The 72,089-nt window shown below is 42.7% G+C and overlaps 1 pseudogene; it reads left to right on the forward strand.

Annotated features, from left to right (window-relative positions):
- The first annotated feature begins 14,960 nt into the window (after positions 1-14,960).
- On the forward strand, positions 14,961-41,175 carry LOC148134835 (putative G protein-coupled receptor 139; annotated as a pseudogene).
- The last annotated feature ends 30,914 nt before the right edge of the window (positions 41,176-72,089 follow it).

The following is a 72,089-nucleotide window of genomic DNA, read 5'->3' on the forward strand; positions in this document are numbered from 1 at the left end:
CACTGTATTGTAATCTAAATCTAATCTAATGTTACACGGAATTGGAGAGTTGCAGGTTTTAGAGAATGTGACTGGAAGAGGGAGGGTGTCGTGGTTGAAGAAGGTTACAAGGATAGGGAGTGGGTGTGGGTGCTGGAGAATGTTTCAAGGATAGGGAGCGGTGTAGATGCCAGAGAATGATTATGTGTAGGATACGGGGTGCGTCGACGCTGAACAGAATAACACGCTGGAGACGGATGTGCTGTTAGCACAGGTGGTGGAGAACATTACAGGGATAGGGAGTGGGAAAATGGTTTTTCAGAATGTTACAGGAAAAGGGAGTGAGTGCAGTTGCTGGAAACGTTTGGAGAGATAGGACATGTGTGAAGGTCCTGGCAATTTGACAGGACAAGGGCGTCTGTTTTGCTGCTGGAAACGTTGTAGGAATATGGAGTGATGTCGGTGTGAGATAATGTAACAGGGATATGGAAGAGTGCAGGTGGATGAGAAGATTGCAAAGATCGGGATCGGATGCAGGGGTTTAAGATTGTTCCAGGAGTAAGGAGTGGGTTATGGTGCTTGGGAATGGTCCAAGGATTTCTAGTGGGTGCAGTTGTTGGAGAATTTTGCAGGGGTCGGGAGTTGCTTTCGGTGCTAGAGCACGGGAGAGGGACAGCTGATCATTGTGGGTGCTTGAGAATCTTACAGAAATATGGAGTGGGTGAAGGTGTTGGAGGATGCTACAGGGATAGAGAGTGTGTGTTGGTGCTAGAGAAGTTTACAAACATCGGGATTAGGTTATAGGTGCTGGAGAATGTTCCAGGAATAGTGAGTCGGCGCAGCGGTTGCAGAAGATTACAGTGACAGGGTTTGGGTGTAGGTATTGGAGAGTGTGGCAGAGATGGGGAGCTCTGAACGGGTTGGAGAATGTTACAGGAATAGTGTGAGGGTGTAGGTGCTGGGAAAATCTACAGCGATATAGAAATGTGTAGGTTCTGGAGAATGGTACGTGGATGGGGATAGGTGCTCGAGAATGCTACAGGGGTAGGTCGGAGTTGTAGGTTCTGGACAATGTAAGGGGAAGTGTGAGAGGGAGTAGAGGCTGGCGAAGCCATTGGGATATGGCGGCTTTTCGGTGTTCGAGAATTTTACAGGGATTAGGTGTATCGGTAGATGAGACGTTTACAGTGATAGACAGTTCGTGTTTGTTATTGAGAATGTTACAAGGATAGGGAGTGTGTGCAGTTACTGCAAAATGTTACAGGGATAGGGAGTTGGTCGAGGTGCTGAGGAATCTAGGAGAAAGTGAGGACTGCAGATGCTGGAGATCAGAGCTGAAAAATGTGTTGCTGCAAAAGCACAGCAGGTCATGCAGCAGCCAACGAGCAGGAGAATCGACGTTTCGGGCATAAGCCTTTCTTCAGGAATGAGGAAGGTGTGCCAAGCAGGCTAAGATAAAAGGTAGGGAGGAGAGACTTGGGGGATGGGCGTTTGGCATGCGATAGGTGGAAAGAGGTTCAGGTGAGGGTGATAGGCCGGAGAGGGGGTGGGGGCGGAGAGGTCTGGAAGAAGATTGCAAGTCAAGAAGGCGGTGCTGAGTCCGAGGGTTGGGACTGAGATAAGGTGGGGGGTGGGGAAATGAGGAAGCTGGAGAAATCTGCATTCATCCTTTTTGGTTGGAGAGTTCCAAGGCGAAAGATGAGGCGCTCTTCCTCCAGCATCCAAGGAGCAGGAGAATCAACGTTTCGGGCATAAACCCTTCTTCAGGAATGAGGAAGAACTCCTCATGTTCACAGGAATACGGAGTGGGTACAGGTGCTGAAGAATGTGACTGGAAAGGGAGTGGGTGTTGTGCTTGAGAATGTTACAAGGACAGGGAGTGGGTGTCGGGAATGCAGAATAGTACAGGGATGGGGAGTGTGTGCAAGTGCTGGAGAATCGTACTGTGATATGGTAGGGTGAAGGTGCTGCAGAATGTGACATGGATAGGGAATGGGGTCGGTGCTAGAGAATGTTACAGGAATACGGGGGTGCGAAAGGGCTGGAGAATGTTTCTGTAAGTGGGAGTGTTTGTCCGTGCTGGACATAACTACAGGAATGCAGAGCGCTGCAGGTGCTCGAGACTTTTTACAGGGAAAGGGATGATTGTAGATGCAGGAGAATTTTACAGAGACAGGGAGTTTATGCTCTGGAGAATGTTACACTGATAGGGACGGTCGTTAGTGCATGACAATAATATCAGGATAAGGGATGGGTGTAAGTGCTGGAGAATGTTACAGGTACAGGGAGCCAGTGAAGGTTCTGGACAATAGTATAAGAAAATTGGCATGGGTCTAGTGGCTGGCGTTGTTACAGGGATATGGAGGGTTTTAGGTGCTAGAGAATATTGCAGGGATTGGGAGGTGTGTAGATGCATGAGAAGGTTGGAAATATAGTTAGCCGGTGCAGGTGCTCGAGAATGTGACAGGAATAGTGAGTGGTTGTATATGCTGAAGAATGTCATATGAACAGGTAGTGGGTGTAGGTGTTGGACAGTGCGACTGTGACAGGGATTGGGTGTAGGTGGTTGAGAATATTATGAGGATAGGGCGTGTGTGCAGATGCTGGAGATGGTTGCAGTTAAAACGAGTGTGTGTGTGTGCTGGAGAATGCTACAGGAATTGTGCGGGGTATAGTTTATGGAGCATGTGGTAGGGCTAGGGGACGGTGTGGGTGCTGGAGAATGTTACAAAGATAAAGAGTGGGTGTAGTTTCTGGACAATCTTTTTCGCGATGGGGAGCGGGTGAAGGTGCTGGACAATGTTACAGGAATAAGGAGTAGGTGTAGTGGCTAAATATGTTAACGGGATAGGGAGGGATGTAGGTGATGGAAAATGGTACAGGGATGGGGATGCCGGTGTTTGAGAAAGTCACAGGAATAGGTTTTGTGTGTTAGTGCATTATAGTGCTACGAGGTATTGACTTGGTGTACGTGGTGGAGAATGTGACATGGATAGGAGTGTGTGTAGGTGCTGGAGAATGTTACAGGGTTGGGGATGGGTGTGTCGTTGAATGATTTTACTCGGATAAGCAGTCCATGCTGTTCCTGGACATCGTTGCAGGATATGAAGGGGGCCGGTGCTGGAATCGTTTTCAGGGAAAGGGAGGCTTTTCAGGGCTGGAAAAGGTTACACGGACCGTGAGAGCATTTAAGTGCTGAAGAATGTGACATACGGACGTCAAAATGCAGGAGCTAGGGAATGTATAGGGACCGGGAGTGAAGTAGCTGCAGGAGGATGTTAAACGGGTAGCGTGGGTTGTATTTGCTGGAGAATGTTCGAGGTATTGCAAATGGACTAGGTATTGCGACATTTTACATGCTTAAGGAGGGATATCGGTGAGAGAGAATGCTACAGTGACAGAGAGTGGTGTTGGTACTGGACAATATTACAAGGATAGGGAGGAGTGAGATACTGGAGAATGATAAAGCGTTGGAAGGGGTGCATGTGCTATAGAATATTCCATGGATTGTGGGATGTTGGTGCTGGAGAATGTTACCTCGAGGGGGGGTGGGGGGAGAGAAAGTGTGTAATTATTGGAAAGTTTTATAGGGATAACCTGCAGTTGCCTGAGAATGTTGCAGGGTTAGGGATTGGGTGTGGGTGCTGGAGAAGGTTACAGAGGCAGGGTGAGTGTGTAGGTGCTGGACATTGTTTGAGGGATAGGGATGGGTTTAGGTGCTGGCGAATATTAAATGGATAGGTAATATTGCAGGTGCTGAAGTAGATTACAGTGATAGGGAGGTTTGAACGGATTGGAGGAAATACAAAATGGAATTGATTGTGGAGATTCTGGCCAAAATTTAAAGATATCAGCGGGAGTGAAGTCTGGAGGAGATAATTGTGCTCTTGCGAGCTGGAGGATTTTATTGAAAGAGAAAAGCAAGGCTGGAGATCTGATAGAGTTAGGGAGGCCTGTGTATGCGAGAACAGGCTCCTGAGATTTTGTTTATTTTCAGGATATTGGGAGAGTTGCCAGAAGTGGAGGTTAAAGAGATAGGCCGGAATTTCGGGCTGGAGCTAGCCAGGTAGAGAAGGGTGTGGGGGCTGGAGGTGATGAGATAAATAAATAGTGGTGTAGAACAGGAAGTGGTAAGAGAAATAGCGAGGGGTGGGGCATGTGGAGGTGATTAGAGAGACAGTATTTGGGAGGTTAGCGACAGCTGGAGTTGGATTTAGTGGTAGGGAGGGCTTTCGGGGCTAGAGATGGTTAGAGAGTTCAGGAGAGGTGTAGCGGATGGAGGTGGTTAGAGAAATGCGAGTGGGTGTAGTGGCTGGAGGAGTTTCGACAGATCGGAAGGGGTGTAGGGAATGCAACTGTATGGAATTATAGACAGAGATGTTTATATCTAGAGATGGTGAGTGTCATAAGTAGGGGCGTGAAGCTGGAGGTGTTTAGAGAGATAGGAAAGGTTGTAGCGGCTGGAGGTTAGGCAGACTGGGATGGAAGGGCTGGAGGAGTTTAGAGAAATAAGGAGATGCGACTTGGCTGAACGTGGTTAGAGAGATAGTGATGGCTGAAGGAGCTAGAGGATGTTACAGAGTTAGGGAGGGTTTATGTGCTGGTGGTTGTTGGGCGGATAGGTTAGGCTGGAATGTATGGAGATGTTTACAGAGATAGGGAAGGGTGTAGGCGCTTAAGTAGTTTGAGAGATAGGGATGTTTTTAGGGGTTGCAGGTGGTTACAGATATAGGGAAGGGCGGAGGGGCCGGAAGTGGTGAGAGAGATTGGGAGGGGGAAAGGCCAGAATGAGGTCAGTGAGATTTGGATGTGTGAAGGGACTTGAGGTGGTTAGAGATATAGGGAGTGTGAAGGAGCTGGAGATATTCGGACAGATAGGTAGTGGTTGCAGGGTTTGGACGAGGCTGGACAATTATGGAGTAGCACAGATTCTGCACGAATTCACAACCATAGAGCAAAAAATGAGCTGCCAACAGTTAGACAGGCAGAGAAGAGTGTCATACTTGGGAGTAGGATAGAGAGATAGGGAGGGATGTAGGTGCTAGAGGAATTTAATAATTATAGATACGGTTGTAGTAACTGATATAGATTGTGGAGAGTGGACGATTTTGAGATAGAAATGGATGTAGCGGCTCGACAAGATGATAGGTAGAGAGACAGACATGTAGGTGGACAGTTTAAAAAACTGAGTTGAGTAATGACTTAATTCAAAATACAGTGTAGAAATCTGTGGAATATACACTGGAGGAACGGAATGAACGAGACCTTGTAGGGTGCAATCAAAAGACCAAAGCGTCAGTAACACACGGCACAGGGAAGGCCTCTCGGTTGACTGGAACAAAAGTAAAAAGCCTGTGGACCCTGCAAAGTCATCCTTCCTAACGCCTCGGGGCTTGGTCCAGAAATTGGAGGCCTGTCCTACAGGTCTCCTTTAAACAGTTTCTCTTCGTGCCTCTGCACTGGTTGACGATATAACGGGTAGAAAGAAAACGGTCGGGGTTGTTTCAGAGCAGCCATCCCAGCTCCAGAACAGATCTGCGGCAGTTTCCCGGGGGTAGTGTTTATGGGTGAGCCTGTGGATCCGAAATGGAAAGGTTAGGCATCATACGCCTACGGCATGACAGCGTTGTTCTCTCATTAGACATAGACGACTGGTGGTAGTTTAACTGGACAGTCATCGAGCCTCAAATAAGGAAGAGGTTGAGTAGGACAGTCGTTTACAGTCACCTCAGTCAGTAAGGGAATTTAAACAACACTGTTGGCATTAATCTGCATTGCAAACTAGCTATCCAACTGATTGAGCTAACCGAGTTACGAACTTCGCTCCTTAGTGTCGAAATTTGAATATTAATCTGTTAGGATATGTTGCAACACGGTTTTGAAACAGGTAGAACTTGAAGCAATCTTCCTCGCTCAGATAGAGGGGCATTTTCATTAAGTCCTTGCACTTAATAATAACTAGTTCTTGTGTGTGGTAACTCATCATCTCAAAACCACTTGCTGTGATTTGTGCATTGCTTTCATCATGTTGAGTCACGAAAGTAAACTGATTAGATGGGTGGACTTTTTGCTTATTGAACAATCGAAAAGTACGGACTATCCAAGAATGTCTGTCCTTCAGTAAAGATACTTTGCTGTTAAGATTAGATTAGATTCCCAAATGTGCGGAAACAGGCCCTTCCGCCCGACCAGTCCAAAGTTTGGGAGAAGATTTGTAGCTCGGTTCTGTTCGCCGAGCTGGAAATTTTTGTTGCAAACGTTTCGTCGCCTGTCTAGGTGACATCCTCAGTCAGGGGACGAAACGTTTGCAACAAAAATTTCTAGCTCGGCGAACAGAACCACAACCTACTAATCCAGACTGACCCTCTGAAGAGTAACACACCCAGACCCGTTTCCCTCTGACGAATGAAAAGTGGGCATTTTAGAAAAGATTTTTTTTTATTGTCAGAACAATTTTGAAACAAACTACATAGATATTTCCAGCTCAAGTCACACACAAGGGCATTGAGCTAGGATCATGCTGACATCTACGGAGCTGCACAATTCCACGTGGATTCTGATGTTGTTGATCTGACAGACACTGGATATGGTTTATGAAGGATTCAACGCAAAATACCACGTGCAGCAGATATCCATCACATTCATTACCTATACATTCAGGATCCGGTCTAATATGCAGAATTATTGACTTTAGGTGGCATATCGGAAAAGATAATCTTGCAGGACATGCTTGCTGTCAGATGATTCTTACGAAATTTGGACTGCGTTTGGACGAGCACCAACTCTATGCTAATCGATTAGCCAGTCTGCCCCAAACATAGCCCTGTTGTTCAGGTATGTCTCCAACTGATCTGTTGTGAATCACTGTCCAGTTCCAGTTCGGAAGCACGCCGGGCAGATTTTGGAGATTGTCAGGGTTTTGCTGGTAGTGGTGAGACCGAGGAGCACCGTATCTGATTTCAAGCATTTTTCAAAAATCATTTTCAACAGCTTTGCTGACTGCAAAATGGTGTGTTCACTGACCTGAACATGAATAAGATGTTTTCAATTGTCACTGTATTGTGCAATATTTAACGTTGTACTCTGGAAATTAATTAGTGTTTACTTCAATAATTTTAACTGAAAATTAATGCTGTTTAGTTCACTTTAAATTTGTAACAATACGTAAAAAGTGACGTGCTATATAATTCCCACAGACTAATCAAGTAAAAGTCAGACTGTGTACGTAAAACAGGATTCTGTTAAAAAGGGCTCTGTCCCAGGCAACATCACCATCCTCTCTGGTGGTTTCTGTCCCACTGACAAAGCAAAGCCAGGCAGAGACGGTCAGCTTCTTCATATATCGTCTATATAGGACTCAGCAGTGAAGCTGGATCCTGTGGTTCCTAGACTGCAGGTTATGAGGAAATCAGTAAAAGAGAATTAGATAATTGGGCTCATCATCATCATTCTACCTACTGCAACTACACCACTCAATTTAATATATCCGTAGGAATGTCCACGGGACGGACTTTGTGGGGAGGATTTGCCATCTGCACATTTGTTAGACCCTGCCAACTTGTTAATGAGCTCCTGTGTTCTGAATGGGACAAACTTCAAACAGATCGAACAATTAACGACGAGGCGTACATGAGGTGCAGTGGGCCATCGGCAGCAGCAGAATCTTACTCTGTACAACTCATTTAGACTGCAACCTCGTGGCCGACATACCTCCTACTGACCAGAAACCATCAAGCCAGGGATCCACCAGCGTTGAATGAAAAGTGCAAAACGACACCTCGGTAGCAGCACCGACCCAGAGATGAGGGGCCAACCTGGATAAACTGTTATCTTCAACTGCAAAACAGGACAACTTGCATGCTAAACAACAGAAGCAACAAGTCATGGACAGCGCTCAGTGATCCCACCATCAATCGTTCAGATCGATCTCTGCAGTCATGCCATAGTTAGTAATAAAAGATGGGATACAATGAAAGAGAACATTGGATTTGGTGGCTGCTCTCCGAAAGCGAAAACCGCAGTTTTGGGGGAGTGCAACACACCAGCGAAAAAGTAAAGATGCTGCATTTGTAATAATCTTCAGCTAGAAGCGCTGAGCAGATGATCCATTTCAGATTTCTTCAATGGGCCCCAGAATCACAAACCCAAATTTTCAGTCACATTGATTCACTCCACACACCATAGGAAATGTTTCGAAATACTGGAAACAGTGATTCAATTCAAGAGCTCGCCATATTTCCAATCACGCTGTTCCAATCCAGCAAGAACACTGACATGTACCAAACATGTGATAACTTGCCTAAGTATTTCCTGTACAGAAAAAAAATATACCGCACTTGCATTGCAGCGAGTCACTGAGGCATCAGTGTAAATGTGAAGGAAGCTGGAAATAATCATGTGATCGATCAGCGATAAAGTATTCATTGACGTTCAATTAGTGTCCCACCAAGCTCACTCAAATCCTGGCACCATTATAATCTAAGTTCAAAATAGGTAAATTCCAAAGTGGCAATGAGACTAATAACTCTGAACATCAAGGCACCATGTAACAGTGGTTAAATGGTGCCTGAGTAAAATTTTAGGAGGCTGAGTTAAATTGTACTTCATCAGTATCTTGTGGAAGTACTCTCCGGGTTGGAATACTCATCAGCCACAAAACTGATTGTTTTCAATGTGGGTATGTCGGACCCCAGAAGAAATGTGCAGCTATTTCGCAGGAAATAGAATGTCTCATGCTCAAACATCTTCAGCTGTGACCATCTCTCCAACTTAAAGTTCGACTTGGGAATGTTCACTGATTATAACATTCCTGAAATAGGCTGTATTCAATGCAATAAGACTTGGGAAATATCCAGGTTGTTTTCTGACAAATATCGAGTAATTCTCAAGCCACAAAAAGCTTTAAATAAATAATACAATAAAGAATCAAATCCTTCATCTTTGATTTTCAAAAACATTACCATCACTGATGTCTGACCGTAGTATTAATCAGTATCAGGTGTCCTATCATGATCAGAAATTGCCCTGGCATCGCCATATAAATGACACTGTCTTCAAGAGTTGATCAGTAGCCAGGAGTTCGGCAGTGAGTCGTTCAGCTGCTGACTCTCCAAAGCCTTTGATAGATTGCAACCCAGGAATAACCCAGGACATAAGCAGCAGATTTAATTGCTCTTACGTTCACGAACATAAATTCCCTCTGTGGTAGCAGTGCACACGATCTACAATATTCACTGCACCAGCACCTTGTAAACCCACTGCCATCCTGGAGAAAAAGGCAGCAGGCACTTTGCAAAAATAGCTATCTGCAAGCTCGTTCCTTCAGTCATTCAGATAAACATACGTTTTCTCATGAGTTTATGTTTTTCAATTCCTCAGATCACAAAATCAGTCAAATGCAGCAAGACTTGGACAACAGTCAGGCCTGGGCTAACAAGTGACAAGTAAAATTTGTGCCACTCAAATATTAGACAATGACTACCATAAAACATCTCATCTTCGCCATTCACTATCCAAAGATTTTGCCACTTTTGAGTCCATTGACACCAGCACACGCAGGTTTATCCAAGATGAAACAACTGCGATAGGAAGAACATCAGATCAGAAGATATGAATCCTGCATCTGGTAACTTTTGTCCTGTCGTGCTAAACTCTGCACATTATCTCCGAGGATCAAGTCAGGAATATGGTGGAATAATCTCCACTTGTCTGAATGAGTTCAGCTTCAACAGTACTCAAACAATTTGAACGATAAATGACGATGCAGCCGACTTGAATGATACCTATCCACAATCACTCCCTCCCTCCACTACCGTCACTCAGCAACAGGTGTGAATGCCATGGCATTCCTTCGGCAGTACGTTCCACGCTCATTGCCATTGCCATCTGGAAGGTAAAGGACAGTATTTAGGGAATATTAATCAATTTAATTTGATTCGAACTTAAAGATTGTAAGGGACAAATGTAGAACAAGAAATTGAGTCTTAGTATGGACCTGCCTAATTTCATCAAGCTGAAATGAGATTTCATTTAAGGGAAAAGGAAACAAGAACGAGAAGATCAATCAGAATAAGAGCAGTGGCAGGCATTCTGAGAAGGGATTAAATTTGTTCCCAGAAAATCTGTTCTCACAAAGTAAAAATTATCGTGCGGCTGAACCCAGAGCTCCCCGGATGTCCATAAACACAGAGCGAGAACAGAAAAGCTTATATCAGACAGTGGGAACTCAATGCAACAGAAAGTTGAGCGGTGTGAGAAATGTGGAGGGGTGAAATCCAAGAAGAAATGAGAAAACAAATAGGATGAGTTAAATGATGATTGCAAGGAACAAAAAGCAACCTTCAGCAGATTTATTTTTCAATACAGAGAACACTTTACACTAATTAGTTCTTGGGTGTGGTAACTTGACTCATTTCAAAACCCCTTACTCTCATTTGTGCACTGTTTTCATCATATTGAGTCATAAACGTAAACCGAACATTTCAAAATTAAGGATCTTGTGTAAAGAGACTTTGCTGTTAATGATCAGAACAATTCTACAAATAATACTGCTCAGACATTTCCAGCTCAGTCACACACAACGAGTTTGGGTTAGGACCATGCTGACAACAATACGGTTCCACAATTCTGCTTCAATTCTGATGTTGTGAAACTGACATACACTAGATATGTTTTATGAAGGAGACAACGTAATTACCAAATGCTGCAGATATCCGTCACATTCATAACACATTCATTCAGGATCGGGTTCAATGTGCAGAATTAAAGTTCAAGTGGCATACCAGAAGAGATAAACTTGCAGGACATGTTTGCTGTCAGATGAGATTTTACAAATTTTGTACTGCATTTAGACCAACATTGCAGCCATATGCTAGTCCTTTGGCGAGTCCACCCCACACATATCTTTGATGTTCAGGTATTCTACAACTTGTCTGTTGTGACAAATACGTGAATAACAGTCCAGTTCTCGTTCGGAAGCTCTCCGGGTAGATTTTGGAGATGGCCAGTGTTTGAGAGACAGTGGTGAGGCCAAGGAGCACCGTGTCTCAATTCAAACATTTTACAAAGTCATTTTCAACAGTTTTGTTGACTACAAGATGGTGCGTTCACTGACCTGAACATGAACCAGCTGTTTACTACAGTCACTGAATTGTGCAATGTTTCCCTTTGTACTCTGTTAGTTTAATTAATGTTCATTTCAATAATTTTTAACTGAAGGATAATGTTGTTTGGTTTGTCTTATAATTTTTAAGAAATAAAGTGATATTAACTCTTCATTGAACAGTATTCAAAAGTAAACTGCCATATATTTCACAGACACTAATCAAGCAAAATGCAGACAGTAACAGTAAAACAGGATTCGGTGAGCAGGGCTATGTATCAAATAGCATCAACATCCTCCCTGGTAAGTTCTGTCCGACTGACAAGACACAACCAGGCAGAGGGGGGCAGATCCTTGAGAACAGTCAATATAGTACCCAGCATTGATGCTTGATCCTGTGGCTGCTCGGCTGCTCTCTGACAGGTTATGAGGAAATCAGTAAATGGAAGCATATAATTGAGCTCATCGTAATCAATCTGGCTGCTGCAAATACACTTCTCCATTTAATGTATCGGTAAGAATGTGCAATTCACAGTCCTTGTGGGAGTATCGGCCATCTTTACATTTGTTAGACCCTTCCCAACATTTTATGTACCAACCTGTGTGCTGAATGGAACAGACTTCAAACATATCGTGCAACATTCGACGAAGTGTCCATTAGGGGCAGTGGGCCATGGGCAGCAACAGAACCATAGTCTGTACAACTCATTCAGACTGCAATCACATGACCCGACGTACCTACTACTCCATCGGTAGCATCAATCCAGGGATTCGCCCTTGTTCAATGAGCTGAAGGACATGTGCGTAGCAGCACCAGGCAGACCTAGACATGAAGGGACAACCTGTGGAAGCTGTTGTCTTCACCTACCAAACAGAATGTCTTCCATGCTGAATACTGTAGGCAGCAATTGATGGACAAAGCTCCGTGATCCCACCATCAAAGGTTCAGATCTATGTCTGCCACATTTATTTGTAAATTATAGGATACAATGAAAAATAAATTGAGGACGAGGTGGCTCTCCAAAAAAAGGAAATCTGCAATTATGGGGGACAGCAGCACATTAGGAAAAGAAATTCTGTATTTGCAACAATCTTCAGCCAGAAGGGTTGAGCAGATGATCCATTTCAGTCTCTTTGAATGGGCCCCAGCTTCTCACAGTCCAATCTTCAGTCAATTTGCTTCATGCCACACTGCGTTAAGAAATAGCTGGAAACACTGGAAACTGTGATTTCAGTCCTGAGATTGTCACGTCCTCGCCAAGCCGTTCCATTCCAGCAACAGCACTGACAATTACCAACAATGTGATTAATTGCCCTAATATGTCCTTTAGACAAAAAACAGGGCACTTGCATTGCAGCGAATCATTGACCCATGGCTAGATGGTGTACCATTTAAATGTGAAGGAAGATGTTAGCAATAAAGTGATCGATCAGCAATAACCTGGTCACTGATGTTCAGTTAGTGTCCCATCAAGCTCACTCAGCTCCTGACCCCATTGTAAGCTTCGTTAAAAACAGCGAAATTCCAAAGGGGCAGTGAGACTAATTACTCTAAGCATCAAGGCAGATAAGTTCTGCAGCCCTTCCGCAGGACAGAGAGTGTCCTCGGCTCAACAATTTTCAACTGCTGCAATGACCCCGTATCCGTCATCAGGTCAGACCTGGGAATGTTCACCGATTATACCGTTCCTGGAACAATACATGTTAAATGAAACATGTCTTGGAAATATCCAGGTTTTGTCTCAAAAACAAAGAAGTAACGTTCAAGCCACGAAAAGTATTACACAAACAAGACAATAAAGAATCAACTCATTATGCTTTGATTTTCAATGACATTGCCATCACTCATATCTGAACATGGTGTCAATCAGCATCCTGGGTGCTACCATGGTCAGAAATTGCCATGGCATCACCATAAACATAATATTGTCTTCAAGACCAGGAGGTAAAAGAGAGGACTGCAGATGCTGGAAGCCAGAGTTTAGATAAGAGTGGCGCTGGAAAAGCACAACAAGTCAGGCAGCATCCCAGGAGCAGGAAAATCCACGTTTCGGGCAAAAGCCCTTCATCAGGAATCCTGATGAAGGGCTTTTGCCCGAAACGTGAATTTTCCTGCTCCTCGGATGCTGCCTGACCTGCTGTGCTTTTCTAGCACCACTCTAATCTAAACTTCAAGAACCAGGACTTCGGCAGCGAATAACTCAACTGCTGACTCCCCAGTGCCTGTGATGGATTACATTCCAATAATAACCCAGGACAATACCAGCATATTTAATTACTATGACTTTCACGAACGTCCATCCCCTCCACCACTGATGCTCAGTGGTAGTCGTGTACACCATCTATAAGCTTCATTGCACGAACACCATCTAAACCCACCACCATCTGGAAAAACAAAGGCGTCAGGTACTTTGCAAAAACAGCTATCTGCAAGGTCGCTCCTTCATTCGCTCAGATGAAGTGATGTTTGGTCATGAGTTTATAATTCTCAACTCCTCAGATCACAAAATCAGCCAAGCAGCAGCAAGACTTCGACAGCAGTCAGGCTTAGGCTGCCATGTGACAAGTAACATTTGTGCACACCAATATCTGGAAATGAACATCATAAACCAGCTCATATTCGCCATTCAACATCCATTACCATTGCTGAATCCAATGATATGAACATTCTCATGTTTATCCAAGACTATGCAACTGTTATGAATAGAACATCAGATCAGAAGATATGAATCCTGCAGCTCGTAACATTTCGCTTGTCTTTCCAAAGCCTCCGGTACCTCCGCAATTGAAGTCAGGAATATGGTGGTATAATCTCCACCTGTCTGAATGAATTCAGCTCCAGCAGTACTGAAATAGTTTGAACAATTGAAGGCGAAGCAGCCCACATGAATGGTCCGCATCCACAATCATGCCTTCCCTCCAACACCTTCACTCAGCAGAATGTGTGAGTCTCATGACAGACCTAATGCAGTACCTTCCACGCTTATGAGCACTGCCATCTTGAAGGTAAAATACAATATTAAGGGAATAGTGATCTAATTAATTTGATTCAAATGTAAGTATGGTGAAGGACAAAGCTGGACTAAGAGTTGGAGTCTTTGTATGGTTCTGTCTAATTTTATTAAGCCGAAATGTGATTTCGTTCAAGTGAACAGGAAATAAGACGAACAGATAAATCAGAATCAGTGCAGTGGCAGGCATTCTGAGAGGAAATTAAAGTGGCTCCAATAACATGTGTTCTGACAAAGGAAATATAGTCTGGCTGCCAAACGCAGAGCTCACTGGAAGTCTAGTAATACACAGAGAAAAATCAGCAAAGCTTACATCAGGCAGTGGGTGCTCAATGAAACAGAAAGCTGAGGGGTGTGTGGAATGTGGAGCGGTGAAATCAAAAATGAAATAGGAAAGCAAACTGTGAGATTGAGATGATGCTGGCAAGAAACAACAAGTAATCTTCAGCAGATTTCTTTCCAACACTGAGAACAAAAATAAGCTTAATAAGGAACATAAGAAGCAAACAATAGAAACCACATGTAGACGTAAAAGGTGTGTATATTTGTTTTTATTTGAAGGTTAAAGGGTCCTCCCCATGTGGGCTATAGTGATGAATACAGCACAGGACATAGAATACTAGAGCTTAGTACGGGCTCATCAGCCCGCAATGTTGCACCGACCAGTGGATTCAATCGGAAAAATATCTATCCGACACTATTCTGTTTTCATCCATAGGATTTTTGCAATGACCATTTAAATGCTCTGAAACGAGATGAGTCTACTACTTGGAGAATCTGGGAGAATTATCTGAGAAGCCCTTCAGACACTTCTCGATGTTGTTGCTTTTAGGAATATGAAATCGAGCATTCGAGACAGTTTGGTAAGAATGGCAAATTTGGGAACATATGATGACCAGAAAAATTGTGAGCTCAGTCAAAAAGAACAAGCAAGCACATCTAAGAGTTTGGAAAATGAAGACAGTAGGTAGGAGGCCGCAAAAAATCTTAAAACAAAAACTGGAAAAATGTAAACAAGTAGTTCGGAGAGCTAAAAGGCACAATACAATGACTTCAGCAAACAGAATTAAGGAAAATCTCAAACCGGTTTATCAGTTTTAATAGGGTAATCAGGGAAAGAGTAGGTCCATTGAATGACAGAGGATGGAATTAATGCGTCGAGCTGGAGGAAGTGGGTTAAGTCCTTAAGGAACACTTTGCATTGATAGTCACAAAGGCGAAGGATGCTTTGGTACTGAGTCAAGAGAAGGACATGTTGATATTCCAGAACATTTCGATGTTAAAAAAAAAGAATGTGCGAGATGATTTGAAAATCATTAAGGTAGACACGTCTCTGGGATATGATGGTTAAATCCCAGAATACTGACGGAAAAGCGGGTGTAAATTGCTGGGGCCCTGTGCAAACACTTTGCTGTCTCTTAAGTCGCAGGAGATGTTCCAGAGAACTGGAGCACAGCTAATGTTGCTTGTTTGTTGAAGAAGGGCAACAGTGTTAACCCAAGAAATTTCAGTCCTGAGCCTTACGTGGGTGGTACGAGAGTCTTTGCGATAGGACTGACTCACACTTTGCAAAACATGTGGACATATTAGCGCAAAGAACCATGGCTTTGTGTTTGCCAAAGTCGTGTTTTACAAACTTGATTTAATGTTTTTAGAAAGAGACTAAGGTGATTGATGAGGCCATGGGGCTGGATGTTGGTGGTAAGGACTTAGCAAGGCCCTGGATGTGGTTCCTTTTGGCAGGCGCATACAAAAGGTGGTGACAAATGGGATCAGAATTGAGTCAGTCAGATGGAAAAAAGAACTGTTTGATCAAAGTAGAGAGAGGCGTTTTGAAGAGGAGTTTGTGACTGGATATCTGTGAATAGTTTCGGTGTGCTGCGGATCATAAAGATGATTGCCAAAGAATGCAGCAGGATATAGGTCGGCTGGAGACTAGATTAGATTTAGATTAATTAGATTAGATTACAGTGTGGAAACAGGCCCTTCGGCCCAACAAGTCCACACCGACCCGCCGAAGCGAAACCCACCCATACCCCTACATTTACCCCTTACCTAACACTATGGGCAATTTAGTATGGCCAATTCACCTGACCCTGCACATCTTTGGACTGTGGGAGGAAACCAACGCAGACACGGGGAGAACGTGCAAACTCCACACAGTCAGTCGCCTGAGGCGGGAATTGAACCCGGGTCTCTGGCGCTGTGAGGCAGCAGTGCTAACCACTGTGCCACCGTGCCGCCCACCTGGGTGGATAAAAGACAGATGCCAGATAATCTGAGCAAATCCGAGATAACGCATTTAAAAGGTCAGCTGCAGGAGAGAGGTATGCAGTAAATGGAAGAAGACAATGTAGCTCGGCGTGCAGATCCACAGTTCCTTGAAATAGGCAATACAGGTGGATCATGTGGTTAAGAAGGCCTATCGCATAATTTTGTACACCCATTAGAACACAAAGTGTAAAAACTGGCATGCCGTGTTGCAGCTGCATAGAACTTTATTTCGGCCACATTTGGAATATTGAGGACAGGACTGGTTACCAGATCAGTAAAACAATCTCCGAGATCTTGGAAAAAGCTTGAAAAACGTTTACAAGGATGTTGTCTGGTTTGCAGAATGTAAGCCCTGAGAATAAATTGGACAAACTTCGTTTGCTTTAAATTGGACATCAATGGTTATGGAGCTCCCTGATGAACATTTACCCTTTTAATGAGGGTACATATATCAAACTACAAGTAGCCACAAGTAAAAGGGGGAAAGATTCCCGCAGATATGAGGAGCGTGTTTATTTTTCTGTTCCAGAATGTGAAAGTGCCTGGAGAGCGCTGATAGAGGAGAAGATAAATGGCAATGTTTAAGGGCTAAGTGAGACATAAATGAGTAAGCAGGGAATCGAATTTCCCCAACTTTCAATCCCGGATCAAAACGTCCAAATTAGCATCACCCTCTTGAACTGTCCAACCTATCCATGTTCATTCCCACATCTGTTGAACTCCTTTCCAACCTATCACCATGATCCCCACATCCAACAAATTTTTCCTTTCCAGCTATCTTCACCCGAGCCCCATCTCCCTTCCATTTTGCTTTCTACCGCTTGGACTTCCACCACATTCCTCATAATGAACCTCTCCTTGAAATGTCAACTCTCCTGCTCCTCGGAAGCTGACTGACCGGCTGTGCTTTTTTGGCACCACAGTTTTCGACTCTGATCACCAGCATCTGCAGTCCTCACTTTCTCCGAGCACAGGCATCAGGCAGAGTTAGGGGCAGGGACAGCGAATAGGCTGGAGACATAACGAGAGAAGGTGCTGCATGCAGTGGGAATGGGAGCATATGAGTCTTTGTGGGAGGTGGCTGCAGTAATAGAAATAGAATGAATGCGAGTTCGCAAATTGTCGATGGTGGCACTTAATCTGTTGCAGTGGAGAAGGTCACTGACCACCGTCCACACTGCAGGGCATTTATCCAGAAGGCTGGCACCTCACTGACACTTAGGTCAACCTCGGACGAAGCTGGCAGCGTCTGTTGTCATCGCCTCCCCTGCCATTCCTGGAGTAGGATAATGTCCTTCTCCTGCACCAGGCCATCCAGCAGAACCTCAGGGGCTTGTGCACAAAGTGTGGCTCTAGTTCTATCCCCTTTGCCACGTCCAGGGCAGTTTTGGATGGAGAAGACAACAGTATAATGACATCTTAAAGATAGCCGCTGCGACAGGGAGGCCAGCATATTCTGCTAAATCCAGGCAGTGGACAGTTTTTAGAGGCGGATTTGAATGAAAAACAATCTGGTGACTGTCAGATTAAAGGAGGAATTTAGGACCATAGAAGGTAGATTATGAGACAGACTTGGGTTGGTATCTTTAATAAATTAATTTAGTTTTGCAGGGATATTCTATCCATGAAACCCGACGAAAATGCAACTTTACCAAACTATAATAAGATTCAAATCATTGTCTGTGCCAAACTGGGAAGGTGTTCCCAGGCGTTGTGGTGTGAAATATTAAAGTGAAAATGTTAGGGAGTGTAATTGTGAAGGAGATTCACGTCATTGAAGTGGCTGACACAATGTCCCCTGCCGGTAGACGAAGCTGGGATCAAATCCTCGCCCAGTGTGTTCTGACCATCATTTTTCAATCTTCACCAGGTAGATATGTGACTTTTGTCAGACACAAAAAGCTGATAGATGGAAGTCGCGCTGTGACAGGTGAACTGAACTGCCCGACATCACAGATCATGGTCAGTGATGCAGATACAATTCCCAGCACTAGAAATGAAGTCCGTTCTGTCACAAATACTACTCAATTCTAACATTTCAAGAAGTGAGAACTGATTCTAATTAGCGGCAGTGTTGACTTTGCCCCTCGTCAAGAATTCATACTTTGCATTTATGTCTGTGGGTGTCATTTCTGACCTAACAGTTTCATTTCACACTCACATTGAGACACAAACACAGAATAGGTAAATACATTCTAAACTGAACAAGACCCAGGATATTAGTTATTTACAGATACTCGCATCCATTATAAAATTGAGCTCCCAAATCCGATTATGAAATTCCAGACTCTCCCAACCTGTTCAGGACAATCCTAATTCCCTCAATCAGAACAGACATGTCGTAGACTCGATAATAGGCCTATGCATTTTCAGCTGACGGCAGGTTCAGGCAGAGGATCTTGATCGCCGCAGCTTCTAGGGCCGAAAAACCTGGAACTACGCTGTAATTTTATTTGCTTTTTGTTCTTTCTTTGAATATCCTCATGCCATTTTCTTGGTTAAGAGCCATCGCTCTGACTGACAACCAAAACATATCTAACTCCTTCTCAATGTGACAATGATTATACTTACACTGTGTGTTCCGCCCTCCCACTACCCTCTGAGTGAAAAGGATACTTAAACTACTCTTCTCTTCGCATATCTACCTTTAAACGTTAATCTTTCTACCCAGCTGTGATCCCTCCACAAATACGAACAGGGTCTTCCTGTGTACCGAATTTGCTTTCTTGATAATTTTAAGCCTCTCACTCAAGAGACTCTTCTGCTCATAAGGAAACTCAGTGACCGTTAAGGAAGTGTTCACAATTATAGGCACCACCATCTACCCACCCCCCACAACCCCCGAACCCCAGCCCTCTGCTCTGCATGTTCGGACATTTAGTGGATGCAATAATTTGCCTTCAGCTTCTGACAACAAATGGCTGCAATTCGTTTAAGTGTAATGGATGTATTAGATAAGGTTTCAGAAAGTTCCACGAGTTTCCTTTGCTTTATTAAGTGGAAAAGGTGAAAAGGGAGAGATTAGGTTTATTTAAATGTCATCATCGCCGTCTACGCGTGGAGCCGCAGGAGATTGCCAAGATTTTAAACGAGTATTTCTCATCGTTGTTTACTCAGGAGAGAATCGTCTACGCTCAGGAACAAGGGAAAGAATGGTGCTATTTTGGGCAGCTTACTACGAAAGAGATGTCTGCAAACTTACAGCTTATTGAGCTGGTTAAACCCCCTTCACCTGATCAAGTCCGTTCTCAGAAGATGTGGGAGACTAGCGAAAGACTGCAGAGACCGTTGCAGACATTTCTGCTTCGTCTTTAGCGACTGGTAAAGTTCTGGACGTCTGGAGGTTTTCTCATGCTATTTCAATGTTTAATCAATGTAGCAAATACAAACAAAGCAACTATAGTCTAGTGAGTCTTACATCAGGGGTAGGCATATTGTTGGAGGAAGTATTGAGGGCCGGGATGAAGCATCATTTTAATTGGTTTGATTATGGATTTATGCGCGGGAATTCATGTCTAACAGATGTACTAGAGATTCTTTTTCAGAGAAGTAACAAGGAGTATAGGTGGAGTTAGGGTGTTGGGATTTCGCGAGAAGGACTGTACTCAGACCTCCAACAAGGTCCCAAATGGCAGATAGTCATGCAGGTTAGGTCTCATGGGATCCAGGGAGAGCTAACTAATCGGATTCAAAATTGGCTAGATGGTAGGAATCAGAGGGTTTTGGTTGCAGTTGTTTCATGGGCTGAAGTCCTGTCACTCGTTTGCCACAGTTGTCAGTGCTGGGAACTTTGCCTTTTGTTATTTAAAGAAGTGATCTGGGTGAGAATGTATAAGGAATGCTAAGTATATTTGCAAATAATTCAAAATTAGGAGGCATCATTGGTATCGAGGAGGCTTATCAAAAAATCAGAGGTTTCTTGATCAGATGCAGAAGCTAGAAGTGAAAATGCAGGCGTGTCAGCGTTGAAAAGCGTGGGGTTGAAGAAAGCACAACATTCAAGCAACATCCGAGGAGCAAGAGATTCGATGTTTCGACGGCAAATCCAGGGCTTATATCTAAAACATCAACTCTCCTGCAACTTGGATGCACCCTGACGTGCTGTGTATTTTACGGACCATGCTTCCCGACACTTGATCAGGTGGAGAAGTGGGCTGATGATTAGTGAATGCAATTCAAAACTACAAGTAAGTGTGACGTTTTACATATTGGAGAATCAAACCAATGTGAGACTTATGGAGGGAATTGTCAATTCTTACAGAGTTTTTGGGATCAGACGGACCGAGGAGTACAGGTGCATAGTTCTTTGAAAATGGCGTCAAAGGTAGCTAAGGTAGTGAAGAAGCTGTTTACCATGCTGGTCTTTAACTTGAAGGCAGTGAATATAGGAGTTTGGAAGTTATGTTACAACTGCATATGTCATTGGTGAGGCCGAAATTGCAGTATTGTGTTCTGAATTGGTTACCCTGTTTTAAGAAATACACTGTTCAAACGGAAAGAGTGTGATAAACATTTACAAGGATACTGCCATGATTAGTAGGCCTGAGTTAGAGGGAGTCTTCACCATGATATCACTTTATTCCTGGAACCAAATGAGAATGAAGGGTTACCTTATTGAGGTGTATTAAGTGGGAATGTTGCAAGGATTTGCAACAGCTTTTTGACAAGTTGTAATTTCGTGTGTGTCGGATTTTCAAATAATTATGTTGTTCTTAATTGGGTTTCATGATCGTGGATAAGTAAATTGGGCTTAGTATAAAACTGACTTGTTGGGGGAGCTGCATCACTCCTGGAAGATCGAATTTACACCTGCTTAAATCATGTAAAGTATTTAGGGTCTGGGCTGCATTCTTCTAATATTTTGAGGGGTTGGATCATGTTTAGCAGCAGTCTGGGCAGAGCTTGCAGTTCTGCCTCTCTTTATGATATATGGCATTAATTCTGCGCAGTCTTCTAATGCTGCAGCTCATTGGCATTTTCCAACTGTTTTGAGAAAAAATGTAGGTTCAGGCATGTCTGCCTTAACCTACGTGAAGAAGTTTTGAAGTTAAAATCAAGCCCATGTGCTATAAAAGCGAGTGGACCGGTCTCCAAATTCAGCATGTTTCTGGTTAGGATTGGTTTGGGTTGGGTTTTAGCAGGCTAGCTATTGAGGGGAACCTGTCAGTCAGTTTTGAGGCTGCTATCAAATAAACCGGTACATCAGAGAAGGTGTTCCATTGTGAATCTCTCTGCCATTTCTGTCTCTACTGTAAGAACCTTGTGCTTGGTTTTTCGTATTTTGCCAGGGGGTGCGTGTGGAGATTATTGCAGTTATCTTGAATAGCATCATCAATTTGGCATAACCTTTACGTTTTTTGGATAGTGTATGTTGTTGTACAATCCACCCTCTTTTGATTGGATTTCATTCGGCAATCTGGGAAATATATTCTGTTTTCGATGTAGGTTTGCTCACTGAGTGGGCAGGTTCATTTTCAGACTTTTCGTCAGCGTACGAGGAAACATCATCACTGAGCCTTCAGAAGAAGCACTGATGAGATGGCCCACATTCTATTTACCTGTTTTGGTTTCCTTGAGTTGTTGACTTCATTTTCTGTGGTGATTTCCTTTCCTGTGGTGATGCCATTTCCCGTTATTTTTGTATGATAAATGGGATCCAAGTCAATGTGTTTGTTGATAGAGTTCCTGTTTGTATGCCATGCTTCGAGGAATTCTCGTCCGTGCCTTTTTGGCTTGTCGTAGGATGCATGAGTTGTCCCAGTCGAAATGGTCTCCTTCCTCATCTGCATGTAAGGATAAATCTCCGAAAGGAGTGCCAGACTACTCAGAATGCTTGGGTATCATGGTATCTCACAAAATCAGGTTGGGGGAAAGTGAGATCTGCTGAGACTGGAGACCAAAGTTGAAAAATGTGATGCTGGAAAAACACAGCAGGCCAGGCAGCATCCGAGGAGCAGAAGAATCCACAGGGCTTATGTTTTTCCACCATCACATTTTTCAACTCACATCTCACAGAATCACAAAGACACTAATTAGCAACTAACGAACTTCAAAGAACCTACACATACAACACAAACTCTACCTTGGACAAGCAGGCAGCAAATTAGCCACCAGGATACATGACTATCAACTATCCACATAAAAGGCATGACCTACGTTTACTGACATCTTTACATACAGATGAGGAATGGCACCATTTTGCCGGGGACAAACATCCACCGAAGGATAAGCCAAACAGAAACTGCACGAGAATTCCTCAAAGCATGACATTCCAAAAGGAACTCTATCAATAAACACATCGAGTTTGACGCCCATCTCCCACCCCCTGAGTTAAAGAACAGAAAGACTTCTGCGCAGAAAATGACTTCACCAACCCAAGGAAACCTTACACATAAATAGAATGCGGTCAGTACCACCAAGCGTTCATCCGAAGGCTAACTGATGTTCCCTAACATTGTAACGAAAAGTCTGAAACTGCTCAAGGGTTTATGCGCGAAAGATCAATTCTCCTGCTCGTCGAATCCTATCTGATCTGCTGTGCTTTCGCAGGACTGCACTCTCGACTCTGAGCTCCAGCATCTACAAGCCTTACCTTCTCCTGGTGGCTTCATAGTGACCATCTGACTAAATATCAATTGTTGAAAAAACACATCTGATCACTATTACTCTTTCGAAATGAGGCAATAAGCTGTCCTCACCTTGCCTGACATATATGTGCCTCTAGACAGTAAAGTAACTGTTTCTTCACTGCTCCCTGAAATTGTCTAACAGATTTTTCAGTTAAACGACAAATAGGAATATGCAATACATAATGGCTGAGCTGGATGTGTAACAACACATGAACTAACTCTTTAAAACTACCATGTATTATGTCAGGCAGCGAGCAGCTACCTTGAGCTTTTCAAAATGGGAATTCCTTGCCGTGTACCAAACCCAATGAGCAGTAACTACAAGTTGAAAAATACATAGCCGCATCCAGGCGATTTCAACTGAATCTGACCTGCTTTTATAATGATTATACATCATTATTAATTCATCACTATTAACATTTATTGAAGATTTGTGTTAAATTTGTAAACACCATTTAAAGCAACAGAAGAAGGGCCAAACCATCTCAAACATTTGTGTAAAATCATGCACAGTCATGGGTCAGGATGGATAGTGATAATAACAGTGAGGTTAAGGACGTCTCCATTTTTGGAAGTCTATCTTGTTCACTGACTGCATTTCTATCAGAAAAGGCAGTATGTTCTTCTCACTTGGTCCTTCATGTGACTCCAGATCCTGTGCAATTGTGGAAGGGGAATAAATAACGGCCTTGGCAGAATGAACACGTTCAATGTGTGGGAAGGTTTAAATTTCAATCAGTGAGTGAAATGTTCTTGTTTAAACAAGGCAGACCCCACACTAGCGCAAAGAATGACACTTCTGAGGTATTTTTGACACTTGGAATAAACTGTCTCGATGCAACATCGAGTAAAATAAAATATGATCTCAGGTTGCTGGTCATGGGGTTTGAGTGAACAGCGTTGTTTCTTTAAGATTCCAGATCCTGCTTTTGTTAGTTCGTTATGATGTATGGGCAGAAATGCTCCTTCAGAGTTGAGATTAATCTTGTTCTTAGAATTGATTTGTTCATGGCAGAAATTTGACAACAAACGGCAACAAAGCTGAGCTGCAAACTCGATCTCCCCAAAGATCTTCCACATGCGATAAGGCAACGTCTCTGTGAATGTAACAGCTCAGATTTTCAATCAAGGAGCTTTTGGCTGCCTGTAGGTACAAGTCACCTCTCACCGAAAAATACACGTGAAAAAGATGTCCGACGCAATCATTCGTTCTATTTGCGATTCTGATATGGCATTATGACAATTGAATCTGTTTTAATCTGCTGCTACTATGCTCTCTCGTTTTCGCATTTGAACAGAAATGTCTCCAGCTCACTGACTGGTCAGCCTCATCCAGACACCGGAACAGTGATAGAAAATCACTGAGCAGCATTCTAAGTGCAATTATCCACTGACAGAAACTCCCAACTTCACTGCTAGTGCAGTACTTTCTGATCTCAGAGTTCCGTCATCTGCTCCGGTTTCATAAAGTTTGAATGTATAAGGAGAGATCAGGTGTATTACTTAAGAAAAAGGGTCGCTGATCGAGAAATATTAACACTGTTTTCTCTCCCACGGATTAGGCAGACCGGCTTAGGCATTTCTCTATCGCTTATAATGAGACCTGTTTTCACTAGAATTTCCAAAGTTAAAAAAATAATCTGAGTGAAGCCCGACAAAATATTAACAAGATAAAAGCGGGTGATAAAAGTAAACTGATGCCATTGGGTGTGAAAATGATGTTCAGTCCGTTCAGGAGAGATGTTAAGAAACAATTTGAAACGAAAACTATGGAGAGGTTAGATTACCTAGATTAGATTACTTACAGTGTGGAAACAGGCCCTTCGGCCCAACAAGTCCACACCGACCCGCCGAAGCGCAACCGACCCATACATTTACCCCTTACCTAACACTACAGACAATTTAGCATGGCCAATTCACCTGAACTGCATATCTTTGGACTGTGGGAGGAAACCGGAGCAAACCCACGCAGACACGAGGAGAGCGTGCAAACTCCACAGTCGCCTGAGGCAGGAATTGAACCCTGGTCTCCAGCGCTGTGAAGCAGCAGTGCAAACCACTGTGCCACCGTGCCACCCACAACTGTCGTCCAGGCATCAATTGCTGATTTTAAATCTGAGATAAGCAAATGAATTGTCGGAAGTGCTCCCTGTTTTGATTTGTACCTACCCTTCTGGAAATTCTTTCATCCTTACCATCTCTTGTCAGTGACTTCAAATCTTGAATAAGTTAAACATCACAAAACACCAAGTTCTAGTCCAACAGTTGTATTTGGAAGCATTAGCTTTCGGAGCGTTGCTACTTCATGGGTGATTGCGCAGTATATGATTATAAGATAAAGAATTTATACCAAAAAATTGCAGCGTTATACAGGGATGTATTGAACAAACCTGGATTGTTGCGTCATTCATCTTTTCGAATGTAGGTTTTGGTTGATTTATATGCGAATCCTAAAGATCTTTGAAGTCACCTTCTCGAGATAACTTAACGTTTTGTAACAAAATGTGACGTTTTAGCTCAGACACTGTATGATAGTTGTGAGGTCAGAGTCTGTATCCCAATCTTGAATCAGACTGATTCTATTTACAACTTGTAATTTACAACATATGACATGTATTTACATCTGCATTGACTTACTGCAGATTGTCCTTTTTTTAAAGCAAAATAGAATGTGTCTACAAATTTAATTCTGCAAATACAAACTCACCCCATGGATTTTGACCTGTATCTGTGTGTTAGCGAGAGAGAGAGTGCATGTGGGTGTGTGAGTGAGTGCACAACAAAGTGTGTGTTTTCATCTGTAAAAGCTTAGCAAAGTGTGTCTGTGGGTGTAATGGAGTATATCCCTGTGAGAGGGTGTGTGCGTATGCCTGCATGTGGGGTGTGTGTGTGTGTGTGTGAGAGAGAGAGAGAGAGAGAGAGAGAGAGAGAGAGAGTGTGTATAAAGGTCTGCGTGAGTGTGCATTGGAGAATGTGTGAATGTGCTTACAGGCGCCGCCGTGACTGCCCCTAATGATATTACTCACGGCAACAACACCGAAAACTTTGCCAATATCCTGTGTTACGCCTCTTCTGCCACCGCGGATCCTACAGGAAACACTTCCGACCCCCGACGCTGGGGTGAGCGTCAATTATGTAGGTGAAATCACCTGGATCTCACTTCCGCACCAACTCCAGTTAAAGTCTCAACCGCGTCCCCCAGCTCCAGCTTTACAGCAATTCCTAGATGAGCCCTGCTGTGTTTTTACCATCCTCATTGACTCCTCAGCAAATGTCTCACCTTCAAACCTTATGGACACGGATAAATGAATTCAACACTTGCCATGGCATTGAATACATATGATGCCTTTGCTTCCGGTCTTTTTTATTCCAACAGGACTCTGGTCCACCCTCCGAGGATCCCTTCTCTCGCCTCCAACACGCCCCAACCACTTGGAACCTTGTGCTGGCCTGTTACCAGTCCTTACTCTCTATATTTCCAACGGACGACGGGAAATCGACCACCTCATCTGTCGACACCCCTCACACAATCCAATCTGTACCCTTGCAAAGCTCAGCCACATGCTCCGCTCGAAACTCAAACTCGCAGTCAAACCAGCAGGCAAAGGATTGAGTGGGGGGGAGGGGGGGGGGGGGAGTGGGGTTTGCAATGGTAGTTTGGCGCAACGAAATGTGCACTGCTGAAGCCAGGTGTCAACTCACAGGCATCTCTTCCCTTGGCTCATTGACCATGGCGTCCCATCCCATCACCAAACTATCAGAGCATAAACACACCTCATCAGCCAATGGGAACTCCTACCCACTGCCTCCTCAAAATTAACAAACTTCCCTGCCCTTGTCGACCGATTGTCTCAGAATGATCCTGGCCCACTGAAATCATCTCCACATACCTTGATAATTTCCTATCCACACGGTCCAGGATCTCCTCACCTATAGTCGAGACACCCCAACGCCCTCCACCTCCTCCTTGACATTCATTTCGCCGGTTTCCAACAAGTCATCATCACCATGGACATCCTGTCTCTATACACATCTGTCCTTCCCGACGAAGGCTTCCAAGACTTCTATCTCTTCCTCTCCAGTCGTCCCCACCAGTACGCTTCATTTGCTTGGCAGAACTGGTCATCAAACACAATAGAACATAGAACACTGCAGCGCAGTACAGGCCCTTCGGTCCTCGATGTAGCGCCGACCAGTCTTACCAATCAGAAGCCCATCTAACCTATACTATATCATGTACGTCCATATGTTTGTCCATTGACGACTTAAATGCACTTTTCATTGGTGAATCTATTACCGTTGCAGGCAAAGGATTCCATACCCTTACTACTCTCTGAGTAAAGAAACTACCTCTGATATCTGTCCCATATATATCATCCCTCAAAAAAACATTATGCCCCCCTCATGATCGCCATCACCATATCTGGAAAAAGGTTCTCCCTGTCCACCCGATCTGACCCCTGATTATCTTATGTGTCATTATTAAGTCACCTCTTCTCTCCAACGAAAACAGCCTCAAGTCCCTCAGCCTTTCCTGGTAAGACCACCCCTCCATACGGGGCAACATCCTAGTCGATCTCCTCTGTGCCCTTTCCAAAGCTTCCGCATCCTTCTTATAATACGGTGACCAGAACTGTACACAATACTCCAAGTGCGGCCGCACCAGAGTTTTGTACAGCTGTAGCATGACCTCATGGTTCCAGAATTCGATCCCTTTATTAAAAAAAAAAGCTGAAACACTGTCTGCTTTCTTAACAACCCTGTCAACCTGCGTGGCAACTTTCAAGAATCTGTGTACATGGACACCAAGATCTCTCTGCTCATCGACACTACCAAGAATCTTACCATTCTCCCAGTACTTTGCATTCCGGTTACTCCGACAAAAGTGAATCACCTCACACTTGTCCGCATTAAACTCCATTTGCCACCTCTCAGCCCCTGCTTTACAGCTTATCTATGTATCTCTGTAACCATCGACACTATTCACAACTCCGCCGACATTAGCGTCTTCTGCATATTTACTAACCCACCCTTCTACGCCCTCATCCAAGGCATTTATAAAAATGACGAACAACATTGGACCCAACACCGACCGTTGCGGTACACCATAACTAACTGGTCTCCAGGATGAACAGTTCCCATCAACCACCACCCTCTGTCTTCTTGCAGCAAGCCAATTACTGATCCAAACCGTTATATCTCCCACAATCCCATTCCTCTGCATTTTGTACAATTGCTTACTGTGGGGAACCTTATCGAACGCCTTGCTGAAATCCATATACACCACATCAACCGGTTTACACTCATCTACCTGTTTGGTCACCTTCTCAAAGAACTCAATAGAGTTTGTGAGGTAATACGTGCCCTTCACAAAACCGTGTTGACTATCCCTAATCAAATTATACTTTCCTACATGATTATAAATCCTATCTCTTATAACCTTTTCCAACACCTTACCTACAACTGAAGTAAGGCTTACTGGTCTATAATTATCAGGGTTGTCTCTTCTCTACTTCTTGAACAGAGGAACCACATTTGATATCCTCCGGTCTTTTGGCACTATTCCTGTAGAGAGTAACGATTTAAAGATCAATGCCAAAGGCTCAGCAATCTCCTCCCTGGCTTCCCAGAGGATACTAGGATAAATCACATCCGGCCCAGGAGATTTATCTATTTTCACACTCTGCAGGATTTCTAATACCTATTCCTTGTGAACCGCAATCCCACCTAGTCTAGTAGCCTATATCTCAGTATTCTCCTCGACAACATTGTCATTTTCTCGGGTGAATACTGTCGAAAAATATTCATTTAGGTCTTCTCCAATCTCCTCTGACTCCACACACAACTTCCAACTACTATCCTTGATTGGCCCTAATCTTACTCTCGTCTATCTTTAATTCCTTAAATACCGATAGAAAGCCTTAGGGTTTCCGCTGAATCTATCCGCCAACAAATTCTCATGTTTCCTCCTGGCTCTTCTGAGCTCTCACTATATGTCTTTCCTGGCTATCTGGTAACCCTCAAGCACCATAACTGAGCCTTCATATCTCATGCTAGCATAAGCCTTCTTCTTCCTCTTGAACAGAGATTCCACTTCCTTCGTAAACCAGGTCTCCCGCGCTCTCCAGCTTCCTCCCTGCCTGAGAGGTACATACTTATCTCGGACACACAGGAGCTTTTCCTTGAATAAGCTCGACATTTCTAATGTGCCCATCCCCTGCAGTTTACTTCCCCATTCTATGCTTCCTAAATCTTGCCTAACCGCATCATAATTGCATTTCCCCCAGCTTAGCCATGGACACACGCGTAGTCCCCAGCTCTGCCTGCCCTTTCGTTGGATATGTGGAACAGTCTATCTTCTGCAGCAACACCGATACCATCCCCGCCCATCCCCCCGCTGTTACCTCCGCTGCATTGTTGATTCTATCCCACGAGGAGTTTAAACACTTCATCAACATCATAAACACATTCCACCTCGACCTCAATTGCTACTGACCATCTCGGACTTTCCCTCCCTTTCCTGGACCTCTCCATTTCCGTTAACGACATCCTTATTTCCAATTCATCTGCCTCCGCCGCACCTCCTTCCAGGATGACCAATTCCACTACAGAACACACCACGGCCTCCTTCTTCAAAGACCACAATTTCCTGTCCCAAGTGATCGATGATGGTCTCCTACGTATGACATCCAACTTTCGCATCTCCGCCCTTGAAGCTCACCCCTCCAACATCAACAAAGTTGGGACTCCTCTGCTCCTCAACTTGAACCTTATGAATTTCTGAATATCTACCGCCTGGGTCAATCCAACCAAACAGGATCAGTGTGGATTTCGCAAGTTTCCTTAGTTCCCCTCCCCCAATTAATTCCAAATCCAACTTTCCAACGCGGCTTCGCCCTCTTCACTTGTCCGACTTGTCCACCTTCGTCCTCCCCATCCGCTCCCCCCTGCTCTCTGAGCTATCACCTTCACCCCAACCTCATTTACCTATTGCATTTTCAACTACCTTCTCCTTAGTCCCACCCCCTCCCAGTTATCTCTCAGGTCTTCTTTTCTAGCCCCTAATTCCTCATCAAGGGCTTGTGCCCAACACGTCGATTGTCCTGCTCCGTGGATGCTGTCTGACTGGCTATGCTACTCCATCGCCACAGTCTTCTAATCTGATTTCCAGAGACTGCAATGCGCCCTTTCCCCCATGCCAGAATGATACGACAATGCTGGGCTGGAAACCCTGGCTGTGGGAAACCGTCACGTCAGGCTGAGACAGTCAATACAAGATGGGACTATCCGAGATTATAATAACTGTTCGTCGTCACTGAAGAAGGCTTCCAAAGAGGGCCACCCAACAGGGTCAAAGCTGCCAAGATGGGGACTGCCGGATGTCATCCTGTGGTTGAATCAAAACAGCTCACAATACTGGAATCAGCCGTTGAGATCTGAGGGAACCATTTCCAAATTTCTAGGACCACATGCTCAAAGGGAAAAAAATGGGATATGTACAAGGCATTTGTCTGCATTCAAGAGTGGCACAGGTTTCTTTCCTTGACATTTGATTACAGACTTCGTCGCTTTTTCTGCAACTATTTCAGTGTTATCCAGCCAATTCCCAAACACATGTTCATGATTTAGCCTGTGAAGAGCTGCGACTCATGTCTTAGCTTGCAGACCTCATATTGCCACCCTGCGTCTTCAATTCAGAACCCATTTAGTTTGTTTTAACATCTCGACTAAAGTTTTTAATGCACCTCCGTCCGCTCTTGCATATGATAACTTCAAGCCTTATCTCAGCAGTCCATGATACAATTCATGCCATGTATCAAAGGTGACAGTATTGCATTGTTTACATAAAAACCTTGATGTTAAATAGTTCACACACAGTTAGAAATATCTCCATGATTTGAACCGTCCATATGATTGGAGCCCCAGTCAACCGCGATAATTTTTCCAGCCACACAGTCATCTCTGATAGATACAGCACTCCCGAACTCGAGTCTTGAAACGCTTCGTGGTTTTTACAATCTTTTCTAGTTGCCACAGCCTTTCGTGAACCTTCTCACATGTGGCATACTTTTCGCACTCTATTCCGGACTCAGGCAGTAGCAGACTCGAATTTTGGCCTGCACACTACCCAGGGCAACGGTGGCAATGGCGAGTCCAGCGAGGTCTCATACCAGCGAGGGCGTTGGTGGGGCAGGACGGATACGAACTGTGGCAATTTCCATCCCAGCTGCAGTGGTACGGTGAAGGGACTGCTATCTCTCCACCAGGATCATGGCTCATAGCAGAGAACTTCAAGAAGTGGACAGTAAAGTTGAACAATTTTATTTTTATTCATCTGGCTTTATATCGCACGTCAAAACTTTTTGTTTGCGTTTTAAGATGGCACCAGAAAATGGCCACACTCATGAATACATTGCACTGTATTCTGTATCAAATTAGCCATGACATCATATGACTAAAATCAAACCTCTTTAAAAGTATATGACCCAATTCAACCATACATAAATCTCTCACCTGTCTTGGACTCCACATTCCTCCATATAAAATTGCCCAACATCACAGAGTTCCATTTTTTTCTTATTAGCAGTGGTATTTTACAACTTTTCTGTACTCCGGAAGCTAACATTCTTGCATCAATTTGATTCAGTTACCATTACGTCATCAGTTCATATAAACTGATTAAGATGATGTCATAGTATTACTCATAGTGGCCAGTAAACTTTGAAAAATACGTGACTCCATTTCTTTGAAGAAAGGAATTTACCATGAACTTCAAGCAAGCTGAGAAGAAAATTTTGTGTTAAGCGATATAGTTGTTGGTGGGAAATCTTCGAACTCTAGCAATATGTGACACCACTTCCTTTGAAAAAGGAATAGGCCATGGGATTTCAAGCAGGCTTAGAAGAGAACCCTCTGTTTAACGATACATTTGTTATGTGGGGAGAGTTCAGTTCACCTTCTACATTTTCAAGGTTGAATAAGACACAGATGGTTTACTCCCAGTTTGGTAGCCCTTATGAAGAAAATGTAATAGCAGCTGGGACTTGTAAATGTATATGAAATAAAAAAACAATTGACTAAATAAAATATGTATAGACGAGGCAACTTGCAAATAAAGTTTTTATATATGTCGTTATTTACTGTATTGGACCTTAATACAATTTATACGGATCATTATGTCCTGCCTTTGTTTAGCATTTGAGGCATACAGGCGAACGAACTGTTCAAAGCATTCAGCCCAGCAGAAGAAAATGGTCAAAAATGAGTAAATGATTCAATGCAGCATTGCCAATTGACTGAGGACTGAGACACAATCTCAAGAACGTCAATATACAGGTTCTATCAGCGTATGTCTCCACTTTCGACACAAATATAGATTGAAGATGCGTATGTAGCAAAACTAGGAATAAATCTCACGTAGTCAAGATAATGCATCATGTAATGCATCAGTTCACCAGGCTGTAAGTTTGTGGCTTCGAACGAATTAATAAAGAACTGCTTTCACTGACTAAGATACCTATCTGACAGTTTGAAGTTACGCTGCTTGCAAACTGCAGTGGAATATCCTCGAGGCTTTGGAAATGGAGACGAACCAACTTAGTTTATGCCTGCGTCCTAAGCTGAACCAGAAAGCAACAGCTGTGGTACACCTGTCAGGTCGCTGCCTCAATAGTGTTATAATATATTAAAATTTCCTGAGTTGTTGCAAAAACTTCTCGTTTGCCTTACTGGTTAACGTCTCAAATGTCCAAACTAATTTTAGAATTTGTGTTTTTGCTCACCTAAAATTTTAACGACGAACGATATACTTGTTTTCAGCTTCGATTCTTCCATCTTATCGTGATCACACAAACCCCATAAAACTTCCTGTCTCAATCCCTGTCCCCAGCACTTAACCCTTCGCGATTTCCACATTCATCCCCAGGCTCACAAACCTGCAGAAATCATCAGTATTTTGAGCACAGCTAATGTTTTCATTTCTTCGTGAATCTCAAATTAATTTCCAGTCTTTTTATTCAGTTGATTTCAGCTGCTGTAATTAATCCTTCGAAATGCACTTTGCCACATCACTTTTGTGACTCCATATACGTAACTTCAAGGCACTGCATCAATTTATGCGAATACTACATTTGGTTTAATAGCTCCAATAATTCTTTGGTATATAACATCATCTCACATACATGGTAGATTTAAACATTCAAGTTCATCCCTTCAAGTTGAATCATTGGCTCCTCCCATGAATCCCTTTCCGACAGCACTGCATTGAGCAGAATAACATCACTATTTGTTCAGTGACTAATTAATGTCTGTCCCCATGGATTGTATTTCTATCAATTGAGCGGGGATTGCGTGATTTTTACCTACATAAGTGTGTCCTTGCCATATTTTTTTCCAACAGTATGAGAGGGACCAAGATCTTGGACACCAACAGAGATAAGTGGATACAGACACAGACTGAGACCGACAGAACAGGAGCTTTGAGTCAAGACATCGACATCTTCTGCAAATCCTCTTGAATCCAAAACCCGCCATTGAAATTTAACAACAAATGGATCAGAATATGACAATAACAGATTGGTATGGTACAACAACGCACCAGGCTTTGCGAATACTAGCGTGGAAGTTTCCATCAAGTGCTGAGAATCTTGGATCAAAAAATTGGAATGCAACCCCAATTAAGAGAGATTTATCCTGGACTGTTTACTTTCTTTCTTTATTTTACAATCGGATGTCAGTAGCTTGGCGGATCCAATATATACTTTATATTGTTCAATACTTCTACTATCCTATGCTTGCAATTGTTGGTGTTCCTCGTAAGTAATGATAATTGGTCTTTTTTATATATGTATACATCAAACGAACTTATCTGGATTATTATTCTTGGATTTCAGTGCAGCACTATAGATACGATTGGTGCTCCCAAAGAGATTCCTTTTACAGTTGAAACTTTAGAATTCACTGCTAGTTGTATTCGTGCTCTCATTATCTCACGATCTTCTTTTTATTTGCGTCTGGTAGTATTGTTAGTAAGTGCCAGCATTCAAGTCATATATTTTTAACCCTCAAAATTCCCCTTTGTTGATCTTCTTACTCCAGTGCTGGTAAGACAAAATCATTCTCTTCAACATTGAACAGAAGCTCCGTTCCGCCTCTCTGGGTGATTTCTGAATTTGAACAAGACTATCTTCCACCTTTAAGGAGAAAGTGAGGTCTGCAGATGCTGGAGATCAGAGCTGAAAATGTGTTGCTGGAAAAGCGCAGCAGGTCCGGCAGCATCCAGGGAACAGGAGAATCGACGTTTCGGGCATAAGCCCTTCTTCAGCCCATTCCTGAAGAAGGGCCTATGCCCGAAACGTCGATTCTCCTGTTCCCTGGATGCTGCCTGACCTGCTGCGCTTTTCTAGTAACACATTTTCAGCTGTCTTCCACCTTTAGAATATTTCTTGATTCAGACACAAGGTGCACCATCTCACCACCTGAATTAATGCTTCTTTGTGCGACCAGAGTCAAACTGTGAGACCACGTTTGCCTTTCTGAAGTTTAAACTCCACAATTCTCAGAAGGACTCGTTTACAATAAATACATATTGGGAAAATAGAAAACATCTTCCAAATTCCGACTGCTCGTACCATTTCACTCCAATTCTGTTCAACTGATATCCTGTACAAACGCACCTTCATAAGGTTCTCATTGGGCCAAAAAACTATTTTCTGCTTTCATTATTTTGTGCAAACCCAGATATGGCCTCACCCATTCAATGTTTCCATTCCCAAACATTTTCAATGAAGTTAGACTTTTGTTGTCTGTTTATTTGCTAATACTGTTGAACTTACAAAAAGTGCTGCTCATTTCGGAAGAAGCTGTAAAATGAAGTGGCATACCTGTAACACTTCTAATTGGATGAGAATCCTGGATTAAAAGGACCCAAGGGTAGTTCAGTATTATTAATACATTTCCCCCTCATTCCACCACTTTGCTTCTATTCTAACAATTCGCATACCAATCTATATCGACGAAGTTGTGTGAGGACAAATGTGTACCATTCTAATGTAAATTATCTTCTTGAAGAAAATGGGAAGCAAATGTCTCTATGGGTGGTCATAAAATGCGGGACACTGTAATTTCAATTATCATTCAAAACAATGTTTTGAAGTATTGCTCTTCTGTATTTTGTGATCGTCAATTCTCTATGAGTCAAAATCATCACAGTCATGTTAGCTTTAATTTGTCTTGAGTCTTGGATCCTCTAAGCACGGCTGAAAATGTTGTAAAGTTATCAGGAATGCTTCAACGAGAAGCTCCAATATTTCGGATTTGGAACAGTTCATGCAGAAGCAATGGTGCAAAATCAATCTTCCCCTAACCAGAGTGTTTCATTTGCCAATCCAGGGTTGTGTTTACCCATTAATGCCTTAAATATAAATGCATAATAGTCACAACAAACAAACTCATTCTCCATGGGAGATTTAAATTTTCCCAACATTGACTGGGATACACTTAGAGTCAGAGGACTAGGTGGGTTAGAATTTGTAAGATGCGCCCAGGAGAGTTTTCTAGAGCAGTATGTCAATGGTCCGACGAGGGAAGCGTCCACATTGGACGTAGTACTGGGGAACAAGCCAGAACAGGTTGTAGAAGTTGCGGTGCGGGATTTCTTTTGGAAAAGTGACAACAATTCTTTAAGTTTTTAAATACTCGTTAATAAAGAAGAGAGTGTAGCTAAGGGAATAGTACTAAACTGGGGCATGGGCAATTATATTAATATTAGGCAGGAGCTCAAAAATGTGGATTGGTCACAGCTATTTGAAGGGAAGTCCACATTTGATATGTGGGAAGCTTCCAAATATAGGTTAAAGATAGTGGAGGAGAGTCAAGGTCCGTTGAAGGCAAAGTATTGGAAGGGCAAGATTCGTGACCCGTGAATAATTGGAGAAATTGTACGATCAGCCAAGAGGAAAAGGGAAACGTACATAAGATCTCGGCAGTAAAGAGCAGAATTGGCCTTCGAGGAATATCGGAAGAGTAGGACAAGTCTTAAAGGAGGAATAAAGCGGGTTAAAACGAGTATTTTTAGCGAGCAATATTAAGGAGAATCCCAAAACATTTCATTCTTACATAAGAAGCAAGCGGGTAAAAAGAGAAAAGATTGGTCCACTCAAGGATAATGAAGGAAGGTTGTGTGTCGAAACTGAGAGAATGGGTGAGATTCTGATTGATTACTTTGCACTGAAGTTCACTGAGGAGAGGAACATGATGAATCTTGAGATTAGAGAAAGATGTTTGATTACTCTGGATCACGATAATCCAAGTACGGAAGATGTGTTGGGTAGGATAGAGGTTACTAAGGTGCACAAATCCCAAGGACCGGATGGGATCTATGCCAGGTTGCTGAGGGAGGTGAGAGAGAAAATAGCTGGGTCACTGACAGATATCTTTGTAGCATCCTTAATCACAGGAGAAGTGCAATATGACTGGGGGTTGCTCATTTTGCCCCAATGTACAAGAGGGACAGTAGGGATATTCCGGGAAACTACAGACCAATGAGCCTGACTTCGGTGGCGTGACAGTTTCCGAAGAGGGTACTGCGGGACAGAATGTACATATATTTAGAAAAGATTTTGCTTATCAGTGATCGGCAACATGTTTTTGTGCGGGGGAGAACGTGCCTTACTAAGTTAATAGAGTTCTTTGCGGAAGTGACCAAGTTGATAGATGAAGGAAGGACTGTTGATGTCATATACATGAACTTTAATAAGGCGTTGGATAAGGTTCCCAATGGTAGAATAATGGAGAAAGTGAAGTCACATGGTGTGCAGGGTGTTCTACCTCGGCGGATAAAGTACAGGTTGAGCAACAGGAGACAGAGAGTAGCAGTTGAAGGGTGTTTCTCGAAATGGAGAAAGGTGAGCAGTGGTGTTCCACAGGGGTCAGTGTTGGAGCCATTGTTGCTTGTGATGTACGTAAATGATCTGGAAGAGTGCACCATTGGTCTCATCAGCAAGTTTGTAGATGTCAGAAATGTTTTCTGGAGTAGCAGAAAGTATCAGGGACTGTCAATGAATACAGGAGGATATGGATAGACTGGAGAGTTGGGCGGAAAAGTGGCAGATGGATTTCAATGCATAAAAATGTGAGGTGATACATTCAGGTAAAACTAATTCGAGAGCGAATTATACAATGAATGGAAGAGCCTTGGGAAATGCTGATGGGCAGAGAGATGTGAGAGTGCAGGTCCGTTCTACCTGTAGGTTGCAGCACAGGTAAATAGAGCGGTCAAGAAAGCATATGGTATGCTTCCCTTCACTGGATGGAGTATTGCGTTCAATAGCTGGCAAATCATGTTAAAATTGTACAAGTCATTGGTTCGGCCGCATTCAGAATACTGTGCACAGTTCTGGTCGCCACATTCCCAAAGGGCGTGGACGCTTTTGAGAGAGAGCAGAGAATGTTGACGAAGATGTTGCCTGGTACGGAATGTTCTAGCTATGACGAGATGTTGAGTAGGTTAGGTTTGTTTTCATTAGAAAAATAGGAGATTGAGGGGTACCTGATTGAGGTTTAAAAAGTCATGAAGGATATCGACATGTGAATAGGGACAAGCTTTTTCCCAGGATGAAGAATTCAGTAACGAGAGATCACAGTTTCAAGGTGAGAGGTGGAAAGTTTAAGGGGGAATACAAGCGGCAAGTACTTCACAAAGAGGGTCGTGGTCATGTGGAACGCATTGCCAGCAGAGCTGGTAGAGGCAGGCACTGTAGATTCATTTTAGATCCATCTGGACAGATGCATGAGTAAGTGGGGAGCAAAGGGATACAGATGCATAGTACTTAGGGTACAGGTTTAGATAGTAAATTTGAAAACGGCTCAGGCTTGGTTGGCCAAAAGGCCTGTACCTGGGTTGTAAATTTTATTTGTTCTTTGGCTTTCTTTCCATATCTAAAATTTGCCTACCATTGTGGGCGGCACGGTGGCACAGTGGTTAGCACTGCTGCCTCACAGCGTCTGAGACCTGGGTTCAATTCCCGCCTCAGGCGACTGACTGTGTGGAGTTTGCACGTTCTCCCCGTGTCTGCGTGGGTTCCCTCCGGGTGCTCCGGTTTCCTCCCACAGTCCAAAAGATGTGCAGGGTCAGGTGAATTGGCCATGCTAAATTGCCCGTAGTGTTAGGTAAGGGGTAAATGTAGGGGTATGGGTGGGTTTCGGGTCGGTGTGGACTTGTTGGGCCGAAGGACCTGTTTCTACACTGTAATGTAATGTAATCTAATCTAATCTAATTGTTTGTTAAACTTAAAGCAGCACGTTCCATTCCCTTGCAGCACTACCTGCATGTTCCCTTATACAAAAATAATCGCCTGGGGCTCATTTTAAAAACATCACATCGTGCAAGTCTTTCTCACGTTGCCTACGCCACTTAATCCTGGGGATTTTGAAAGCATGGAGAAACTGCATGGGATATCCTTTGGTTCTCCCAGTAGTGTAGGCTCTTCATCGTGACTCAAACAAACCGCCATGTTAACAGAGAGTGGTTGCAGGAACTAATCTCAACGTCAAAAGAAAACATTATCCGTAACGTCGAGTCTGATGAAGCTTTCTTGTGCTCTGCAACATGTAGTGTTTTCTGGAGCAAGTGTTATAGAAGTGGCGTTCCACTTTTTCATATTATCTTTAACCTAATGATACCAGAATTGCCGACAGAGATCTTGAAACCGCAATAATGTCATGTGGCTGGTTACATTCTGGATAGATTGACAAGTATTCGATTATGAACAATGCCAATTAAGAGTCCTCTTTGAAATGGTGGATTTTAGGTAAACCCAAATCATGGAGGAAACTAGCCCCTTTCAAAACATGCCATTCAAATAACCTAGACCTTAGCTTTTATTTTATATCAAGACAAGCTGAAAGCACTGCATTCCAGATGTGATTCGAATCGTCACATACAAATCGTATTTGTTATTCTACAAATGTTGCTAAGGCCTTAGAAACACAGATTTTTGTTATCTAAAATACCCAGAGACTTCCATTTTCAATTAAGCACACAACCAGATAGTCCAGAGTAAACAACCTCTCCCTTCCTACGTTTCAGCATGTACATGGTGAGTTGTCGTCTTGGCGTGAATAACAAATAAAAATCCAATTCATTTCTGCAAACCTGTGTAGACATTTTCGGGTCTATTTCCCAGTCTAGATCATCCGAATTCCTGTTATTATGCTGTTTCTTCATCAACTCTATTTTCTTATCTAATTACTGACTCTTCCAAGATTGGAATTTGTCCCTGCAGTATCTGAAAACCTTTATTAGGACAATCTTTCCTCATAACGTAAGTACGCATTCCATTGTATATCACTTGGTTGTTAAAATAGAGATTCGTACAGCCAGTCCGTCGTCTTTTATCAATTGTGTTGCAGAGCTGTCACATGGTTAATGACACCGCATCGATTGAAACAGCTTTGTTTTCATGAAACCCTTAATCAAACTAAATTAACTATCTTCTTAATCTGCTCTGCTCGAAGTTGAACCATCCACTTTTGCTAATTCTCCTCTGTGCATGCACCATATATCCGTTGAAAAATACATGCAATTACATCAGTTTCTCACACTCTTCACATTATGCATATACTTCACTCCTACCACACCCAATTGTCTATGGCACTCAGTAAAGGCAAAGGTTATTTTATCTATGTTTTGACATACCTAATCTATTGTGTAAAGTTCTGGCACATGCCGAGGATGCTTTGAAGAGTGTGTAGAATTTAATAACGAGGATGTTGCCGGGTATGGGGCACTTTAAATCATTAAGGAAGATTGGCTCGACTGGATTTGATTTCACTGGAATGCAGCAGATTGAGTGGCGCAGCATAGAAGTTCTTAGATTTGTGAATGGCATTGGTAGAGTGGAAAATATGAGGCATTTTCCCTGTGTGGAGGGTGAATTACGCAGTTTTAAGATGCAAGATGGGAAGTTCAGACGCGATGCAGGAGGCAATACTTTCACACACAGAGTGATGACTGCTGAGAAAATGTTGCTAGACGAAGTGTTTGAAGCAGACATAATCGCAGCACTCAAAAAGCATACGGGCGAAGATATGAATGGAAAGGGAAAAGAGAGTTATGGGTCCTCAAAGCGAAGCAATTTTAGAATGAAAGGGCAAAATATGGCAGTGTAGGTTTGGAAGGCTGAAGGACCTGATGCGGAACGGTGGTGTTCTTTGTTATTTACTCTTGAAGTTTTTTCCCCCAGATTCCGAGATAACTTTCATGCATGTCCTTGTACTCTGTCTCACAGTGAACGCAGTGACAATTGTGATTCTGTCCCGCGGGAAGTGTGATCTATCCAAATGTGTCACGCTCTACCTGGTGTCTATGGCAATTGCGGACTTACTGGTTATTATCTTCGATCTCATACTCAGACACATTCCAATTGTTTACCGAGAAGATTTTCATTTCTTGATTTATATCCCTGTGTGTAATATCCATGCTGTCCTACTTTATGCAATCACTGACTGTTCCGTATGGTACACCGTCACTTTCACCTTTGATCGACTTGTTGCCATTTGCTGCCCGAAGCTGAAAAGTAAATACTGCACGGAAAGAACAGCTACGATGGTTGTGGGAACTGTAACAGCTTTGAGCTGCATGAAGAACATTTTTTGGTATTTCATGTTATCAGGTAAATATTTCCAGGTCAACTTACCCTGGTTCTGTTACATAAGAGGAAATGTTTTAGAATCTATGTTCTGGGTGGCAATTGAGTTTCTACATCATATTCTAACACCATGTTTCCCTTTCATCTTGATTCTGTTGTTCAATATAATAACTGTGAGAAATATTTTATTGACAAGCAGAGCTCGTAGGAGACTTCACGCTTCTCGTAGTGGCAAAGATCCAGAGATGGAGAGTCGTAGAAAATCCATAATTTTACTCTTCGTTGTCTCAGCTAATTTCATAACCTTATGGTCAACGTTAATGTTGTATTCAATTTGGTATCGCATGTTTTGCTTGGGGTATCATGCCATATCATTGCAGGCGTTCGTGCTTGAGATGGGATTGATGCTTCAGCTTCTGAGTTGTTGTACGAACACTGGCATTTATGCAGTAACACAAACTAAATTCAGAACGAATTTTATGAATATATTGAAATTCCCCTTTACTGTAGTTATTAAATTAATTGAGAGATAGGAATGACTGAATTATTGAAGATATGCAAACGTATCCTTTTGGTAATTTGGTATTTGGTGAGGATTTTATTAACTGATGCGACTGTGTAAGTATGGTTTGGCCAAAATCTATATGAAAACAAATGCGGGCTTCTCCTATATTAATGAATAATTGTTCGCACTAAATTGTAACAGAACAATGAGGAAGAGAACAGTGAGTGCAGCCTCGAGACAAAAGCTGCTCCATTGGTGGCCATGAGATGATTTGGATTTTTGTAAACGTCTATCTGGTTTCTTCATCCACTCGGAAGAAACAATAGTCACACCTTTTCTTATCCGGCCAACAACACTGACTGAACACTAACTGTGATGAGGGTGGTTCAAAAAAGCTTACTGAAGTGCTCAGAATAAGTAATCAGTTTCAGAAGAGAAACTGGATTAAACAATTTCCATCTCAGGAAATAAAAACAGCATGAATGATATTGCAACATTATAAACGTCTGATGCTATTGATAAAAGTTAGAGAGGCTTACAAAAGGGACGTCAACAGAAATCCTGAGGTAACACTTACAATAATTATTCTTTATGGACAATGTTCTCGGCAGTTAAATCACAGGATAACAATTTGCATACACTTCAATTCACTCAAGGTAATATCAAGAAATTGTTGAATGCACGTGAAATTGGTAAAGCTGTCAGACATGACAAAATTTCAGGTCAGAATAATAAATACTTATGATATAAAACCAGTTGCACGATTGTTGTTTTTTTTTTAATTTTAGCTACAATGCTGGCATCAACCCGACAATGAGGAACATGGTCCAGGCATATCCTGAAGAATGACAAATCCAACACCACATCACTCATATCTTGGTTATGAATAGTCTGAGTAAAGATGTCATCAACAAAGCAATCAATGAGCACTTGCTCAGCAACAACTCCCTCATTGGCAACTAGTCTTCGTTTCTGACTCTTCATTCACCAATATCATTCCAAGCTTGAGAATGTAGAATACTTCCAAAGATGACACCAGCATGACACCCATCCACATTAATTCCATATTTGACTTTTTGCGTCATTTATTACATTAAGAAACTCGAGAAAAACTGGAATCAAAGACACTTATACTTAAGTCTCTCTGCTAGTTCTGACAAAAACTGGCAAAAATAAGTTCGGGGTTTGATATCAATTTGAATGCTTGCAGAACATCTCCACAGTAGTTCATCAGAGTAGTATCATTTGCCTAAAAATCTTCAACAGCTTAATCAATGATATTTCCCATTTGGGCAACATGAACATTCGAGCTGGAAAGTGGGAATTACGATTTGTGCAACATGTATGTCAGGTAATGGTCATGTCCAATGAAAGAAAATCATCCATTGGCATTCAATGACATTATCATCACTGAATCCACATGAGAAAGTTTTTGCATCAGAATAATGGATGTATACTGTGCAAACGAGGCACTTTCCTGCATCCAATGTGCAGTTAGAAAAATGCAACATTGTCTTTACCGATGTCATTTCTAAAAATAAATGATGTTAGGACACTTTACGTGCGCATCCAAGTCTATTATTTTGCAATGCTCAAATATTATCACCTCAAATGCCATTTCTGGCACGACATTTCAGACTACGATCCGAGGGCAAACGTTCTTTTTTGCCTCAAGTCCCCTGAAATTAAGCTCGCTTGATATTGAGCATTCATTTATTCGGAATATTGTTTCCTGCTCACACTGTGCATTTCTCTCAACAGTGTGTACACCACTATACGGTCTCTACTCAACCTTCAATTCCCAAAATTCCCTGAGATTATATAATCTCTCTTCGTGTTTGCAATATTCCATTCCTGACAATATCTCAGTGAACCTCTCATCCATTAAGTTGCTGCAACCACATTCTTCCCAATAATTTTCGAGACGAGAACTTCACACAGTAATTCAATGACATGCAGAGTTCCAAAATGACCTCCCTGTTCTTACAGTCTATGCCACGACCAATAAGGAGAAGCATCAAGATCAGAGTAGGACTTGAAACGCACAGCAAGTGAGGCAGCATTCGAGGAACAGGAAAATCGACGTTTCGGGCAAAAGGCCCTTCCCAAAAAGTTGATTTTCCTCCTCCTCGGATGCTGCCTGACCTGCTGGTTTTTCCAGCATCACTCTAATCTTGACTCTCATCTCCAGCATCTACAATACTCAGTTTCGTCCAATAAACTGAAGTGTTCAATATTCCTTGCTAATTATTTTTCACCTTTACTGCCAGCTTCAGGGACATGTGCATAAGTACACCAACATTGTCCTATTCATTGAAGATTCTTAATATCTTGTAATTCAAGGAAGCGCAGTAAATACTATGGCTGCCACACAATAACGAGGAGCGTGAATTTAATTACAGCCATAGGTGACAGTTTGCCTGCAGTATGCACTCCCTTCTTGTATTTGCATGGTTTCGGCTGGGTGATATGGTTTCCTCTTAACGTCCAAATGTTTAGACATGAAGTGAATTGGCGATGATAAATTACTCTATATTGTCAAAAGACGTGTATTTATGTCGATTAGCTATGCTAAATGCGGACTGAAAGCGATAGGGCTTGGTGGGATGAATGGTTCAGCGTGGATTACCTTCTGCATTTCTCTGATGACTCGTGGGGCCAAATGGCCTTTTCTTTCGTTGGAGGCAATCCACACTGCTCCCCTTCCAATTCCTTCTTCCAAATTATGTCGTCTCAGATGTATCAGTGACAAATTTCATTTGCTGCTTGTACGTCAGACCAATCCATTTATATCTTCATATAGCCTAACACCCCTCTCGTCACTTTCAACTCACCCAGCCAATTTTTCTTTTTAGATTAGATTACTTTCAGTGTGGAAACAGGCCATTCAGCCCAACAAGTCAACACCAAACCGCCGAAGCGTAACCCAACCAAACCCATTCTCCTACCTTTACCCCTTCACCTCACACTTCGGGCTAATTAGCATGGCCAATTCACCTAACCTGCACATTTTTGAATTGTGGGAGGAAACCGGAGCACCCGGAGGAAACCCACGCAGACAATGTGCAAACGCCACACAGAGGGTCTCCAATGTGCAAACGCCACAGAGGTGGGAATTGAAACCGTGTCTCTGAGCTCTGCGAGGCTGCAGTGCTAGCCACTGTGCCGCCCGTAATGTTAATCATCCAAAAAAAGCATACTTATCTTCTTTCCCGCATTCTCATTTAAATTATGTTTTGAATACAACGTCAAAGGCCCAGATTGACCTTAACAGTAGATCACCTCACAACATCTCCAGGCAGCTTCCATCAGACTCTTTCTTCGAAGCCAATTTTGTATCCATATTCAAAACTTTCTCTGACATCATTAGCTTTTACCTTCTTTTTCCTTATGACTGACCTTCCTGAAATTCATATCAACGTCATCAGAACTCGTGGTCATCTCCTTCAAAAATTCTTCTAGATTTGTTGGGTATGATCTCCGTCTTTCATATCCATTCTGAATATCACTGATGAAAAGTATTCCTCTAAATCCAAATATGAGCAGTTTAGGTGGATTAGACATGCTAAATTGTTTAGGATAGGTTGATTAGGCACGGGAAATGCAGGTTCACATGGTTAGGTTGGGATTTGTATACATGTTGACAAGGTTTCAGAGCTTCAGTGGGACTCGATAGGCTGAATGGCCTGCTGCTGCACTGTACACATTTGATGATGCTCTGATTTTGATCGGAATTTAATTTTATCCTTTACTATTTTCTCCAGTAGAATCAGAATCCCTCATGTTCGATTCGCTAGCCTGTAGTTCCCTGGTTTACGTCCACCATCTTTCTAGCAAATTGGAAAATGACTGTCTGTCCTCCAGAACTCTGGAACCTTCTCTGTTGTCGGACATGGATTCAAACTTTTGTCAGAACTCCAGTAGTTTCCTCGTTATCTCCCGCAATAGCCTGGGATAAAACTCACGTAGACCTGGGTATTTGTTCAATTTACAATCAATAATGCCTAACTCTCCTTCTTTCTAATATGAATCTGCTCAAAAGCTTCACAGGCACTTTGCCAAACTTTGTAGACATTTTCGTCTCGTGAGAAGACATGTGTGAAGCACTGATTTCTTAGTCAGCCAATATTTTTGAGTTTCTCATGCAGAGTCGCCCTTGGCCCCACATAGGCTTTAATATTTCCCTCATCATTCTGTTCGATTCATATTCTTGCAGAACATTTTGGGATTTTATGCAATCTTACCTTCCAGGGTATTATCATACCACAATTTTCTCTCCTTCTTGTTTTCCTCAGCTGACAAAACCCCCATCTTTACCCCAAATGGAACATAGAACTATACAGAAAGCAGAGGACTTTCAGCCCACGATAATTTTCTGAATCTGACGCCAAATTAAACTAATCCCTATTGCTTGACCGTGCTGCGTATCCCTGGATCCCTTGCATAGTGATTTGCTTATCCTTAAGTCCCTTAGATGCCACAACAGTGTCTTCCTGCATCATTACTTCTGGCAGCGCATTCGTGTCAACCTTTTAAAAACGTCCGTTACATCTCGTTTGAAATTTTGCGCTCACTTCAATTGGTTGTCCCCAGTACTAGATATTTCAATTCTGGGAAAGAGAGTCAGGCGGTCAACCCCAGCTAAACATCCCATAATGTTATGGACTTCTAAGAAATCTTGCCTGAGCCTCCGCCGCTTCAGAGGAAATGCCCGAATTTTTCTAGACTCTGGATAATGCCCCAATCGCCAATCCAATATGCAACCTGATAAGTCTCTTTTGCACCCACTCCAAAGCACTCACATCTTTCCAGAAATGTAGCGGCCAGCATTGGACAAAATGCTCTATGTGTGACCGAAATAATTCTTATTATGCTTCAACGTGGCAAACCTGGCTCCTATATTAATGTCCCCAAACAATAAAATCAAGCAAGCCGTACACCTGCGTTACCACCGTGGACATTTTCAGGGAATTATTGAGTTGAACCCGAAGATCCCTCCTTACAGCAATACTTTTCGGTGTTCCTCTATTAATTGTAAACTTTTACCTAATGTTTCGTTTGCAATAAAAAAAAGCACCTCACTGTAACTTGGATTACTCTTCGTGTGGCATTTACCCGCCAATATCTGCAAATGATCTTTATCCCATTGGATCCTTTCACCAATTTGTAAATTATCCATAAATTAACTGAACTTTGCATAGCCTGAAAATATATACAGGAGAATCTCGATTATTGGCGGGCACTATTTCGTTCGGAGAATCTATTATTCGGTTAATCGATTAAATGCTTTCCATCTGGGGTAATGAGTTCGAAACGTCTGCTCCCTGTTCAGCAGTACACAGCGTGCGAGCGCCCGCCCCAACACCGCGCTCCACCCCCAACCCCCTCCAACACTGCCCCCACCTCATCCCCATCCATCACCGGCCCCCTCGCGTCCCCGTCCTCAATCCTGTCCATCACCGCCTGCCCCAGCCCCAACCCCACCCATCACACGCCCCTCCCAACTCCCTCCCCAAACACGTCCATCACCGCCCCTCCCGCCTCCAACCCTGTCCATCACCGCTACCCCTCCCGCCTCTGCCCCAACCCCGTCCATCACCATCCTCATGTCCCCCACTCCGAACCCCATCCATCACCGTCCGCCACCCGCCCCCAACCCTGTGCATTGACGCTCACGCGGCCACCGCCCATCACCGCCCCCTCCCACGCCCCCCGCCCCAACCCCGTCCATCACCATGCCCGACCTCAGAACCCCGTCCGTCTCTGCATCCCTCCTGCGCACCCCAGTCCAACCCGCGCCCCCCGCTCCGGGACAGCCGTAGTGGACACAAACAACATGACAGCTGCTCTTTCTGCCTTTATGAGGTAAGTCTCCAAATAGCGCACATACGCACACACAGACACAAACGCACAGAGCCACATACAATACATTTACTGTACCTTTTTGAGAAGTTCCACATTTGCCTTGTACAGGACAATATTGGCGAGATTGTCTATGGGAGGGGGTTTAGGGTACACCCCTTTGTAGAACTCCAGGGAAAGTGTTGGGAGAGATAGAGGGCGCGAGATCAATTACTTGGAGACGGTGCTTTTTTAATCGCAGTAAACAAAAGATCTAATCACTGTTGGAAACACATCTTTGATGTAATATTTCTCTCGGGATCTCGAGATCTCCTACGGATAATCCAATGATTGACGGAACAATCCATATTGTTTGAGGATTGACATGTCAGTTTTTCAACAGGTGCTGCAGAACCGAGAGGTGTGCAATGTTTTTTAGTCTGTAGCGTTCTGATAATTGCGCATAAAGAAAACAAGAGATTCTCAGAGACGTTCAACATATTGCAAGTTACACTGATGATGAATATGAGAGCTGGAAAAAAGAAGGACAGAGAGAGGCAATCTAGGCTATATCATTTGTATTTATTTATAAACAGAAACTGTTAGAGGAACTCAACAAATTCAACATCGTCTTTGGTCGGAAACCAGATTTAAAATGTCGTGTCACATGAACATTCAAGGTACCAAACATACATTTTCGTGACAAGTCACAGAGTCTTTGGAATCCAGTGGATCCCCAATATCTTTGCCATTATGATATAAGCAGAAAAATGCGACATTCCGTGTTTGTAAATCGAAAAGTCATGTACGCTATTTTACAATGGTGTGTTTTCTTGAAACAAGCTGCAAGTTCAAATGTTACAGAACTGAATTGATTTAACTTTAGCGTCTCACATACTCAAATGTGTCCAGTGATAATATTGTAGTCATCACAATACAGCACCACCTTAACTATAGAGGTGACTCATTACAGTCATTTAAGATCAAATTGTTAGGAAACGCGAAACGTAACAGAAGTAAAGAAACAAATATTTCAAAATTATATTCTATGGTAATAAAATAGAAAAGTAAAAATGTAAAAATCTCCAAATACAAGTCATTCTGATATAGTCCATATCAGTAACTTGTCTCAAAGGATAACATGCAAAACTTCGTTGCGAAGTGCACGAGAACTAAAATCATATGAGTTACCCCACAGCAGGTGCCATCCCTTCGCCGCTCGGAATACTTCGCTGACGCCACTGAACCTACACTCGCACCACAACCAGGTGCGCTTCACTCCCCTGCCACGCAAGCCCTCATGTCCAGCTGCGACTGCAGATATTGCTTTGCTGGCGCCACCATCTGCCGCAAACGACAGAAGAACAAGCCTGCTGCTGCTACCAAAGGTACCAAAATCCAAGAGAAGCCGTGCCCACCGCTACCTTCTTGCTGCGGTGTGGGTGCAGCCAAACAACCCGCAAAATGCTTTTTTCGCGAAAATCTGTTCCATTTCTCAAGGATATTGTGTCATTGTTTTTTTTCCAGAGGTTTAAGAACAGCTTTCAGTGCCAATTAATTTGGTTTGCTGCAAATATTAAAGGGTATTGAGAAGTATTTTTGTTTATATGTAAACAGATGAGAATTAAGGTCAAAACAGTCATGTTTCGAAGTGACCTGTATAATGAAAGGGGAGTGGTCAGTTCTCCAGGCGAAAGTAAGGACTACAGATGCTGAAGACTAGAGTCAAGGTTAGGGTGGCAGTGAAAGAGCACAGCAGGTCAGACAGCATCCGAGGAAGCGGAAAATCGACGATTTGCACAGGACCCCTTCTTCAGGAATGAAGGGCTGATGAAGGGCTCCTTCCCGAAATGCGATGTGCTTTACCAGCACCACTCTAATCTGGTCACCTCTCTGCGTGAACCATTTAATTCACTCTAGAATTAATTGTGAGTTTAACAGTGAGCTACGTGTAAGCAACCTCTCTCACTTTTCTGCCATTCAAAATTCAACCTATCAGCTACTGATCCATTCATTTACATTTTCTAAGGGGGTTTGCTTATTGGGAATGCTGGGTGCATTCGGAAACGCATTATTAATTCTAGTTTTGCTAGACTGAGTTATGTATGAGTTCTTTATTCTGTTCTTTGTATTTTATTGTGTAATTTTGTGAATACATATGTTTCCGTTCTTAAGCTGTTAGTTAACCTCGCTAATCTATTCCGGGTAACTAACACTGTACACTTGCCGAATCAGTTTGGATTCGGGGCAGCTTGCTTAACATTTTGCTTTGAATGGTCTGGCCCGGTCCATAACAGATTTGGGGCTCTTGGAGGAATTTCCCACAGAATCGACCAAAACAAAGCAGTACTAACAGTTCTTGGTACTGAGTAGATGTTACTGAATGCTTGTGCCAGAGGATCGTAGTGTGATTGCTGCACTCACTAAATTGTTGAAAAGAAGCTACAATTTTCAGTGGACAGTGGACTGTCAAAAGACATTTTACGGCCTTAAAAACTGTGTTAACCATTGTCCCAAAACTAGCCACACCGGATTACATGAAGCCTTTCAAGGTGGTGATCGATGCCAGTGATGTGGGTGTTAGTGCTGTGCTCCTGACTGTAGAATGACGAGTGAACAGAAAGACCCCTTGAGTATTTTTCAAGGAAGTTGAACTTCCATCAATATTCAACATTGGAGGAAGATACTTTAACCTTGGTGTTGGCATTGCGACATTTCACTGTTTATATTAACAGCAATGCATCTGAGACAATCGTATACACTGATCAAAACCCTTTGATATTTGTGAAAAAAAATATAAGGACATCAATTCCAGTCTGTTCAGATGGAGGTTGCTGTTGCAGAGATTCAGTTTGATAATTGTGCGTATGACAGCTCGCGAAAACGTGATTGCCGATACATTATCGAGACTCGAAGGTGATGCGAGGGCTGTTGGTGGTGGGTGTAGATGAAATTTCATGTGGTTATATATGTTTGTATATTTACAGTTAATGTAGTGTATATATGTGTTTGGATTACTAACCGGGTCTTTGAAAGGTTTTCAAACTGAAGCCACCTTTTCATCTTGATGATTCATTTTGTTTTGAAGGGGGAGGTTTTTCAAAGCTGGTTTCCTTTTTTTAAAGGCTCATCTTTTTTCTCAAGGATAACATGACCTTCGCTAACGCAGTGGTGTAATAGCCGAGTAGGCTGGTTTTGTGTAGAGATTATCGGGTATTGAGAGGCCTTTTTGTTTATATGTAAACAGATGAGACTTCAGGCCAAAATGGGTATGTTTGAGTCGTGACCTGTAAAATGAAAGGGAAGTTGTCAGCACTCTACCTGAGCCGGTTAGTTTAGTCCAGAACTAGTTTGGAGTTCAACAGTGAGCTCTGTGGAAAAAGCCTCTCTCTTTTCTGCCCTACTGATTTCAACCTGGAAGCATCTTTTCCATTCATTTATTTTGGTTTCTAAGAGGATTGTTTATTGTGACTGTTGTGTGTATTTAGAACAGCCTAATTATGTCGAGCTTGGATAGGCTGAGTTCTATCGGGATTTGTTTTATTGTTCAATCATTTGTGTTTCATTGTCTAATTTTGTGAATAAATCTTTGTGTGTTTTGAACCTGGTGGTCGATCTCGCTAACTTACTCTGCTAATTTTCACTGTACACGGACCGAAACCTGTTGCATATTTAGGGTCTGGGCTGCCTGCTTAAGAATGTTTTGAGTGATTTAGCCGAGACCAAATAAGAGAAAAGAAAGGATCAAAGCAAAAGGGAAAGAGAACGACAGAAAGGAACTGAATAACTTAACACAGGCTTTCACTTCTGTGGACTTGAACATCATTTGTTGCCACTACCCATAAAGATTATATTACTTACAGTGCGGAAACAGGCCCTTCGGGGCAACTAGTCCACACCGACCTCCGAAGAGCAACCCAGACAGACCCATTCCCGTACTTTTAACCCTTCACCTAACACCTAATTCACCTAATCTGCACATTTTTGGACTGTGGGAGGAAATGAGAGAAAAACCAAGCAGACACGGGGAGAATGTCCGCCTTCCACACAGACAGGTACCTTTGGGGGGAAATTTCTTGGGTAGTGATCCTTTTTCAGAGTCGTCCTCTCAACCATCCCCTTCCCACCTTAACCACAGTACTCAGTCTGAATAACTAACTTCAATCCGCTCAGAGTTATGTACAAAAACACAGATGAATTTCACCGCAGTTAACTCATTTTCCGATATCTCAATGCAGTTCTTTCATGGAAGGTGAAATGTTTTCATCACAGAGTCACAGGGCGGTAGATATTGCAGCAGATTGTTTGTGATTTCTAATTTGTCAGGATGATGGTGGCCTTCTTAAACTTAGTGGGGAATTTAGACTGAAGCAAGGAGAACTTAAAGACGTCATCGAATATCAACGTTAGCTGGTCCGCATATGACCAGTGAGTCCATCTGACTGGATTTCCTTGGCTCACTGTAATGAAGGCCAAATTGGCATCTGCAGTGGTCACAGAGGGAAGAGATGTATCTGAAACTCTAAACGTAGTGGCACCATTTGGCTGAAGATCTGATCGACCGGATGATCAAATGCATTCACGGATCAGACAGTGTGATGTTTTATACATTATTCTTTCCTGCATCACTCTATCGGCTGTGTTGTCAAGTCGGCCATGTACAGAAGGCGGCGTCTATGTGGTGAGTTTCGGTCTCTTACATAAGTCTAGTATTGTCTCTTGACGTCCGTTATGGCTTTACTGAGGTTTTGTCTGGATTGCTTGTACAGCTCTGGTTCTACTGAATTGAACCCCGCACAACTTATCTTCAGAAGCAATGTATTTCTCGATTCATACGTGGTCTCCCGTTAGGGAATGTACGGTTTCACGTATTTCACAATCTTTCCAGTACACTCTTGCTTATGAAGTCCGTGACGACTGTGTCATATTCATCCCGGGTTGCGTTAAATTCCTGAATATGGACTATTCCACTGCTCTTCACAGGCCTGCAAAAGCTGTTCCATTGCTCAGATCAGCACTGCATTACTTTATGCAATGGGTCCTCAAGTTTCTGATTGTGATTGTGAACTGGGAGGCAAAATACACCGTTGTGATTGTATTGCCCAAACTGCAGACGGGGAATGGAACTGTTGGCATTTTGAGGTTTCTCCAGGGATGGTCAAGAATTGTCGATAGAAGGAAGTGCAGGAGACGTATTGATGGTATTTGTGAAACTGCACAGCAACTCACAGTTCAATGCATAGTATGTGATCTTTCAGCTTCGAAAAGAAATGTTATATGGGTTAGCACTTGAAACGTCATCACTTTCAAGTGCTTGAAAGGGGGAATAGTGTCGAAATGCTGATGTAGACACGATTGAATGAAAGGCACATTCATTGGCCAATTCGACTACGTTGACTTAATCTAATTAAACTTGGCTGGTTTGCTCTTCTGCAAATATGGAAGAGAATATTCTATTAAAACAATGCATTTAAATGTGTTGGATTGTCTGGAAAGGGTGAACAGAGCATGGATGTCATCGTGGTCCAACTGTATCCGAAGAGAGTTCTCCTATGGACTATGAAGGCTATCAGCTATGAAGAGAATCGTGATAATCTTAGGTCTTTTCACTTGAAGCAGAGAACTTTGAGCGTGTAAATAATATAGGTGTAAGATTGTGAGGGTCATGGACAGTGTGAACGGAGATCAGCTGTTCCTTTTAGACAAAGGATTACGAACAAGGGAGTACACTTTTGAAGTAAAGGTTTGAGGTTTAGTGATGACTGGAGGATAGTTTCACGCCAGAGAATGTTGGGGGTTGTGACTGTTGGGGGGCTGCTTTCATGTGTAACCTCACAGCTGTTAAAATTATTTGGACGAGCGCTTGCAGTGTCATATCTTTCACAGCTAACGGCCTAATGTTGGAAAGTGGGACTAATGTAGACCGTGCTGTATTTCTGTTCGACAGGTTCGACGCTCGTGTGATGTATGGCTGTCGAAGGTGAATCACTGAGTAGATTAAGACAGGAATTATTTGTTTATGGACAGTACATGAACAAAGGTGATTAGAGCTAACTGTACTAGCTTCTAAATGTTTGTCAGTGGGTAGGGTAGGAAACCAAGTGCTACTTCCTCACAGTGTGAAACCATAGAATGGAGAACATGGAAATGGCAGAACTATGAAGCAATTACCTAAATTTTGTCTTCAAAGAGACAAAAGACATTTTAAAGAAAGACAAGCCAGCAATAGCAGAAAGACGAAGTCTGCTGAAAAAATGAAATAGAATGAAATTAGTAAATGCACGTATCTGGAGAAATTATTGAGACTGAAATTAACGGGCGTAGAAAGGGGTATCATACTTGAGAAATCAACTTGTCGATAGATTATGGAACAACATTCGGTTCAATGTATTTGGATTTTCGGAAAGGTTTTTGATAGAGCCCCAAGCATAGTGTGTGAAGTAAAATCACATGGGATTGGAGAAAACATGTGGACATTGTGTTATAAAGGAAGAGCTAACAGGAAACAACAATTTGTGTAAAATGGGTGTTTTGGAGTGGAAAACTGATGGTGTATCACAAGGATGGGTGATTGGGTTTCAGCTGCTCACAATACCAAACAAACATTTGATTGACAAAATCAAATGCAATGTTTACAAGGATTCTGGTAAGCTGGGATTGTGCGTGAGTGAGGTGGATGTAATTCGCTCCAAGTTGATTGAGACAAGGGGAGTGAATGGACAATTAGAAGGCAGATGAAGAACAGTGTGGATAGATGTGACTTTATGAATTTTGGTGGTGAAAATAGAATGGCAACCTACTATTTGAAAAGGAGTTGGTTGGGAAATTTTGATCGATAAATGGACCGACATTCCCGAATTCTTTTTGTTTCCTTCTGCACAGACCTCTGAATTCCATGAAGGGTAGCGAGTTCGGAAGCCAGAACCCAATACTGGGAAGGGTATTGGCACACATAGACACACCGAGTGAGGAGATGCAACATTGGAAAGGATCTGGATATGCCTGAATACCAGTAAAAGCAATGTTTCCGGACCAGAAAGCAACCAAGGATATAACCGCTGTGTTAATCGTCATTGCAAGTGGGTTTGAGTAGAATCGTGATAATCCATTACTGCGACTATATAGGATCTTGCTGAGACCTCATCTCAAACATTGTGCAGCACTGTGTGCTGTTTTAGTCTCCGTACCCAATAAGGGGGAAAACAAAACTGAATTAGAGGGAGTGCAGTGAAGGATGACCAGACTGATCTCTGGGATGACAGGCTTCATGTTTGTGTCGACGAGGCCTAAATTCCATGGGGTTTAGCAAAATGAGAGCAGATCTCAGTGAAATGCATAAAACTCTGACAGGGCCTGACAGATGTGGACAGGAATGATAATTGCCCTGGCTGGGATGTTAAAGCAAGTGCCACAGTATTAGGTACACGCAGGCCACTAAGAATTAAGATGAGAATTAATGTCTGCACTCATAGACTGGTGAACCTAAAGAATTCTCTGCAACGTGAAGGCTGTGGAAGATAAGGCACTGAAAATAAATACGGCTTTCTAACCACTTAAGGGATGGGGAGAGATCAGGAGTATGGTGAAGAGACAGAGGATCAGCCATTGTGTTAATAAATTGGGGAGCATATTTGATGCACCAAATAAACTACTGCAGTTTCTATTTCATAATTTCCGATTGTCAATCACATTAAGAGTTATGTACATTGTGTGGGAAAATTGCTATGATTTCCCCTTCATAAATCCATGCTGACTCTGACCTATCCTGTTACTAGTATTCCAATAAATTGACTAATCTTCTGGAATGTTTTGAAGCTGTAACTCGGAAGGTGGGCGAGGGAGATCCAGTAGATGTAGTGTACCTGGACTTTCAGAAAGCTTTTGATAAAGTCCCACATAGGAGGTGAGTGAGCAAAATTAGGGCACATGGTATTGGGAGCAAAGTACTAACTTGAATTGAAAATTGGTTGGCTGACAGCAAACAAAGAGTAGTGATAAATCGCTCCATTTTGGAATGGCAGGCAGTGACCAGTGGGGTAGCACAGCATTTGGTGCTCGGACCGCAGCTTTTTACAATATATATTATTGATATAGAAGATGGTATTACTGATAAAATTAGCAACTCTGCTGGTGATACTAAGCTGGGTGGGAGGGTGAAATGTGAGGGGAATGTTTCGAGATTACAGGGTGACCTGGACAGGTTAGGCGAATGGTCAGATGCATGACAGATGCAGTTTAAATGTGGATAAATGTATGGTTATCCACTTCGGTGGCTAGAACAGGAAGGCAGATTACTACCTAAATGGAATCAATTTAGTTAAAGGGGTAGTACAAAGAGATCTGGGTGTTCTTGTACACCAGTCAATGAAGGTAAGCATGTAGGTACAGCAGGTTGAAGAAGGCTAATAGCATGCTGGCCTTCATAACAAGAGGGATTGAGTATAGAAGTAAAGAGGTGAGCTACCATTTGAACTCGAGGGTGCAGTCTGTCTGATCTGGTTGAGTTATCAACCTTGAAACCTTTCAGTTTCCTCAGCACCTTCTCCTGAGTGATCGATACCTCCGTCACCTGACTCTCTCGAAGTTCGGTCTGGCTGCTAACGTCTTCCACCATGAAGAGTGATAAAAAGTATGTAATCAACTCCTCTGCTATTTAATTGTTTCCCACAAGTACTCGAGGCCCTTTTCCAGCCGTATGTTTCCTTTTGATTCCCGCTCTTCTCTATTATCTATCTAAAATCCTTTTTCAAATCTCTGCTATATAATTAACAAGCTGAACTTCCAATTTCATCTTCTCCCTTTTGATTTTAATCATTATCTTCTGCTGGTATTTCGTTTTCCTCATCGTCGGGATTGCCAATAATCTTCACCACATTGTATGTTTTGCGCGTTTGGTTAATTGCTGTCTCTGACTTCCCTTATCACTCAATGTTTTATTGTCCTCCCCGAGGATATCTCTTCTTCATTGCTTGAATTGAAGCAGTGCCTACAAATTATCCCCAGAAACTTCTGCCATTTCAGCTTCAATGTCTTCTCGGCTCGGTTTCCCCTTCCAGTGCACTCTGGCCAGATATTCCCTCTTGTCTTTGCTGTTAAATTGCTCAATTATAACCACTTCTCATGTAAGAGTTAGCAACAGATATAAACTGAGAGATGGAGCTTTAAGAGGTGGGATACAGGGAACGATTGAAGGATTTATTAATTATGTCCAAAGAGAGAAAGAGATAGAGAATGTAGATGAGGCGATAAACTCATAAAATAATAATAAACAAAGATTACTAACAGCAGTCGATGAACTTCCTTATTTCTTTTGGCAAGTTCCATGTACTGTGATCTTTTGTACAGTTGGTATGCAACAGAGTAATATGATCAAATTCTGTGTCTGAAGCAGCTACTTTTATCCCAAATTATATAACAGACAGCCATTGTTGAAAGAACCCAGAAGGAAAATATATTTATTTCCAGGTACATATTGAATTAACTGAAATAGTTTGGGATGCCAGGAGCAGGAATTTATAACACACATCTTGATAAGGAGTAGGTCAAGAGCACGGAATCCCAAGAAACGGGAATGTAAGACCTCAACTCAGGATCAAATAATGTTTTAATGTTTTATATATCTTCTACATCACATTCATCATGTTTTCTTAAATGTGTCTCCGTTGTTCATTCTGAAGACCTTGTGCACATATGCAATTCATTATCTATCTGCAAAAACACTGATTCAACAGAGTGTATTAAATCATTTTTTTTGCATCCCATTTCGAATTATCCTGTTTCCTCCACTTCCCCTGGCTATTCGTTGTTGCAAGTGTATTCTGCTCTCTGCCTGCATTTTACTTTTTTTTGTCTTTCAAAACGATATTGATGACTGGGAGGTATTACTTCACTCCACAGCCACTGTCTGCTATTCTTTTCTGTTCCTTAAACAATGCCACGCACATTCTGTCTCTGACTCTTCACTCGCAATGAACACTGTAATTGTAAATGTAACATTTATTTTTGGGATAAGGCCAGAAAATCTGTAAAAGAACATAAAAACGTACAAGCAGATGTTTACAGCTTTAGAAACAAATTATTGAAGTGCGTTTTGTTAAAGAGATAATGTTTCCTTATTAAAGCAATTAAAGGGAAGTTCATCAGAAATACAGACTTTCTGTGTGTCTTCAGGGCAGTTTTGTCCAGACACAGTTTTAAAACTGACAGCTACTGTAATACCGAGGAAATGTCTATGTCGTAACAGCCCCTCGATTGGCTCTTAGTAACGCAAGTACATGGAGAATTGCATGTGGATAACACAGCATAGTAATCGAGCCAGTGAAGAGAAATTATCACCTTTCTCCTTTATCTCTAACATTGCTGGAGTGATTGGAAATGGGCGATATGACAAATAGCACCGCACTGTGTTTCCAAGTATTGGTTATGGTTAAAAGTCCGGCGAGAATATGAACTGTTATTATTCAAGCAGTAAACGGTCGCTTTCTCTGTTTTGGTGGTGTTCCTGCTAAGTCTACCCCTGTCCATTTATTAATTCTGTCGACTATTCTGAACGCCATCGCTTTATCTATTCTCTATATTTGTAAAACATGTCAGCTATTGGATTTGTTTTCAACCACAAAGTCCATTCCAATTTCATGCAAGTTATGCCCTTAACATACACACACCTGAAGTGGAACAAATAGACGATAGACAATAGGCAATGGGTGCAGGAGTCGGCCATTCTGCCCTTCGAGCATTCATCACCATTCAATGCGATATTAGCTGATCATCCTGAATCAGTTTCCTGTTCCCGACTTAACTCCATAACCCTTGACTCCACTATCCTTGAGAGCTCTGTCCAACTCTTTCTTAAATGAATCCAGAGACTGGGCATCCACTGACCGCTGGGGCAGAACATTCCACACACCCATAACTCTCTGCGTGAATATGTTTCTCCTCATCTCTTTCCTAAATGGTCTACCCCGTATTTTTAAGCTGTGTCCTTTGGTTCGGCACTCACCCATCAGCGGAAACATGTTTCCTGCCTCCAGAGTGTCAAATCATTTAATAATCTTATATGTTTCAATTAGATCCCCTCTCAGTCTTCTAAATTCAAGGGTATACAAGCCCAGTTACTCCAGTCTTTCTGCGTAAGGTAGTCCCGCCATTCCAGGAATTGACCTCGTGAACATCCGCTGCACTCCCTCAATAGCCAGAATGTCTTTCCTCAAACTTGGAGACCAGAACTGCACACAATACTCCAGGTGTGGTCTCACCAGGGCCCTGTACAGCTGCAGAAGAACCTCTTTACTTCTATACTCAATCCCTCTTGTTATGAAGGCCAGCATGCTATTAGCCTTCTTCAACCTGCTGTACCTACATGCTTACCTTCATTGACTGGTGTACAAGAACACCCAGATCTCTTTGTACTACCCCTTTAACTAAATTGATTCCATTTAGGTAGTAATCTGCCTTCCTGTTCTAGCCACCGAAGTGGATAACCATACATTTATCCACATTTAAACTGCATCTGCCATGCATCTGACCATTCACCTAACCTGTCCAGGTCACCCTGTAATCTCCAAACATTCCCCTCACATTTCACCCTCCCACCCAGCTTAGTATCACCAGCAGATTTCCTAATTTTATCAGTAATACCATCTTCTATATCAATAACATATATTGTAAAAAGCTGCGGTCCGAGCACCAATGTCTGTGCTACCCCACTGGTCACTGCCTGCCATTCCGAAATGGATCGATTTATTACTACTCTTTGTTTGCTGTCAGCCAACCAATTTTCAATTCAAGTTAGTACTTTGCTCCCAATACCATGTGCCCTAATTTTGCTCACTCACCTCCTATGTGGGACTTTATCAAAAGCTTTCTGAAAGTCCAGGTACACTACATCTACTGGATCTCCCTCGCCCACCTTCCGAGTTACAGCTTCAAAACATTCCAGAAGATTAGTCAATTTATGATTTCCCCTTCATAAGTCCATGCTGACTCTGACCTATCCTGTTACTAGTATCCAGATGTGTCGTAATTTCATTCTTTATAATAAACTCCAGCATCTTTCCCACCACTGAGGTCAGACTAACTGGTGTATAATTTCCTGCTTTCTCTCACCCACCTTTCTTAAAACGTAGTACAACATTAGCCACCCTCCAATCCGCAGGAACTGATCCCGAATCTATCGAACTCTGGAAAATAATTACCAACGCATCCATGATCTCTCGAACACCTCTTTCAATGCCCTGGGATGTAGCCCATCAGGCCACGGGGACTTATCAACCTTCAGACCATCTGCGGTCATTGTTTTTGCCTCTTCAGACCTAACAGTCTCTCCAACACCAATTCATGGGAAATATAAATTTCCTTAAGTCCAGGTCCTTCAGCCACTGTTACCTCAGAGAGATTGCTTGTGTCTTCCCCAGCGAACACAGATCTAAAGTACCAATTCAATCCTTCTGCCATTTCTTTGTTCCCCGTAATATATTCCCCTGTTTCTGTCTTCAAGGGCCCAATTTTAGTCTGAACCAGTTTTTTGCCTTACACATACCTATAACAGCTTTTATTATCCTCCTTTATATTTTTGGCCAGTTTATCTTCGTACCTCATTTTGTCTCTGCGTATATCCTTCTTAGCAATCCTCTGTTGTTCTTTGTAAGCTTCCCACTCCTCCGTTTTCCCATTCATCTTTGCTATGCTGTACTTTTTCTCTTTTAACTTTATATGTTTCTTAACTCCCTCGTCAGCCACGGCCATCCATGCCTCCTCCTAGGATCTTTCTTCTTTTTTGGGATGAACTGATCCTGCATCTTCTGCATTATACACAGAAATATCTGCCATTGTTCCTCCAATCATCCCTGCTAAGCTATTGCACCATTGAACTTTGGGTAGCTCCTCACTCATAGCTCCATAATTCCCTTTATTCAACTGAAATATTGTCACTTCCGATTGTACCTTCTCCCTCTCAAATTGCAGATTGAAGCTTATTGTATTATGGTCACTACTTCCCAACGGCTCCTTCACTTCGAGATCCCTGATCGATTCTGGTTCGTTGCACAATACCAGATCCAGAATTGCCTTCTCCCTGGTAGGCTCCAGCACCAGCTGTTCTAAGAATCCATGTCGGAGGCACTGCACAAACTCTCTTTCTTGAGGTCCAATACCAGATGTGTTCATAACCTCGGTCGTCAATTTTGGCTTGTGTTGATTAATATCTTCATATTCTTTCCATCGCTGAACGCGCCCACTACTACCTACATAATATTGCCAATCTTCACTTCTGCCTCAGTGCAGTTTGTAAATCCACCATCACCTTAAACTTTCCGGTTGCAGTTTTCTTCCGGTCACTCTCCGAGTTTCAAATATTTTGATGATAAAAGTATTTCACTCCATCCGTGGACTTCTGCCAGTTGCAAACTATGAAGCCAGTTTGATTGTAAAATGAGGTGGCAAAAGCTTTGTGTCACCTCTTTCAACATAACCTGTTACCTGCCACTAGGGAGAGGACGATGCTGTCAGCGACCACGAAGTGACAGTTACATTGAACTATTGTAATTGTGAACTTTCTGATCAGGAGTGGGTGCCATGTAGAAATACTTCCAGGTGTAGTGCGCTGATGTATACACAAGGTGACTTAGGCACTACCTGCCGCTCGCTGAGGGGAACGGAGTAGTTCTGTCTACTGTCCACAAACGGAGATACAGAAAATATTCCAGAAATTTGACCCGACAAAGTGATTGATGAAAATGAGAAACAGGGAGGTTAGAATTAATAAAGATAAATTATACAAAATCTAATTGAATTGAAGGTTGGGTAAGTTGCTGCATGAGATGGGCCATTGCCGATTGTACAGGGAGGTGGCAATACAACTAATTAAAGGATAATAGAGTCACGCAACACGAAAACAGTCCCTTTAATCAGTCCGTGAGTACCATCATCCCAAACTTACTTGGTCCCACCAAAAGTTTCCTATTCAGGTACTTATCCAAATATATTTTAAACGTTGCACCTACAAGAACGAATTGATGAACACCCTTCACAATTCTTTACATTCTGGAAATTCTGCTTCCTGATGCTGAAAGAACCTATTGTATTCTGAAGTATTTAAAACGGGCGAGGGAGGGAAAACTGAACAAAGCTAAATATTGGACAACTTAGTGTTAATTGTCAGTAAAGTATTTGAATCTTTTCTAAGGAATATGAAAAATAGACACATGGGGAATCAGGTATGAGTTGGGATATGAGTCAGCTTAACTTCACAAAAGGGAAATCATCTTTTAGAAACCTGATAAGTTTGTTGTGGTTGTGGTGCAATTCAATTTACAGAATAGTTCGACATGGTTGCTGACCGGTGAGAGAAAGTCAGTATTTAAGTGGGGTGGGGCACATAGATTGAGCATTATTTAATGAAGAGAATACAGAGAGCAGCACCGTAGTCTGGACAGAAGGAAGTTAATCATGAGATATTACATGAATCAGTGTTCGGGGCACAGCAACTTACACAGGAATTAAATGATTTAGATGTTAGCAACGAATATTATAGATCTCATTTTTTATTGATTAAAGGTGCGAGGATCGGAAGTGCTGTTCAAAAAGACCTGCATGTCCTTCATCATGAGTCACCAAAAACAGCACATACACGTGTATAAATAATTAGTCCATATTTAGTATGCTATCCTTCACTGCACAATGATTGAACTTCATAAGTAAAGCGATCTTCATGCATTTGTATTTCCTTGAGTGTATTTGGGGCACTGCGTACAGATTTGATGTTCAAGGTTTCTGTAAAGATTTGTAACTCGTGTGCTGCTGGCCACGGTTGTGTGCTTTATTTGCAAACGTTTCATTTCCTATTTGGGTGACATTTTCAGTGGTTTTGAGCCTTGCGTGAAGCGCTGCTATACCGTGTCTTCTGGAACTTATTTCCTTACGTTCCTGCTGCTTCTGGTTGCCAGTTCCAGTTGTTAGTTTTAGATGCCAATATATTAGGTACGGGTCGGTGTGTTTGTTGACGTACTCTTTGGATAAGTGCCATGCCTCTAGGAATTCTTTGGCTGCCCTCTGTCAAGCTTGCCCACTGATCATTGCACTATTCAGTAGAATTTGTGATTTTGTCATCTGAATGTATGGCTACTGGGGACAGTTGGCCGTGGAGTTTCGTTGCTCATTGGTGTTCGTGGGTATAGGATGCTCCTTGTCTGCCTGTTTGGCCAGTATTTCCTTCCATGCAGTTTTTGCATGGAATCATTTCAATTAAGTTAGTCTTGCACGTGTTGGGTATAGTGTCTTTTGCTCGTTTGAATTGTTGATTCAGCGTGGTTGTAGGCTGCCATGAATTCCAGATTACGAATACTCAGCAGGTTTGATCTCGTTTGTAGGAAATGATCTCCTTGCCGCAGGCACAGACGTTGGTACCATGCGGAGAGAGTGAAGAAAGTGCGTGTTTATTCAGTAGACCTGTGAGAGAAGAAGAGATGATTACGATGAAACTTGAAAGGCGGCTGGGATCACTTGTTTCCCAAAGAAAAATTGAAAGGCTGAAAAACGCATGTTTTGCTCAGGACTGATTGATGTGATTTATAGTGACGTGAACCTGAGTGCAGTGAAAACATTGCTTGTGAGCAGGATGGACGGATCACAGTAAACAAGAAAATGCAGATCACAGGGTTAGTAAAACTTGAACAGAGTAAGGCACAAAGATTACACGCCACAGGACGTGCACGAGACAAGATCAATATGAACAATACCAACGTGATTTGAAGTTAATGAGTCAATTCATCAGTCTAATTCGTATTTCCTTAAAGTTTATGTGGATCTGTGAGCCCCATACGTATTGAGGGAGACGTGCAGGCTCCAAATCAACTTTTCCCACATTCATGTGCACTTGGTGTGTGTGATCCTGCAATGGACATAATGCTTTTTACAAACCCGACGCCAGCCACAATACATTCCTTCTGAAACAGTTAACATTCCCACAGCTTCTGACCCACATAGAAAAAAACAGTCTATCTTCTCAGAGATGGAAGATGCCTCCTTGAAACCTCACAAAAAACATTTTGCGCCCGTCCTCACTGCCAGCAAAACACGTTAAATTCCTCCCTGTGTATCACGGGCAACTGAGTCATATTGTCAGTGTATGTTTCCTGTCTGCTATTCTCTCTGAATTTTCTCTTTATGTTTTGTTTTTGCCTCTTTGATTGGAGAATTGTATATGAGAATCTGTATCAGAATTTTCCTTTTGTCAAGGCGTGTGTTTTTTGGAGATTCGTTTATTAGAAAAAGGAATTAATAATAATTACTGTATCCATTATTCTGTAAAGTTTTCCAATAGAGTTAAGTTACTAAAAATCCTCTTTATTTGGTTGCATTTTGGCGATAGTTTTTTTTAAAGTAAATGTTGTTCTGATGAACACTGAGTAGTTTTACCAGTCACATTGCACCTCAAATATCAACTTTACATTTACCTTTAAAATAAGAAAAAAAAACGCTGAGCTACTCTGCTGTGGTCCATCCTCTTCCTGTGTAATAGGCGGGAATGATCTAATTAACTATTCCTCTTTTTTCCAAAGGTTTCAGTGAGCTGACTGGTGTTGTCATATTCCAGTGAAGTGAGCGTGATGTGCTGATTAAACTCTTCATTTTTAACTGTGAAATTGTGCGGTGTCTAGCAGTACTGTTACAAGAATGATAAATGCACTTTAAGAGCACAAGCTTGAATGTTGCCTCGGTTTGAGTGCATGTGGAACAGCGTGCTTCAAGTGCAAAGAGGTAACATCATGATATGAACATTGTATGATCTTCACTGACCAGCCCACATCTGGTCTTTTAGTTGGGGAAAGAATTTGAAAAAGTGGCTGAAGACGTTTTTGCAGAGGATGCTACTCTGAGGATCTCCTGCAGAATGACACGGAACTGGGAGAATTGACATCCATGAGCCATACACACCTTCATTGTTGGCGCAATTGACTCCAACTAGTGAGGAGCTTATTCCCATTCAGTTCCATATTGTTTCGCTCTTTGAGGTCATCTTTAGTCAACGACTCCTTAATATCAGTGCCAACCACTCTTAGCCAAACACTGGTGTTCTTCACGTTTGTCCATATAAGTAGGTCATGATATAGTAGCAGCCAGTGTGTTCTTTCTAACAGTGATTAGTGAATATCAGAAATTCTCTATTTCACAGTGTTCAGGGAGCTAGGTAAATGAAAATATTTAAAGAGGATGTAGACAGATGTCGACTTGTCAGAGAGTTGACGGCAAGAAAGAATTGGACATTTAAAAAGGACTTGTGAAGGAGAGCAGATCAGCCAAGAGTTTATTAAAGGGCAAGGCAGGCTCGGCGGAACGAACGACCTGCTCCTGTTTCTGATGTTCTCATATTCCGTTATCGGAAAGTTAGGGTGAGTTGTTTTCCTGGAAGTTCTGCTGTTGAAAGTTGCAATCATAGAGAAAAGAGGATTTTGTGAGCCAGCTCTGAGTGAGGTATCAGGGATGTCATCACAGTGCAACTCGGTCTACAACATGCCCAACAAATGACTCAAAAGTTGCAGAGAGGGTAGGCTTTGTGAAGAGAAATGGAAGGTCTCTTTCACAATAAACTGAGTTTTACCATTACTTTCTCCACAAAACTCCAAATCATGTGTGACAGTGTTGAAGGGCCAGATGGTCTAATCTCTTTTTGTGCCCCAGCCTATAGGAGTAAGTGACCCCCCAACGGCTCCTTTCTTGCAAGTGTAAGGGGCAGAATGGAACAGAGGAAGATAGCAGGAGTGGTTCATTATACACCTTGCGCCGTCTCCATCAGACGCTTGGGACATGGCAAATCAGGTTCTGGGTTCAGCCCCACTTTCCTGTCTGTATCCTATTGTCCATGACTTTGCATACTAATTACTTAACTAATGCAATTTTGCATCAATGTTTGCACTGAGGCAGGACGAACATCTGGGGAAGAGAACTGCCCCTCGAAAGGCTCTTGTAGAATGTATCTGTATCCCAATTATGGAATCAGAATTTCATACAGCACTGAAACAGACAATTTCGGCGAACCTATCAATGATGAACAGATAGAATAAAGAAAGGAATGCAGATGCTGGAGATCAGATTGGAGTGTGCCGTTCTGAAAAAGCACAGCAGACCCGGGAGCAACCAAGTAACAGGAACGTGTCGTGCATAAGACCTTCATCAGGAATGAAGTCTTGTAGGATGGAGGCTACGTGATGTAAGGGTGGCACAGTGGCTAAGTCATGAGCACTGCTGTCTCACAGCGCCAAGAACCTGGATTCGATCCCAGCCTCGGGTGAATGTTTGCGTGGAGTTTTCGCATTCTCCCTGTTCTCCGGTTTCCTACTACAATCCAAAGATGTGCAGTTCAGGTGAATTGGCAGTGCGAAATTGCCTATAGTGCTCGGTGCATTCGCCAGAGGGAAATGGGCCTGGGTGGGTTAATCTTCGGAGGGAAGGTTTGGGCTGAAGGATCATTTTCCACACTGTAATGAATCTAAGCTAATAAATGGGAGGGGTGATGGGCTCGGTGGAATGTAGCTGGGGCCCATCTATCTGCTCTAACCCACCTTCATTGACATATCCTACTCCCAACTACACTCACCACACCCCCAGTTCCACATCCCTCCCATTTATCTCTCTGTGCCCGGCCCACAAGTCTCATTCCTGATGAAGGGCTTCGGCCCGAAACGTGATCCAACTCCACGAATTCTGCCTGATCTGCTGTGATTTTCCTGCACCACAATCTTCAAGCCGACCAGATATTCTAAGTTGACCATGCACCATCTTCCAAAATTTCTCCAACAATTCTCCTATTCATATTCCGATCCAGATATTTTTTATATGAGTAGTCGAGTCTGCTTTCATCACTTCCTCTGGCAGCACCTTCCGTACATCCACAATTCTGAATGTAACAGTTGTCCCTAATGTACCCTCTAAATCATTTCCTTCTCACCTTCAACTCATACCATATGTTCTTGAACTCCACTATCTTGGGTAACTCGTTATTCTCATGATTTTATGAACTATTATAATATCACCCCTCCCAAGTCCTCGATAATCCAGAGGGATAAAGTTCTGCATATTTACGCTGTCACTGTGGCTCAAAACCTCCAGTCCTGTAACGTTCTTGTCAATCTTGTCTGCACCCTGTCACATATAACAGCATATAAAGCCAACCGAATTGCGTGCAGGATTCTTAAAGTGGCCTCACCAACGTCCTATACAAAAGCAACATGCCACCCCCAACTCCTATACTCAATGCTCTGATCCAATAGAGCAAGCGTGTCAAACGCTTTCATCACTGCCCTGTCCAATTGTTACTCTACTTACGAGGAACTATGCGCCTTCAACTCTATTCTCTTTATTAAGCAAAACTCGCCAGGATCTTAACATTAAGAGTATGATCCCTGCCCTGATTTGACTTTCCAAAATGCAGAACATCACATTTATCCTTATCCCGTTGGCACATTTGATTACCTACTCTAAGGTAATCATCTTGACTGTCCACTACATTACCATGTTGATGTCATCAGAAAACTTACGAAACATGCCTCCAATATTCATATCCAAATCCTTTATATAAATGATCAAATGCAGTGAAGTCAGTACTGACTGTTGTTGCACACCACTCGTCGTAGACCTCTATTCTGAGAAACAACCCTCACCCTTCAAGTCAGATGTGAATCAAATTGGCTAACTTCCCTTGGATACCATGCGTCTTCCCCTTCTACTTACCCATCGGAACCTTATGAACTCCTTGCTGAAGTCCATATTGAAATGTCTGCCACACTGCCTTCATCAATCTTCTTTGTCAACTCTTCAAAAAACTCAATCAAATTAGAGTCAAAGAGTCGGAGAGGTGTTCAGCATGGAAACAGACCCTTCTGTTCAACCCATCCATGCCGACCAGATATCCCAACCCAATCTAGTCCCATCTGCAAGCAGCCGCCCCATATCCCTCCAAACCCTTCCTATTCATATACCCATCCAAATGCCTCTTAAATGTTGCAATTTTTCAGCTTCCACCGCATCCATTGGCTGCTTGTTCCTTACAGGCACCACACTCTGCGCGAAAACTTTGAACTTTAGGTCCACTTTAATATCTTTCCCCTCTCACCTTAAAATTATGCCCTCTAGTTCTGGACTCCACGACCCCAGGGAAAAGACTTTGTCTATTTATTCTATCTATGCCCCTCATAATTTTGAAAACCTCTATAAGGTCACCCCTCAGCCTCCGACGCTTGAAGGAAAACAGCCCCAGCCTGTTCAGACTCTCCCTGTAGCTCAGATCCTCCAACCCTGGTAACAACCTTGTAAATCTTTTCTGAACCCTTTCAAGTTTCACAACATCTTTCTGATAGGAAGGAGACCAGAATTCTACGCAATATTCGAACAGTGGCCTAACCAATGTCCCGTACAGCCGCAACATGACCTCGCAACTCCTGTACTCAATACACTGACCAATAAAGGAAAGCATACCAAACGCCTTTTTCACTATCCCATCTACCTGCGAGTCCACTTTCAAGGAGCAACGAACCTGCACTCCAAGGTCTCTTTTTTCAGCAACACTCCCTAGGACCTTACCATTAAGTGTATAAGTCCTCCTAAGATTTGCTTTCCCAAAATGCAGCACCACACATTTATCTGAATTGAACTCCATCTGCCACTTCTCAGCCCATTGGCCCATCTGGTCCAGATCTGAGGTAACCCTCTTCGCTGTCCACCACACCTCCAATTTTGGAGTCATCTGCAAACTTACTAACTCTACCTCTTATGCTCGCATCCAAATCATTTATGTAAATGACAAAAAGCGAAAGGCCCTGCACCGATCCTTGTGGCACTCCACTGGTCACAGGTCTGCCGTCTGAAAAACAATTCTCCACCACGACCCTCTGTCTTCTACCTTTGAGCCAGTTCTGTATCCAAATGGCTAGCTCTTCCTGTATTCCATGATATCTAAGCTTGCTCATCATTCTCCCATGGGGAACCTTGTCGAACGCCTCACTGAAGTTCATATAGATCACATCAACTGCTCTGCCCTCATCAATCTTCTTTGTTGCTTCATCAAAAAACTCAATCAAGTTTGTGATACATGATTTCCCACGCGCAAAGCCATGTTCACGATCCCGAATCAGTCCCTGCATTTCCAATTGTGTTCTCCTTCCTATCAGAAGGGCGTTGTGAAACTTCAAAGGGTTCAGAAAAGATTTACGATTTGTTGCCAGATTTAGAGGATTTGAGGGAAAGGGAGAGGTTGAATAGTCTGCGGCTGTGTTCCCTGGAATGCTGAACGTTGAGGGGTAACCTTCGAGTTTAATAAAATTGTGTGGTGCATGGATAGGATAAACAATCAAAACCTTTCCCTGGGTTTGCACAGTCCAGAACTAGAGGGCATTGTTTTAGGGTGAGAGGGGAAAGATATTAAAGTGGACCTAAAGTTCAACGTTTTCACGCAGAGTATGATGCCTGTATGGAACAAGCTGCCAGAGGAAGTCTTGGAGATGGTACATTTAAACGGCATGTGGATGGGTATATAAATAGAAAGTGGAGGGAGGGATGTGAGCCAGGTGCTGGCAAATGCGACTAGATTACGTTCAGATATCTGGTCAGCATGGAAGAATTGCACAGAAGAGTCTGTTACGGTGCTGTAAATCTCTGTGACTCCCAGAACTTGTTTTTAAAGTTGTATTCTCAGAATAGCTTTTAACAATGCGCATCATGTCAGCTAAGAATAATGCGTTGAAGTTGTGAAGTTGAAGAAAGTCTTTGTTCCAATTTCAGTTCAGACTGTTTCGATTTCTGAAGTGGGAGTTACAAAACCTTGTATACATTTATATCGTTTTTCAGTAAAATCAGGCATAATTCTACAAATACAAATTCAACTCACAAACCTATTTGTGTGTGCATGCAGGGGAGACTGAATGTGTGTGCGCGTGTGGGTGCGTGAGTGTCTGTGAGAGGGTGTGTGTCATTGTGTATATAATGGAGTATACGTCTGTGAGAGGATGCGTGTATGGTTTGATTGTAGGATGTGCATGTGTGAGCATATGAAAGAGAGTGTGTGTTTATGAGAGAGGGCCTGTGTGAGTGTGAGTATGTGTACTGCAGTGGGGTCATCTGTAGTGTGACATGAACCCATGATCCCGGTTGAGGCTATCCCCCTCGGGACCGAACTTGACTATCAGACTCCGCTCAGCCACTCTGTGTTTTTGCTTATCTAAAAGTCCGTCTTGGAGAATGGTCGACCGGAATGTTGGAGGCCCAATGTGCCTTACTGCTAAAATGCTCACTGACTGGTTGGGAATTCTCCTGCTGGACGATTTTTTGCGGTGATCCATTCATCCATTTCAGAAGCCTTTTCTCGTTCTCGCCAATTTACCATGCCTCAGGATATCATTGCCTACAGCGTGTGTGATAGACCACGTTGGCCGAGTTATATGAGCACATCCCACGTAAGTACTCAGATAGTATGTCAATGAACGAATGGATATCACATTCTGTACTCATCATTCCCCGGAACATTCTGTAACTGTCAATCCAGTAATATTCTGTACCCAATATTCTACAACATCCAATCCCTGGAAGATTCTATACCCAACATTCTAAACCTGACAATCTCCAGAACATTCTATACCCATAAATACATACCAGACATTCTCTGGAACATTCTGTAACTGACATTCTCCAGAACATTCTATGCTGTACGTTGGCCGGATCATTCTGAAACCAACATTGCCCCAAAAAATTATACACCCGAAATTCCCGGGAAAATTCTGCAATCGACGTTCCCAAGAACATTCTATAACTGATATTCACTGGAACATTCTATAACTGACATTTTGTGGAACCTTCTATCCCTGACATTATTTGTGAACATCCGAATGTCAATGAACTGAACAAAAGATAAGATCCCTAGGGAAGACATCCAGTTCTTGGGAGAAGGAGACATTTTTCCGAAGTCCCCTCAGGTTGTTTACGTTTTCCCTTCGTTTACATTTCATCACGACACAGGATCGACCGCAAGTTAACCTAAAAGACAGAAATCTCCAGCGTCCGTTTGTCTTCAAGGAACAGGGAGAGAATCGTTCAGGACAACAACATTTTCAAACCGTATTAGAAATCGTGTTTGCTCCCGAATGATCTAAACTCTGGGAATGTTCTAGAAACCATCTGTTCTATGGATGTGTCTTGGTGTGTTTGCGGAGGGACGGGTTCTTATGTTTCATGATACATTTTTGTCAGTAATTCACATCTTCTCATTTGTTATTTTATTAAATCTCCAATTATTTTAATCAATCTCATAATACCGTGACATACTTGAAAGTTTCACGGGCACCTGAATCAAACTCGTTATACTTCCTCCAGGTTGCTGGATAATGTTTTGCATTCATTCCTCGCAGTTAACGTATTGAAGATCTGCATCCTCGTTTATACATTGGCAGCCCTTACCTATGGGGCATGGCAGTGATGGATATACTGGTTATTATCCTCGACTGGTTATTATTGATACACGTCCCCATTGTTTATCAGGAACAGTTTTATTTCCTTTATTTCATCCCCGTGCGTATTATCCACGCTCTCCAGCTTTGTGCAGCCACTGGCTGCTGTTGTGTCCAATTCCCCCTCACTTTCACATTCGATAGATCTTTGGCCATTTGTTCCAATAAGCTCAAAAATATATCTTGCGGTGAGAAAACTGCTGCTATGGTTTTGGGAACAGTGACTGCGCTGAGCTTTTAAAATAGCATTTTTGGCATTGTATCCTCAAAGCTCGATATTACCTGGGTAACATCCCCTGGTGTTGTGATGTAACAACCAAGTTCCGCCAGGACATTCTAACTCCAGCTCTCTGATTTCTCCTGATTCTATTGCCCAATGTTTTAACCGTCGGAAACATTTCAGTGACCAGCAGAGCCCGCAGGAGATTCCAGGCTCATACCAATGGGGATGCTCAGTGAGATGCAGAAATATGAAGCCAAAAACAAAAATCCATCATCTTACTGTTTGTGACCTCATCTTTTTGTGGTAACGTTAATTGTGCATTCTGTATGGAGGCGGATGCATGAATTTGGGTATAGATACGTGCGATAGGGTTAGTTCTCCTGCTCCTCATCTGCAGTCCTCACTTTCTCCTTATAGATATATGCTTCGAGATTTCTGTGTGCAGGAAGTGGGCTTCATTCTGCAGCTCCTCAGTTGCTACACAAGCACCACAATTTATGCCGTTTCAGACAAAAATCAGATAGCAGCTGAAAATTGTGCGGGAATATCCTTTTACACAAAATCATCCATTAAATTCACTCATGAATTAATCCGACCTGGATTTACTCATTTCTGATCAATGTTTCAGTAATGCAGTCGCCTGTCGCTGTGGTATCAGTCGGAGGGTAGTGCTGGTTTGTCCAACCTGTCAAGCTGTGTTACAAGTACACATTTCAATGTTTCTCTCAACTCAGAGGCCAGTGAGCAAAGGAAACATTCCATTGAATGTATCGAACACTTCAATTTGTAAGCAATAAAAATATTCATTAAAATGTGCCGGGCAGAAGAGTGAACAATACTGTTGTTTGCATCTATGTTGAGAAAACTGAACTGGAGTGAGACATACTCAGTCCTCCTCCTGTTACACAGGCAATGGGAGGAAACTGAGCCCAGACCTCAGGAACTGGGTTTAAGTTACTGCCCTTAGTTTCACCTCAGGGTCCCTCACTGTAACCTGGCCTGTGGAAGAATTCCTCTTTCTCCGTTCCCCCACGTCCTGTTGACCGCTTCCATCTCTCTCTATATCTCCATCCCTCACTCTCCCCTTCCCATCTCAACCCTATCTTGAACAATCTCCCCATTACCTCTCGCCATCAAATCTCCTCAGAGTTCTCACTCTCTCTACACACTCTTTCTTTCTCTGTCCTCTCGCTTTCACTCTGCCTTTCGACGTCTCTCGCTCTCTTTTACACTCCGTTATTCAACACACCGTCCGCTCTTCCCTCAATCCCTTACCATTTCTCTCACTTTCCTGTTGTATCGGTCTCGCTGCTGCATTTCTTTCTACACGCCATTTTTTCCTCCGCCCAACCCGACATCCTCTATCTCTTCTCCAGCCCTTCCATCACC

The sequence above is a fragment of the Chiloscyllium plagiosum genome, unplaced genomic scaffold (assembly GCF_037043375.1).
Source record: "Chiloscyllium plagiosum isolate Xiang-an unplaced genomic scaffold, Cpla_swu_hap1 HiC_scaffold_52, whole genome shotgun sequence".
Lineage (NCBI taxonomy): Eukaryota > Metazoa > Chordata > Chondrichthyes > Orectolobiformes > Hemiscylliidae > Chiloscyllium > Chiloscyllium plagiosum.